Raw genomic sequence first — 61745 nt, 5'->3', positions numbered from 1 at the left:
CTTTATATATTCTTATCAACCAGTATGATTTTGTGAGTTCGATATTACAATAATCAACATTGGAAATCCATGGGACACCGGCCAAAACCAACTAAAATATGTTTTTTCAATGACTTTGTTATTCTATATATCAGCTTCTATTATATAGCATTTCATATTGTAGATATCGAAGCTTCAATTAATCGCTATTCCGTTCCGCTGTGTACATAAGTCAACATCCCTAAAACGCACACATATACAGCTTGCCCACCACCTAAGTGGCTACGGCTTGAGTATCAAATTTTGTACTGAGAACAGACAACGGGGGGGCCTTGGGTGAACTGGTAATCAGTGGGCCCCTTTACCTGGTAATCAGTGGGCCTTTTTATAGTATTGACCTTGAACCTGAACGATATCATGAGGCGTAGTCAACATGCAAACCGCTTACGCTCCGTAACTTTCGATTCGAAACGCAACTGTCACTGTCGCACTGATATGGAAGAGTGATAGAGAGACACAAAGCGTTTCTTTGTCGTAGCGATAGCGATTGTCACCTTGGCTAGGCCAGCAGGATCCGGACATATTAACGATGGCATGTTAGATCTTGCACAGGTTTATAAATAATGACGTAATGGTTAAGATTTGATTCGGATAGCGTCTGCGGCAGTTTTAAGGTGTCATTCAGATGGCGACTGCAAAAGTACTGCCACAACTTTGGGTAATGTCATCAAGGAAATTGAAAAATACAGCGCCCAAGTCACGGCCGCAGTAGTAATGTCAAAACAGTAATGCAGCTGCAATTGCCATTTCTTGCCTAATGCAAACCAAAGCTGCTGCAGGAACAGGAGCCATGCGAATGTAGCATTTACTGTGCTTGTGCTACAGCGATGCTGTGCAGAATTAAGTACCGTCGACTGCATAGCTACAGAAATAAATTGCAATGATTAATGCCGTCGACATTGTTTTTGACATTTCCTGCCGCATTTAGTCGATGCAATAGCAAAATTGATTGCGATTTCCCAAAAAATATAATTTTCTACAGCAGCAATGTAATCGGCAGCAATGCTGCGGCAGTAAAGCTGGTGCAGTCTCAATCGTAATATAACCTTGAGACCGGTTTAGCAACTAATACCTTATGGTAACAGCATTTTTGAAAACCAAATCAACACGTTAGTGGCAATTATACAACAAATAATATCCTGTTTTAGGGTTCCGTACCAAACAATATTAAAAAATAATCTAGACGCAATGTTTCATTTATTTTTTATTTACCTACCATGGAAAATGCCCTATGTAGCTAGTACAAAGGAAACTGGCCTATTTTGAGAAAAGTCGTCGACATCTCTTCTAAATACCTAAACTGGTATGTATGTGTTCCTCTTCCTTGTTTTCTCCATAATACGAATTGACCAGTTTTAGTTTAAGGAGAAGGGACGTTCACATCTTGAATTCTATAGGAGCGATTGGTTCGATACTATAATTGTTTTATAACCGTAGTCATAACTGTAATCGTTTACAAAATATTTGAAAACATATTGTTTTCTTACCGTGCATGACTATAACTCAATGAAATGATGATTATTATTATTATTATTTAAGCTTTGTTCTCACACATCTGTTATAAAATTGACTTTCATGTATATTAGAAAGAATATCCACGAATTCAAGATACGGTCTCAATGCAACCCTCGCCATACCAAACGATCCCTTGATATAATACCGAATGCGAATAGGGTAAAACTTGCAAAAGGCTCGCCAAATGGGCTGTGAACTTTACAATAAACTGCCTTACCATATGAAGAATATCGAAAGTGAGAATTCTTTCCGCAAACGCCTGAAAACGCTGCTATTATCTCGCACACTGTATAGCGTTAAAGAATACCTCACTAATGACTACTCTGAATTTAACGCTGATATAATAAAAGAAAAACAATATAAATCAAATGAAAGAATGTAAATTTTATTGTAATATTCAATGTAAATATGTTCATAATTATAATGTTTGACGATAATTATTTAAAATACGTATAAGTTTGAGGTGCAAATTTATATTGTGTTTTTATAATGAATAAACTATTCTATTCTATTCTATTCTATTATATTTCTATGATGTGTGATCCCTTGAGGGTAAAAGGTATTCCAACGGAATGTCGAATATGTAACGCTACTTTTTTATAGGTACATACCTAACTTTATCTTTTAAAAATGCTAAAAAGCCGATTTTAGGTTGTTGACTGAAGAATTGAGGATATTTCATCATGTGAACATAAAAAAGATAGGTACCTGTAAAACGTGTTATGTAAGCGACGATCTGGTGAATTACTCTTAAACTTACTTCTTTTGAAACCGTAATACCTGCAGTAGATCCGATATGTCTATCTCTTTTCCCATCTTCTTCCATTTTTCTTTGTCTTGAGCAGTATTTTCCCAATTCTTTCCTGCTATTGCTATTATGTCATCAACCCATCTATTTCTTTGTCTACCTGAGTTCCGCTTGCCCAGTGGACCTTTCCATTTGGTTGTTTGAATAGTCCACCTCTTGTCTTTGTATCTAGCCAAATGTCCATCCCATCTCCATTTTTGTCTTAAAATAAACTGTAGTGCGTCTGTCAATTTTGTTTTCTAGGATATATGTGTTTCTTACTTTATTTATTCTTCTTAATTTCAAACGGCTTCTTTCCATTGCATGTTGGCAAGATAAAAAAAATCTTTAACTTTCTCAGACCCATGTCTGGCATCCGTAATGATTACAACCCTATAAATTATAACTTTACTGCAATTAATATTTACTCACAAGCGGTATTGAACCTTTAAGTCTAAGGAGAGACATTGCCTCCTTGTGTGTGTTCTCAGTGTTCTACCGCTTGTACAATGGGCTGTGCTCTGAAGAATTGTTTGACATGATGCCAACGGCCACTTTCTATCACCACACCGCTCGCCGTCAGCAGGATGTTCATTCTCACTCCCTAGAACCTAAATGGTTGCGTACTGTGTGGTTTAATAAGAAATTCCTCCCACGGACACTCCGGCTATGGAATGAGCTTCCTTCCGAGGTTTTCCCGAGGGTATACAGTATGGGGTTCTTCAAAAAAGGAGTGTACAGGTTTTTAAATGGTCGGCAACCACAACCACAACCGGCAACTACAACCTCTGGAGTTGCGGGCATCCATAGGCTGCGGTGACTGTTGCCGACAAACGGCCTCTACCAAGAAGCTAAAGTATTGACAGTCGGCTAGCTTTACATACATAAAGTATGTCTCACTATTCATAAAGGCGCTACTAAATCCGAAAATTATTCGAAATTACTATCTAAACGCTTGTTTAAGTTGCCTGTTTCGAGGGTTAACACTGCTTTTGGGAGACGATTTGGCGACGACCTCTGCTTTTCGATTTACAACACGGCCGGGAAGTTCCAAATTAATTGCACTGTGCATGTTGCCAAAAGCTTACTTACTTTTTAACTTGTTGTTGTCACTTGATTATAACGAGACTGAGCTTAGGACTCTGGAAAATGTTTAACATTAACATAAAAATATTAGTATATATACTTTGGTCCTATTACGCGTGGGTTCTTATAGGAATTGCGCAAGTCACAGAACAGCCATTGCCCCAGCGTCTTTCGTTGCGACGGTCGGTGTTTTTATTTACTTAGATCCTGTCCATAATTTAACTGTAAACTAGTACAAGTGTATAGTATAAGTGTGCTTAAAAACTTGTCTGTTTTGTGAGCATGGACGAAGATCTAAGAAACCATCTAATAACGTGGAACCTGGAGGAATATACGGAAATTTTCGAAAGTAAGTAAAAAGCTGATGTTATGGTCGAAATTAATGTTTGTCATCACTCGCTTGTATTCATTATTAATAAATAATTATGAATGCTTTGTATTCAATTCCGCTGTAAAATAGTTTTAGCCATATACTCGAGGTGTGGTGTGTGGTTGTACTTACCTAGTTTGTGTTTGATACCTTTATAGTTATTTCGCGTGACGACATATTTATTGTAACAAAATGGCGTCATTTGATGGCTATGCATTTTATCCATGTCATTTATCGACGAGAGTGATATTATAACTCATGTATTCATAAAACAAGTAGCTTGAGCAGTTCTTTTGCCTTTTCTAACTAGGTTGTTGCACATTAGGATTGACGCATATATACGTATTTACTAAGTCAAATACAAAAACTATGTTTTAAATTAATTATTTATTTGTTCTCAGGTGCAGCCACTACATTAAAAGTATAACCAAATCCCTCGTGGGGGGCAGTCATGTTAACCTAGCCTGCTAGACCCTTTTATTCATACTGTTCTTGATATACTTTAAATAATTTGAAGATGCTTTATAATTATCATTATTTAGAAAACCAATAATAAAGCGTTTGATTTTATTTCTCGTATTATTTTACTTTTAAATTGTCTACGATTTGTGCGGTGTACTGGTTATATATTGTTCACGTAACCAGAACCCACTGTGCTGAAGGGACTTCTAAGCGGGCCATATTTTTACTGCAATATGTGGCCGGCAACTATTAGTGTCCCTTTCTAACATGTGAGAGAGGACACCAATAGTTGCTGGCCACATATTGCAGTGAACATATGGCCCGTTTAGAAGCCCCATTAGCACAGTGCGTTCTGGTAACGTGAACAATATAAAACCAGTACACCGCACAAATCGTTCAGTTACACATACCAAATACCTTGTTATAACAACAGGATAGGAACGTATATGTTACTGTATTATTTAGTAACCATTAACAGACCGGCTAATTGGGTTTACTAATAGTCTTATACCCACTACTAGGGTGCATGGGTATACATTACATTTCTGCACTTTATGAATTACTATACGCTTCATAGAGTTACACATTTAATTTAACCAGAATGGTCTGGTTATGTTTACAAAGTGTCCTGTCGTCACATATACAACAAGACAATATAGTACAGCTAACCAGATTCTGGTTACCAGTACCAGGTTTTTTTTTCAGCAACGCAAACACCGTACCACTCGACCTATTGCAGAGCTTATCAATATGCGTCTTCTAATTTCATCATATATCAAGTGTGAATCCTAAAAAACGACATTCATCGCACGTGCGTGGGCATAAGGAAGCTACTATTTGAAAGGATTAACTATACCTAAAATGAACAGAAAACGATTTTATTCTTTATCGTGGTTATCAAGTCACGATTTTATACATAAGACAGGTATGCTTCGAAGGTATACTTAGATGAGAAAATTTAAAGTTTGTGCGGGACCTCGATGCGTGATTTAATTGAAATCGCACAAGGGACCCTATTATTAAGACTCCGCTGTCAGTCCGTCTGTCACCAGGCTGTATCTCATGAACCGTGATAGTTAGACAGTTGAACTAGATGATTTATTTCTGTTGCCGCTATATCAACAAGAAACAGAATAAAATAAATATTTAAGTGGGCTCCCATACAACAGACATGATTTTTTTGCCCTTTTTATAGATAGAGTACGGAACCCTTCGTGCGCGAGTCCGACTCGCACTTGGCCGGTTTTTAGGGACAGGCAGAATAGTATATATACTTACTATTTTTTGTTTCAAGTTTTCATTGTTAGACAAGCAAACTGTTACGATTAGCTACTGAATACGTATTTACTAACATCGTAGATATCCAGTAGGTAAGTACTATTACTTCAACATACATCTTACTACACATAGCCTAGTCGGTAGTGACCATGCCTACGAAGATGGAGGTCCCGGGTTTGAACCACGGTAAGGGCGTTTGTGTATGTTTACGTTCCTGAGTTATGGATGATTTCTACGGACAGTATTTATTTATATACATTTATTTATCATCGTTTAGTACCCACAACACAACACAAGCCTATGGGCCAACACACATGCTGGCCTTTAGGCTTGTGTTGCTCACATGCTTGCACGACGCCGCAACGTGAGACGACGTCGTATCGTGGGTATGGGTGTTGGCCCTAACTGAACTTAGTGTGGGGCCGTAAGTCGATTTGTGTGAGATTTTCCCATAATATTTGTGTATAAAATTATGTGGGGTAAGAAAAACTTATTTTGTTTTGCACGGGACAAGAGAAACAGTATAGAGATTCCCTGCACTCAGAGATCACATATACATCTAACTTTACATAGTTAAAGGTGTAGACTACTTTTGCATGTCTTTGATTACAGAACTTATTAAATCAGCGCTTTTTATATCTTCCGACTTCCTTGAATTCTAAATTCGACATATTTTTATTTCTTCAGATTCTTATATCTACAAATTACAAGAATGGCGCCTAATTTGAACAACACGGATTTTCTACAAGCAGACAAGGAAATACAGGAACCGCTAAAGCCGAAGGCACCGAAGCGGGAATATATTATACTATACCATGTGATAGTAATCCTCACATACTTGCACATCGCGGCACTGTACGGGGTGTACTTGGGATTCACTTCCGCCAAATGCCGTATGTATGTATTTACAAGTCAGCGACTAAATAATTAATTTATTTCCAGGCATTTTTACCTTCATAGCCGGAAGTTACGGTATCTCAGCGGGCGTGCACCGGCTCTGGTCCCACCGCGCCTATAAGGCCAAGATGCCACTGCAGATTATACTGATGCTGATGCATACCATATCTGGCCAAACCACCGTTATCAACTGGGCTAGGGATCATAGGTAAGCACTCAATACTCAATACATTTATTGCACATAATGGTTAAATACAGGTGGTAATCTTAATTGTATGTTCTCACCATAGATTTATAACTAGCCTAGATGCCTAGTCTGTACATCCCTAGTGAAGCCATTTCGAGTACGACATTATGTCGCCCTCGTGTCATCGTATCCGAACGGCCCTCGCAGTACTCAAGGTCGAGTTGGTTTGTGTACACCTCCCGGTTGTAAATTAAAAAATACAAGAAAGATGGTTGTTTGTGCGGTGAATTGGTGTCACAACACATCAGTGAATAAAAACAAACCGCCCGATATAACATTTCACGCGTAAGTATCCAGTATAATGTGATATTTTTACGTAATTGTAAATACAAAAATCCAAATTTTCGTCGGCCGCCATTACTTATAAATGTTGCCAGGTGATATGAATCTTTTTTCCTCCAAATGAGGCATGACGATTACATTGATAAAATTAATATGCTTACTTTAAGTTCCTTGTATGACTATAGAAAATATTCTTTTTTAGTTTTTCATTCTTTTATTTCAAATTATGTTTTGTCTTTTATAAAATTACAGTTTAAATTCATATTTTTATTTTGTGTGATATTCGTTTTAGATTTCCGACTGATCCGCTTCTGTCTGCGAGATGGACGGAAAAAATTAGATTAAATAGGAACGATGCAATATGGAAACCGACTAAACATAGTCGAATATGCTCTCGCCATTTTGATGAGCAAGTAAAGTAAATTTTATTTGTGGAACACAAGTGTTACAGTTAAGGTCTGTAAAAACGAAACGCAACTGTCACTGTCGCACTTATATGGAAGACTGATAGAGAGACACAAAGCGTTTCGTTGTTCGAAGCAATAGCGATTGCCACCTTGGCTAGGCCTGCAGGTACAATTACTAGTACTGACGATAAATAGTTATTTGTTTTACAAGTGGAAAAGTTGTTGTTTAACCGCTCGTGCTAATATTGCTACTCGAGCTAAATAAAGATCCAAAATGTCGAAAAATGGAATCTTGAGCGTTGCGAGGGTTTCAAGTTACGAGAGTTAAACAAATTTTGCCCCAAGTGAAACACAAAACTTTTCACCACACCAACCCGAAGAAAATATTAGTCAAATAAAATCAAATCCAAATGATCGTCATTAAATATTTATCATTTAAAATCATTATTCCAAAGTCAATTCTACCAGCTATTATCTGTGCACATTTGTAAAATAAAAAAATAGGTTTTTTTATTTAAATATTATTTCACAAAGTACAGAAATGCAAAGTCCTTAAAAGAAACCTTGAAAGCTTTTGCTACAAATTTAATATCTACATACACACTCCCAAATGATTGATAGCCAAGTATAAGGATGTGGTTAAAATCCATCTACTTTAAGGGGAATAAATGAACTCTGGCAACCCATTTTTGTATATATGTGTGTGTCGCTGAGCGTAAGACACGAGCGTCGCACGCACACATCGATCGAGTTTCGGCTTCACTTTTGGCAGATTAGCCTTATGAGGACTAACTGTCTATGTGTGATAGGTCAGTGGTTCTCACATTATGTACCCTGGTTGGGCGCAGCAAATATGGAGAAAGGCACTATGTAATCTAATATTATTTTATATACATTAACTATATTTTTAAAACTTACCTACCTACCTATGCATGTATATGACTTACTAACACCAACAGTCATTAAAAAAAAATATTTCGGACAATAAGGAATCCATATGACATACCTACACATAACATAACTATACCTAACTTATAACTAAATTGCATTAATTAAAATTATAAAAGTAGAATTCAATCAAAATTACAACATAGTTTAAAATAAAATGAATTCAAATAATTAAATTAAATTACAACCATTAAAATTTTAAAATTAATAAATAGATCATATAAAATAAATTTTCAACACACTTGCTCAAAACGACGTTTTTATTCCACCGATTTTTGGCTCATAATCCTAGATATTAAACACGCGTGTTTTTTCAGTATATTATAACACTTGGGCTTTTTCATTATATTATCCGACTCAGTTAAGAAGGTAACTGATTGCAAATAATATGCATGGAAACTGAGCCTTCTTAATTTGGTCGAGTAATACATTTTTCTAAACCAAATGTTAGTTCAAAGAGGTTTTATCACACCAAACATAATAATTATTATTATTATAGGACATTATTACACAAATTGACTAAGTCCCACAGTAAGCTCAGTAAGGCTTGTGTTGAGGGTACTTAAACAACGATATACATAATATATAAATACTTAAATACATAGAAAACACCAATGACTCAGGAAAAAATATCCATGCTCATCACACGAATAAATGCCCTTACCAGGATTTGAACCCGGGACCATCGGCTTCATAGGCACTACCTACTAGACCTGACCGGTCGGTCGTTCGGTTTATAGATTAAATTATCTCGTAAATTACATTAATGAATAATCATAAAATTTTATCGATTTGATCTCCATCCGTCGAATCCAAATACAAAATTATTAGCCTTTTTACATTTTTTTAATTGGTGTTTGTCGATTTCGTTCGCGCCTTTGCCTTGCGCGAGCATTGGAATCGTGCGTAAAAAAAAATTACGCGCCAACCATTTTCCGTATTTGTCATAAAATTGAAATAGTTTGGCATGTTTTTAGTTTATATATTGACGAACATGAAGAATTGAATGATTGATGATTGATGAAGAGATTGAAAATGAAGAACACATAAAATGGACGCTGCCAGTAATACTAATAGAGGCAAGAGCCGAGAACGATAGCTTTTTACCATCAAAATCGGGCGAAAAATAATTGGCGGCATATGAAACTTTTATTCAATGGAAAATCAGCAAAAACGCCCAGTCTTTCTTGGAAAACGTGTTAGTAGCTTATTCCAATGAACTGGCGAATAAGTGCCTACAAGCCCAGCACGCTTTCGTGCAATTATTCGATGTTAAAACTGTAAGCCACCATTTTGAAAATTGCAGGTACCTTTACTGTTTTGACAAAAAAATCTGATTTATAAGTTTTGTTTTTTCCTCGCAAGTATGTTGAAAAACATCATATGAAACGCGTGTGCATTGGTCATTACCCACATCGGCTTTCTTATTGCGCGCTCGCTTACAGCTCTCGCGCACGATATCTACTACTATAAATATAATATTTTACATTAAATTATTATTAAGGCTAACATGCATGGATGACCAGTGCTTCAAAAGGCCACTGTCCCACCTGTTAGCCACGATAGCCAGGAGGCTGTTGCGGCTGTCACGCACCCTGCCAAGCATCGCGGCGCAACGCCGAAAACCGTTCACGTTCGCGTCCGCAAACATTGCGGACGCGCTGCAGTGTCACGGCAGCCGCAACAGCATCCCGAAGGCGTCGTATTGGACCCGCAGAGCGTTTAGCGATCGCTGGGTATATTTGGTCCATAGGCTGCAGGTACCTATAGGTAGGTAGGTAGGTGTGCGACGTACAGTACATCAATGAAACCTGCGGGCTATCATATTGGCTCTCATCGCCAATGCTCTGCGTTCCCTTTCGATGTCCGCGTCGTCGCGCAGATCTTCGGTCACCAAATGCCCTGGGTATTTAAAGGTCGTAACCCTCTTCAGTCTCTGACCATTTAGGAGAATGGGACGTACCTACATACGTTGGGAATTGTTTCCCGCTTTGAACACCATGTACTTACTTTTGAGTGCCTTATATTTTAAATTGTGGTGGCGAGCGTACGAGTCACAGATGCCCAAAAGTATTTTCAGACCACCTACCGATGGGCTCAGCAACACCATGTCATCAGCATAACTTACACTTAGGAGCAAAACTGTCCCAATAGTAGCATATTAGGAGAATGTGGAGAGGGTTGATGTCGATCAAGGGGAGGGGCACATGGTTAAAACATAACAGTACTCCTTGAGATTTTCTACAAATCGGCCTAACATATGATGTACTTGGCACTTACGGTTATTTTGTAATTTAGAATCGAAAAGCAGAAAAAAACTAATTTTTATTTTTTTTCAGTATTTCTAGTTCCTCCTATGAAAACTCCGAATAGGAAACCATACATAATTAAGAAATTTAGCCTCTCTAAAATGAGGTATGAATTGTTTAAATCGTGAACATAGTTTTCTAGTTATGGCAGAATAACAGTCGTCTTTAACATTGAACTAACAGACACTTTCTATGGCTGTTTTTAATGGGACACTTTTGCACCGAACTATAAGGCACCTAAAAGTAACTTCAAAAATATGCCCCATCAAAACAATTTCATTATGATTTTATAGTGGCAGAATTTCTTATTTATATATGGTTCCCTATTTGGAGTTTCCATAGGAGGAAATAAAAATATTGGAAAAAATAAAAATGTGTTTTTTTCTACTTTTCGATTCGAAATTACAAAATAACCGTAAATGCCAAGTACATCATTAACATATGATGTACGATTAACATATGAGGTCGATTTTTAGAAAATTTCAAGGAGTACTATTATGTATTAATCATGTGCCCCTCTCCTTGATCCACATCAATTTCTCCACATTCTACTAAGATGCTACTATTGGGACAGTTTTGCTCCTAAGTGTATATTAATAAAGCTTATATACCCTGTCAACATAGCATCCGACATGCGTGTTGCTGAACTCACATATTAAGTCATTTATATTTAATTTTAAATAAATATAAAGATTAAATAATTTATTCATTTATAAGAGAGGTAAGCCCCCCCTGCCTTACACCGCACTGCAGACCTAACCGCGTTTGGAGCTTTAAAATGTTAATTATGATTGATTGGAACAGATTACACCACAAGTACTGCGACACTGATGCCGACCCATATAGTTCAGCGAGAGGACTATTTTTCTCACACATTGGTTGGTTATTGGTGAAGAGACATCCAGAATGCCTTCAAAAGGGAAAAGAGATAGACATATCGGATCTACTGCAAAACCCGGTATTACGGTTTCAAAAGAAGTAAGTTTAAGAGTAATTCACCAGATCGTCGCTTACATAACATGTTTTACAGGTACCTATCTTTTTTATGTTCACATAATGAAATATCCTCAATTCTTCAGTCAACAACCTAAAATCGGCTTTTTAGCATTTTTAAAAGATAAAGTTAGGTATGTACCTATAAAAAAGTAGCGTTACATATTCGAAATTCTGTTAGAATACTTTTTAATAATAATGTATTTAAACTTAATGCCTGCATGGATGCCCAGTAGTCTGTCTGATGTGGTATTTTTATTTAATGTCCCTCTCTGTTTATTCCATTTCTACTCATTCCAATACAAATACCGGATGGGGCCTCAAACATGAGCAAATAATTAAAACATAGATTGTACTCCTCAATCGGTGACAGTATTGTCAAATAACTTTAAAAAATTATGAAGTCTGACTTGACATGGAGATATTAGAAGTCCGTGTGTACGCCATTATTATTGTAATTGACTTTGCTTGTCACGCCTTAAACATAACAAAATTCGCAATACATTGCGTCTTAGAATAAATTTTAAAGTACATAAAATCAAAACACAAGTTATTAAAAAAGACAAATGTTCAGTTTGAGGAGTACAGTACAGCCCACAGTTTAATTTTTTTGCTCTTGTTACAGGCCCCGCCCGGTATATAGATAATAGATCGATTAATTAAAATCAGTCAACGCTCGCCATTAATCAGATATTCATTTTGTTCCAGATACTACGCAATCCTCAGCCCTTTAATTGTATTCATACTCCCGACACTGATACCAATGTATTTCTGGAACGAATCTCTTAGCAACGCGTACCACGTCCATCTCGTTGTGATCATGGTCGGCGCCAATGCTACGTTTTGTCTCAATAGCATCGCGCACGCGTTTGGAAATAAACCCTATGACAAAAATATATCGGCTACAAAAATTGTACCCTTGTCGCTTATGTCATCCGGAGAGGGATATCACAATTTCCACCACGCCTTTCCATGTGACTACCGATCTTCTGAATTTGGAAATGATTATATGAATTTTTCGACTCATTTTATAGATTTCTTTGCGCGGATCGGTTGGGCTTATGATTTGAAATATATTACCCCTGATATGATTGCCAAAAGAGTGAGTAGAACCGGGGACGGAACTCATCGTCGTCGAGGCGAGTGAAGGAAGGTTTGAAAAAGTAACAGGCTTAGGTTGGTAGGTTGCTATTAGAATAGGCATTAATTCTAACAATTATACGAGGAAATTATTCATAAACCGTACAGAAATGACGACGCACCTCGCGCTGACCTCGGATTCCTCCATGACACTCACAGCATTTATTTCCGAAGAAGTCCGCAATATTATCTCTAAGCGCATAAAACCCAAAACCACAAATGATTTCTACGGTATGTCCACAGAGTTACTTAACTCGATAGCCGACATCATATCACCTGCACTCTCACATTTCTGTAACATCTGCCTGAAAGAAGACTGTTTTGTCCCAAGTCTTTGAAAATTAGTAAAATATCCCCTATATATATATATATTCAAGGGCAAGGGTAAGAGAGAAAACATTGATGGGTACACAGACCAGTGGGTATTATACCCACCATTGCTAAGGCGCTAAAAAATAGTCTATACTGCTGACTAACAGCGTTCCTTAGTGCAACGAATGTACTGTCGGAGCGTCAATACGCATACAGACCCGGACGTTGTACTACTGACTGAAGCGCATAGTTGTGCGATAGGTAATCAGTGCTTTGAAGAACAAACAGCAGGTTACTATGATCAGCCGCGACCTCTCCAAAGCATTCACAATATATGCGGACGACGTAGCCGGCATCCTCATCAGTCCTAACTCGGATGCCCTTCAATGTAACCTCAACGACGCAGCAAAACAAGTAAATGGTTTGGATTGAACGGATTGGCCTTGGCCCTCAATCTCACTAAAACCCAAGTGGGGGTGAAAGAAGTCTTCCACTGCCACGTGGGAGGCCGGACACCGAGGACATTAAGGGTCCAAGCTGGTGGTGTAGCCGTGGAGCAAGTGGGAATCATGACTTTCTTGGGATTCATATCAACATGTTGTGTAGGTGTGATAAATTGGGTGGAGCATGCTTCGCACGCACTGGGCCGGCTCGCGCGTGTTGTACCGCGGCATGTCGTGTCATGAGAGCCCGCTACCCAAGCAGACTGCTTCCGGTACAAAGAAGACTCGTACGGTCGAACAAGGTGACCCAGGTAATGGGTCCAACTATTTACAATGGGCTACCTGGGACAGTCACCTCAGCTCCTTCATTGATAAGTTTTATATCAAAAGTTGATTTCTTGAGCACACGTTCTATAGGTGTGACGAATTTATAAATGTTTAGTTAATTATTTTAGTTTATTAACCCATTTACAGTTAATAAATAAATTGTATCATAATTGACCTGTTATATTATAAATTTAATAATTAAATGAGTCGAAGGCGTTCGATGTTGCCGACCACAGCGTGCTCTCTATCAAACTGCGACACTATGGCATAAGAGGTAAAGCTCACGCACTCCTAACAGATATGCTTCATGGTAGGTCCCAGGCAGTGGTTGCTGACGGTACAGTGAGATCGGAGCCGATATCGACGTCAATGGGAGTTGCGCAACGGTCGTCGGTTTCGAATATACTTTTTTCGCTGCTTCTGACTGACCTCCCGAAAGCAATAACAGCAGGAGAAGCTTATATGTATGCCGATGACGTCGCTGTTGTAGTATCGGCACCTAATATAGATGAAGACGAGCAGCGCCTAAATGAAGTTGCTAGTCAGGTGTCGCAGTATTTCAGTGTGAACGGCTTAGTACTAAACCTAAAAAAGACCCATTTCCTGCATTTCCAGCTTGGAGGAAAAGATCCTAGGGAGTTATACTATCGTACTCGTGGACCGTGTCAAAGTAGGTCAGGTCCAAAACACCGCATTTCTGGGTATTGAACTTGATAGGGGCCTCCAGTGGGGAGCACACACTATTAAAGTTTGTAACAAACTGGCAAGTGCTTGCTTCGCACTGCGACGCCTGGCAAGGGTGGTGTCCAGGGATGTGGTAAGGTCTTGCTATTTTGCCACTGTGCACTCGATCCTCCAATACGGCGTGGAGGTGTCGGGCCGCGCTGCCGAATAGGAGCGTGTCTTCCGAGTGCAAAAAAGAGCCATCCGAGCGATTGTGCAGGTAGGACAAAGTACATCTGCAAAACCGCTCTTCAAGGACCTCCAGATACTCACGCTGCCCTCCATGGTGATATACCAAGTGGCCGTCTATGTGCGATGTCACCTTAATGAATACGCGAGAGGAGCTGACGTCCACGGTCGTAACTTGCGGAACGCCCACAAACTCTTGGGTGTTCAGCATAGGTTAGCTAAGTCAGCGAAACTAACGCACGTGATGGGGCCGACTGTGTACAACCGACTGCCGGCCGGGTCATGTCACGAATGCGCCGTCATTAATGAGTTTTAAAATGCAACTGAAAAAAAATGGCTTATCGAGCACATTTTTTATAGCTTTAATGAGTTTATAGAATACAAAACAAGTACCTAAAAACTTAGATTTAATATTAATTTAATTTTTTTATTATTATGTAAAATATTACAGATCATGTTTTGTAGATAATTAATTTTAAATAATATTGTGACATATAAAATGAATTATTATGAATAAATATATATGAATATGAATATGTATATGAATATGAATATGAATATGAATATGAATATGAATATGAATATGAATATGAATATGGATATGAATATGAATATGAATATGAATATGAATATGAATATGAATATGAATATGAATATGAATATGAATATGAATATGAATATGAATATGAATATGAATATGAATATGAATATGAATATGAATATGAATATGAATATGAATATGAATATGAATATGAATATGAATATGAATATGAATATGAATATGAATATGAATATGAATATGAATATGAATATGAATATGAATATGAATATGAATATGAATATGAATATGAATATGAATATGAATATGAATATGAATATGAATATGAATATGAATATGAATATGAATATGAATATGAATATGAATATGAATATGAATATGAATATGAATATGAATATGAATATGAATATGAATATGAATATGAATATGAATATGAATATGAATATGAATATGAATATGAATATGAATATGAATATGAATATGAATATGAATATGAATATGAATATGAATATGAATATGAATATGAATATGAATATGAATATGAATATGACTATGAATATGACTATGAATATGAATATGAATATGAATATGAATATGAATATGACTATGAATATGAATATGAATATGAATATGAATATGAATATGAATATGAATATGAATATGAATATGAATATGAATATGAATATGAATATGAATATGAATATGAATATGAATATGAATATGAATATGAATATGAATATGAATATGAATATGAATATGAATATGAATATGAATATGAATATGAATATGAATATTAATATGAATATGAATATGAATATGAATATGAATATGAATATGAATATGAATATGAATATGAATATGAATATGAATATGAATATGAATATGAATATGAATATGAATATGAATATGAATATGAATATGAATATGAATATGAATATGAATATGAATATGAATATGAATATGAATATGAATATTTATATTTAGATGAAATCGTAAAACAGATTTCGCGGCTATACATAGCTTTAACTAGAGTTGGGCAAAAATATTATATCTATTCCAATCGATTTGAATAAGAATAATTCTTGCACTTGTTATTGTAGAATAAAATGAAAGTGAATAAATCATGTGACTTTTATTTTAAAAATGAAGATTAAAAAATGAAATAATTATTCCAGATGTAGGATTATTCTAAATAACGTTTCATTCAATTAAAATGTTAGACTGAATTAAGTTAACTTTTATAGTACCATCGGCTATTGTTTGTAAAATGAATTTCACATTTAATTGTAAAATAATTTTCAATGGTCGGATTTGAAATTTGGTAAGCGTAAAATGATTTCATGTTAATTAGTTTTTTTTGGTGCATTCGAAACGGTGATGATGATATGATTAAGAGAAAGTAAACCGCGAAATTATTTGATGGTTTAATGTATTATCCTTTGCGAATTAAGTATTTTATTTATTATTTCTACCAACCTATAACCCTTGCTCTTAAGTATGTATCCCTTTCACACCGATGGAAAATGAATAAAGATAGTAAATGACTGCAGGTATTAATTAATAAAGAACATGCGCTTATCGCTGAATTTGCAGAAAGTCACAGCATGAATTGTATAGCATAATAAATTGTGTTGGCTACGCACCCAGGATGCCTAGCCAAGATGCCAATGGTTTGCGCATTTAGTGCAATAGAGAGACAGATAGCGTTTCGTCGGTTAAGCGTAAACGATTGGCATGTTGGCTACGCACCCAAGATGCCTAGCCAAGATGCCAAACGTTTGCGCATATTAGTGCAATAGAGAGACAGATTGCGTGTCGTTGTCGTAGCGTAAACGATTGGCACGTTGGCTAAACACCCAGGATGCCTAGCCAAGATGCGAATCATTTGCGCATATTTAGTGTGATAGACAGACAGATAGCGTTTCGTTGTCGTAGCGTAAACTATTGGCATGTAGGCTACGCACCCAGGGTGCCTAGCCAAGATGCAAATCGTTTGCGCTAAGACAACGAAACGCTATCTGTCTCTATATCGCACTAATATGTAAGAGTGATAGAAGCCGAAGGCGCTTCGTTATCGGAGCGCAAACGATTGGCATCTTGGCTAGGCCCCTAGAACAGCTAAATTGTACCTAATGCTTTGGTTATCAAATTAAAAACAATCGACCCATGGATTACCTAACGAGGAAACATCAACAGCCTGTACCGTGGAACATCCTATATGCGGATGATGTTGCCCTGATATCTGAATCAGTCGAAGACCTGCAAAACATTTTCAATCACTGGGCCGATGCTCTAGAAACAAATAGCCTTAAAATCAGCCGAAAAAAGACAACGCACATGTCCTCCATATTTGAAGCGGGAGACCACCTGCCACTTGGTTGACGACGGTGGAGAAAAGCCTGAGAGAGCAAGGGATTAATGACGCACACCAGAGGGCCTACCGCGAACCACGTTCGACGTGTTACCTCTCTGTCGCACTTGTAAATTTGTACGTAAGTGTGATAGGGAGGCAACACGTCGAACGGTCGAACGTAGTTCGCGGCAGGCCTCCTGGCACTAAACCGCGCAGAATGGAAGAAGAGGACAAGGAGGGCCGACCCCAAGTAAATGGGATAAGGTCTCGGAAGAAGATCAAATTAAAAACAATACTGTTACTAAAAGTATGCAACAGTCAATTTGTAAGATTTTATTACATAAATGAAGGTATAAATTAGACAAGAGACTATTATTTCCTATCTACCTATACGTAATACCTAACATTTTAATTCGTGAAATATTATTTTGAGTAAAAAAATCATGATTATATTTATTGGTAATTTATAATTATAATTAAAAACAAGTACAATAACAAAGCATAAAGTACGATTAAAATTAAGTATGAACTAAAAAAAAGACTCACCTATCGTAGGTCCCTAGATCTGACCCCTGCGGAAGGTTGCCCATAAGGCTGGCCCCATTCCCACGCTGAATTCTTTGGCCTAGGAATGAGCCAGCCCTAGGGTCACCCGTAGTCTCAATCAGCCTTTTTTTAAGGCTCTGGAAAAGCTTATGGGCGTCACGACTCCACGGCCCCAAGGTCTCTACCGCGAACGCCGCAAATATGTAGTTGTTTGTAAGACCAGCATATTTGCGGCGCTTTAATAGGGATTCGGCTGCTGCCGCTGCTCCGCCAGCTCTCACAGACGTGCTGACTAGATGGGACGGCGCTAAGTCTCTAAATCTACACATGTTGCATTCCAGATAAGAGGCCGTCCCATTTGTCAGGGGATTAGAGTCATTTTATCGGGCCTCTTACCGTCGTCGCACACCAGGCTGGTAAGGGTCCGACGGATGACGTCATTTAGGCTGGCATGAATGAATGCCCAACACTCGCTCTAACCCAAGTGGCTTGCGATTGAGATTAAAGTTGACGTTCACTCCTCCTCCTTTTGTGGTCTTCGCCAACCTGACTCATTTCTAAAATAAATAAATTAAAAAAGTAAGTAACTACTGGTAGTAAACAGAGGAAGTAATACGACGTTGATATTGGTACATTTACTAAGATTTATTAACCACGAGCGGCGCTGTCGCTAGATCATATGATCGCTAGTTCCTGATGATGATGATGATTTGGTTAATAAAATATTTGTTAATTTTGTTTTCTTTGCTATTTGTGTCTTGCTCGTGCACGACGGATCTGAAGCTGTATTTGTTGGCAACATCAGTTTAAGCTAAAATTACGCATTTTTACATATGTAGGGGAACATATCCATACCAACGTTACCCATTTTTTACAATTGTTTACCCCCTCCCTCTCGGTGTTCGCCCGTAGTATATGCCTAGACACAATACAATTAAATATAGCTCAAAATTAATTTTACTGTGACATATGTATACAGTTAATTTATGCTTTTGTTTTTTTTTATACTACGTCGGTGGCAAACAAGCATACGGCCCGCCTGATGGTAAGCAGTCTCCGTAGCCATGTACGCCTGCAACTCCAGAGGAGTTACATGCGCGTTGCCGACCCTAACCCCCTCCCGCCCTCATTGAGCTCTGGCAACCTTACTCACCGGCAGGAACACAACACTATGAGTATGTTTTACTTTAATCCACTCCATCCATATTTTAGGTCTCGACATGGGAATTTATAACCTACTATAGCTATCACGATAGTAGGTACAGTCGCGGAATTTAATTGTTAAGCCATTGAAGTGACCCTGTCTATGAAGCTGATGGACCTGGGTTCGAATCCCGGAATGGCATGTATTTAAGTATTTTTATTTATATCGTTGTCTGAATATCCACAACACTAGCCTTCTTGAGCTTACCGTGGGAGTTAGTCAATCTGTGTAAGAATGTACTATAATATATATATATATTAATACATATGTAGGGTTTACTTTACATAGGACATTTCATACCGTTAGTATTGACAGCCAAATTAGCTTGAACCCTAAATGAATCAAAAGTTAGTGAATAAAAACAGAGCTTAGGAATTTAAGCCAGCTTTTAACCGCCTTGAAGTGCAAAGCAAAGTGCGGGGTGTCATTATAAAGTCATATTTTTATAAAAAACACTGCCTTACTTTGTCATTGCACGCCACGCCACGCAGAGTTTGCTTGGTCTCTCTTTTTCTCTCTTTGTCTAATCTTATTGGGTATACATATAAATGCCTAAGAAAATCTACACTTAATAGAAAGGAATTGTTATATTACCACATCTAAAGTTAGTTAACTAACTTTAGAAGTATCGAAAAGAGTAACCTTTAAGAGGGAAGAATAGCTTTTTGAATGTAACGAAGTATGCAAAACTAATTTTTCTATGAAATTCCATTTCGGGAGAAAACGGTTTCCACTAAATAAATCTTAACAAATCACTTTGATTTTGATGTCGATCGCTTCAGCATAATATATTCTATAATAGGTTTGTAGATTTCGCTTTTTTGACATTTTATGTTTTTTTTTTTGTTAAATGAAAAAAAAAAGGAAAACCTATAAACCTAGTTTCGCATTGTGTCAATAACATACAAAAAAAAATCAAGGAGAATGGAAACTATTTAGAAGTGGAAAAACGTTTTCTCTTTTTGTATGGTCACGTAAAAAAAGTATTGCCCCCGAGTAAAAAAGGTACCTAAGTAAATTAATCCATTCTTAATATCAATGTTGATCAAATAGATTTCTTTTTAGATTCTGAATGTAACATGTACATATTGTGTAGTGTAGACGCTTTAAACGACCTATGGCGTTGCGTTGATTGATGTGCTTAGAATACTTTTCTTCCGCTTGTTTTGTTAGCGTGTGGCATAAAATATCTCCAGCAAAAGATCTTGACACGTAGCAAGATGGCTAAACCAAGTGAATTGCTGTAATAAAACTGCGGCGTTATTATAATGTAATGGTTTAATTCTGGTACAGTCGTCATCAGATATATCGTGTGGCCATATATATAATATAATAAAGTGGCAAAGGTGCTCAAAAATATCTGAACACACACTCAAACGCCTTGACAAGAGGCGTGTTCAGATATTTGTGAGCACCTTGGCCGCTCCGATATATCTGATGGCCACTGTACTCGCCTTTTTTCCCACTGGCAGGTAATGCGGAATACCATATTACTGTGCTCCTGCCGCACTAAAAATTGCGAGAATGAAGTAGGTATAGTCGTAATATTATTTGCACCGTTGAATATTGTCGCTAATGGCTCTTTGGATTCATGTTTATAGATTGTGTCGGCTGCTGCTCTCGCATTGGATTTAGTTAGACCAAGCGAAGTTGGCAGCAATTTGGATAGACTGTATAAGGGTTATTTTAAATGTCAAACTTCAAATATTGACGTTTAAATAACACTGAAAATTTATAATAGGCATAGGCTATGAAAATTGCTGCCAACTTAGCTTGGTCTAACTAACTCTAGTCATTTGCGTAAGTGATCACTATCTTATGGATGCTGCTTAATCCATCATATTATTGATTGATGCTAAAGGTCAATGATGACGAATAAAACGAGAAGCAGCCTGTTTTGCTTTAAAAAATAATTCTACTATTCCAATAAAATATTTATGTAAAGAATCATAAAGTCAACACGATATGTGTCGAAAAAAGTTCAATTTACTCAATAACGTGTTGATAATATCCCAATCATATTATCATAACTAGTTATTCCCATATACATAGAAAATGTCAAGGTCAGACAGCCAAAATGTATGATACAGCTAGTTTTTTTTTTTGCGATTTCGGGGTTAGTCCCATAGTAAAAGTTACTCAGTATGACCTATATATTCACCCCGTAAATTATTGCAGGTGACTAAATAAACAACTTGCATATTGATGAGACGATTGGGACGTGCGTGTGGCAAAGCACGTCACACCTCTTTTGTACTTTTGTATTCGTAATTTATAGAGTTTTAAGACCATAGATATTCTATCTGTAACTGTAACTGGAAACATTTTTCTTGTAAATGATCCGAACAAATAACACTTTTCTCGCTCATAAACCAGTTAGGGCCCTCTTCCTGTAGCATCTATCCATTTTTCGTTAATACTGGGATTTTTAGGGAAACTGAAAAAATTGCAATCGTGAACATATTTCTTTTTTGACTCACTGTAAACTGTACCTCTGTAAATTCCATTCACCACCGTTTCTTTTTCAATTGTTTACTCTAAATAATTGTATATTATTATTTTCAATTGTAGTATTGATATTTTTTTACTTGTAAACCTTATTATCCACCACAGGACAGGCTATGCCTAGTGTGGGGGCCAGCATAAATGTAATACTGTTATTATTTTATTTCTGAAATAAAACATTTGTACAATTGTACTTAATTAAATCAGTTTATTTTTTGGCTTACCTTTTCGATTTTTAATCCAAATTAAAAAGTATTAAATTAAACATTGGGTGCATATAAAATAATTATAAAATTTTACTTGAAAAATAATTACTTTCGTATGAAAGTAATTATTTTTAATGTGTGTATACACTATATCCAAACATTTTTATCGATAACGCTCAAAGATCAATTATATGCACGAGCACCACTCTACTTCGCGGCGTCAATGAAGGGAGCGGTTAGCGGTCGTACCAAGAAACAATAATGTCCCTGTGAATATCGTTAGCGGTTTAATGCATTGCGCCGTTGCTAATAATAATAAATAATAAAATGATTTTATTTCGGATAAAAAATCCATAGTTGTTAGTTACATTTTCATTTAACTTATAAAATAGTGTTAGGGGAATAACAAAATAATTTTAACCTAAATACATTGTTATTTTGCTACAGAGTGGAGTTTTGTCCACCGCTGCAGCAGAGGGGAGTCCCACCTGTCCAACAACGCTATCATGATACTGTTAGCGCTGCCCCGCCAGCGGCTAAGTAAAGAGGCGCACCGCTTCCGCATGATAGCCGCAAAGCCGTCGACTTGCGCCTCCGCAAACATCCCGGAGGCGCTACAGTGTCGAGGCAGCCCCATCAGCATCCTGAAAGCGTTGTTGTACTGCACTCGTAGGTCGCTGTACGCCCGCCGCGTATAGACACCCCACAGGCTGCAAGTGTAGAAAGACTGGCAGTAAGCTTTGAAAAGCGTTACTTTAACTGCGTGTGTACAACGTGCAAACCTGCGGGTAAGCATATTGCACCGCACGGCCAGCGACCTACGTTCCCTCTCAATATCACAGTTATCGCTAAGATCTTCGGTAACCCAATGGCCTAAGTACTTAAACTTGCTAACTCTAAGCAGAGGTGTGCCATATAGAGATACATCAGGCAAACTGGTGTAGGTCTTAGATCTGGGCTTGAAAACCATCAGCTCACTTTTTTTTACATTATATTTTAGACCATGTGTTTCCGCATACTCTTGACATATTGAAATCAGCGTTTGCAGTGCCCTGATTGAAGGGCTTAGCAGCACCATATCGTCAGCGTAGCTTAGGTTATTTACACACACTCCTCCTGCATGGCAACCGATTCCGGTGCTGCTAAGCTCCTCAATCAGCTGGTTCATGTAAAGGTTGAAAAGCCTGGGAGAGGTCAGACCTCCCTGCCTCACTCCACACCCCAACCTATACTCCCCAGAGACAACGCTTCCCCACTAAGCTAAGGACACTACAAATAGTTTTCCATGCCAAAGCGTCAATGTAGAATGCATAGACAAATTGCCACGCGTTTGTATGACAACATGGTCTGGCTCAGAAAAATCATATGTCACTGGATTTATTTGTTAAAATGTGTGGTTTTATTGACTAATACGTGAAAAAAAATGTACTATGTAACTCCATGATCCTTATAGTTTTTGGATGCACTCCTATTTCGACACAAAATAGCGCTATAATTCGGCATTTCAATAAAATTGACGCGCACATTGTTCAATGACAGCTAAGTTGCTACTGTCTTACGGCGGGCCGGTATGGCCACGATGTGGCCATGTCGCGGCCACACGCGCCACGCCTCCGTCAGCCATCTAGTACTTTCTATGATCTGAGTTTAAGACCAATATGTGTAAATTATATTTCATCGACTATACTCAGTACTCAGCCCTACCTTTTTTTAACCTCTAACAACCCACCACACAAAAAATTGGCCAAGAGCATGTCGGGCCATGCTCAGTGTAGGGTTCTGTAGTTAGCAGTCTGTCAAAATAGACTAAAGACCTATAAGCTATAAGTAAGTATCATGTACATTGCAAACATAACCACTCACGTGCTTGATATTTTTTAAGTGACGTCTATTATTATAATAAAATATGGGTGACAGCTGGTAACTACCAAATTGGTTACCAAAAGTACGTGAGTGGATATGGGAGTACCTTCGCAGAGCTTTTTACTAAGAAAAGAAGACTTTTAATAACACTTTGCAATTAGTAGCCGTAACCAGCAGTCAGTTACGGAATCCAGCCCATCCAGCACCAACCAGACCAGTCCAGGAGCATTCAGTGGGGATCAACGGCAACCAAAATCCAGATTCAGATCCAGAAGCAGTCTATACAGAAGGAGAACTTGGAGAATCACGAAAAAGTGAGATCGTTCCATTTCCTTTTATTCAATCCACATTTCCTTTGTTTTCTTTTGTAGCTGCATCATCCATACATTTCAACCATATCCATATTCAGTTCAACCATATCCATTATTCACTACTTTTCCATCTAGTGCAGAAAGTAGATTTATTGTCTTCATTGCATAGTAGTATTCAAGTAGATATTCAAAAGTATTCATTAGCGGTATTCATAAATGTAGGCAAATATAACCTCTTAGCACATTTCATAGCAATATATAAGATTTCATTTCACAATTTCACTTCAAATCAAACTTAATACCTAACTGTTTATTAATCACAATATTCATTAATTAATCAATTCACTAGTCTAATTTCAACTTAAAACAACTATAACTTCACGTGAACACGTTAATCAGTCAATTTTTATAGCGAACTGCGCTGTGGCGGGAAGGCGTAAACAAAGTAATTAAGTGATTACATAACTTCATTGCATCTCGGATCTGCATTGCATATAAGTTAAACACCTTGAAATTTTCGCATAGCAAATTCTATTAAAAGACATTTCATCTTATTCCAAATTTATTTTGAGTAGGCTCATTGATTAATTTACATTATTTCACAATATCTTTTGAACAAGATCTGAAAAAACTTAATTACAAGCGTGGGGCTATTAAAGGCAAACTTACGGCTTTTCAGAAGTTTGTTTCGAATGTAGCAGCCGAACCGCAATTAAGTGATTTGCAGCTTGCCGAATTAAAGTTAAGATTCGACAATATAGTGCCTTTATACGATGAATTTGATGCATTACAGACAGACATTGATATTTTGTCTGCGTCTACAAGCGGAGGGTATATTGGAAAGGAGCGGACTCTCTTCGAAGATACCTACTTTGCGAGCATGTCGTCTGCGCAAGTGCTGATGCAAAAGTATTCGAGGCGTCATTTTTCCATCAATGAGTCGGAGGTAAGCTCTGGTAATACCGTTGTCAAGGCACACAATGCAGACTGCATCAATTTACCAAAAATCAATACACATAAAATACCGTCATATTCAAATATAGACATCCCGAGTTCGTGGAAGTCAGATCCAATTCAGTCGGAACAAAACGCTTGTGAGGAGCAGTTTCCAAAAACTGATCCTGACGGGCGATTCAAAGTATCCATCCAGTTTAAGGAGTCGCCTGCGGTCCTGGGGCACTCATGTCAGCATGTATCAGCTGCGTCTCTTTCAATGGAACCTCGCTTACAAAGCAATACAGATAGGGAATCCGACGTTAATCTGCCGGAAATGGCAGACCAATCTCTCGTTGCGAATGATCAACCTGAAAACACATTCACATGGTCTCCTCCGTTTTACAGTGACATTTGTGTGGGGGGGGAAAAAAGCGCTGGTGGCCTAGCGGTAAGAGCGTGCGACTTGCAATCTGGAGGTCGCGGGTTCAAACCCCGGCTCGTACCAATGAGTTTTTCGGAACTTATGTACGAAATATCATTCGATTTTTACCAGTCGCTTTTCGGTGAAGGAAAACATCGTGAGGAAACCGGACTAATCCCAACAAGGCCTAGTTTACTCTCTGAGTTGTAAGGTCAGATGGCAGTCGCTTTCGTAAAAACTAGTGCCTACGCCAAATCTTGAGATTAGGTGTCAAGCGGACCCCAGGCTCCCATGAGCCGTGGCAAAATGCCGGTACAACGCGAAGAAGAAGATTTGTGTGGGGGGGAAGACTGAGCAACTCCAGCTACAATTATGATCCCAGTCATCCAGTGTTGCTCAGTTCAATATTCAAGTTTTATAAGAGCGAGCGCATTCTTACGTGCTGATCCGGTCAACATATCTAGCCAAAACGGTAATATTTGTGCGTTTGAGTGTCTAACAACGAAAACAGTGCACCACAAATCTCATTCACATTGTAATACACATGTTTGCATTGCAGCATTGCGCCGATTAATTGCACATTCATTCATTCAGACAATACTTTCTGATAATGCATGAATGCCACCAAAACTAACCGAAGGCATCCAGTTTTCTTTCACACCGTCTATGCACATGACCTATGAAAGAATATCTGCTCTACTGATACTGATTCAATTTAGAGCAATCTCAATCTCAAGGCCTCTGACTTCAATGTCAAACGTCTCAAATAGCTTCAGTCCCTTAATTCCTTCCCACTTCCTTATAGGGCGATCCACAATTTTCATGCCTCACGCACAGATTGCTGACTCCAGGACTTCATCAATTCAATCTTCGTGGCACTCGTCAACAGGAGGAATCTTGGAAGGCATTCTGGATGTCATGAAGGACAAAACTGCCTCCTCTTCTCTTCTAGCAACTCGGTCGAGTCGTCCGAGGCATTCTTGGGAGCGACTGTGTCGCACGTGGAGCACAAAATATACAGACGAAGATAGGCGGCCACCAGATCGGGTAGTCAGCAACATTTCCCCTCTCGCCGCAGACACACAATTGAAGTTCTCAGACTTCAAGGCCGGGAGCATGTTCAGAAACGTTCAAAAATGCATTAATTTTTTATCTTTTTTCTGTAGCTTAATTCTTATGTTTGTAATAAAAACGAAATTCATAAATTTCCATTGGTATAATAATTTTAATTTCATGTAACAAATAATTTTATAATAATTTTATTCAAATTGCATATTTTTAAGTTAAATTATTCAATAAAATGTATAAATTCAATCATAATTCATATCTCTTTGTTCAAATTTAAGTATGGCAATTTTGTATTTAAAGTTCTGACAGTTTATAGAGCTTTTAAAACTTACAGTTGTTAACCGATTCCCCAACGACGATTCACTTTGCCGCCTTTTGTATTTCTTGTAATTTGGAAGTAAACCAGCGTTTTATGTAGTCCACTCTTATTTATCACCTCGACAACACCTGAGACCAGTGAAGATTTTACAATACCCCACATGAATGATGTCATGAATGGCTTAAAAAGAAAAAATATATAAAATAAAATAAAAAACATTTTGTATGGAAGGTACCCAAAAAACTTTTTTCTTGTACTTTTTATTTTACCGCGGCCGGCGTCAACGTGCCAGCTGGTATAGGTATTGTAAGAGACGATGGTAAGAGACCGGACGGAATGTCACTAATTCTGTGGAATTAAATAATTATAATTAAATAATTGAATTAATTCATAATATTTTAAACAAAACATGAATTTAAAAAAATTACGTAAGCTCACGCTCTTATAAAACTCTAGTCTGAAACCGCGCTAATAGTGTACAATAGTGATAGTATACTATGTTTTATTCTCATTATTCTACTGTACAACGCAGTACGTTTTATGTGGGAGACATCGATCTTTAAGGAATAGCTTAGATTGTTAAGGGACGGGTTATGGACAGCATTATCTGACCGATGTTCTTTTACAGGTATAGCCTTATACAGGTTTATGTACCATACTGTTGTGCTGTGCTACTACTCAATGCCGGATTTAGAGGTCTGGAGGCCTCGGGCAATAAAGGAGTGGAGGCCCCCCGGCCCCAAATTTTTTCCAAATAAAATGGTAAATTTACCGAATTCTCTATTGTGGGGGGCCCCTCTTTTGTAGAGGCCCGGGGCAGTAGCCCCGGTTGCCCTCCCCTAAATCCGGCCCTGCTACTACTGTTTGTATTTTAGGTAGGTACAGTTCCAGTAAAAATATGTCCCCTACCATCTTATTCCAGTGTAATAAGAGCGTAGTACCATATTAATGAGACGATTTATTCGATACATATTTTTGCACTTGACTGTACCTAATTATATTGTGTGTGCCACGTGTGTGGGTTGTACTGAACTATGCCATTAATTAATAGTGTAGTTGTTTTTAAGTTGGTAGTATTTCTCGCGTCCTCTCCTCACGCTCCAAATCCTCGATGATCACGAAACTCACGGATTATAATAGCCAAGCGATTTTTCATTAGACTTAGGTGCTAAACATGTAATTGAACTGAGAACTAATAGCTCCAAAACTAGCATATCTCCGCGTTAAATAGCATGGATGTTGCATGAACGCGTATAACTTATCTACGGCATGGCAAATCGCTGATTGCGTGAAGTCTGAGATCCTTTTACGTAATCTGGATCAAACTGACCACTCGTGATCGCGACGCGGAAGAAAATTACCATCTCTTAGACAGCTCCAATACGGCCTTTAGTGGTGTATTGGTCATTAAACTGTTTATTATCCAGTCAAGTGGATAATGGTGTAAAACTGTAGTAGTTCTAATAAATTATAGGCATTAAGTACAACAGAACTTTTAAACCTGTTTTCACATATTACCCGTCAGTCAAATTTATCGTAGGTAAATATTATATTCCTTATACACACGAAATAATAGAACAAAGCTATACTTAAAAGTATTAAACGAGTAAGTAAGTAACTAAGTAAGTAAATATTCTTTATTGTGCACCATACAGTTAAAAATAGACAGGAAATGAAAAAACACTTAAAAGTTAGGTAACGGTCGTATCGCTTCCAGACAACCTTTACAAACAACAACAAACAAGAGTAGGTATCAATTGTTTTAAATCCGAAATTTCCATTAGTTTGAACTGAAAATTCTCCGCTGTGTGAACAATTTAAGCTGCAAGAATAACTTAAGCTTTTGTCGCAAATCTCACGTATAATTCGATCCATATCGTATCTTAAAGTTCAAATCGGGCCGTAAATTTTTCTATCAACATATGTATCAGATAGCCTTGACATAACTATACCGTGCGCGTTGGAGGGTCTGCCATCTTGTGGCCTGAATCGGAACCATAAACATGTACATTTACACGTCACGTGTTTTCTTGTACATAGTAGGTTCTGCAATAATAAACATCTACGCCTCGCGCCAAAAATCTGACGGCTCCTGTGCTGCCTCCTACAGTTCATGCACGCTCTCTATAGCTTTATTGTAGCATAAACGAGGGATTGACAAAATAAAACATCAACAAGTCTGTATCGATAACAATAGCAAGTCGAAGATGTAAGTATACCTATAAAAAGTTGTAGGTGGCCGAAAGGTTATAAGCACATTAATCAAATCCTATTCGACATTATAATAAAAATAAAAATTTTTGCAAATTTTTTGTTTGTTTTGTTGTTGACTAAAGTCATTAAATCAAAAAATCTAAAGTCAAAAAATGGTATATACTTCTGTATGTAGGTAATTTAAGTTTTACCACGAAATAAATGATTTATGATTTTGATTAATACATATATTAAAAAGATAGCTTACGTTTTTCTGTCTTTGCCGTAGCTATCGCCTTTAACAATATTATTATATTTTCCCGAAAAGCAGGTATTATAATTATCGACATCGTGAACTAAGTTCATAAGTAGCTCTCTTATGACATATAAATAACATGCCAGAAACGATGTAAGTAATATATAAAATAAAACTCAACAAAAAAGAACAAATTCAACAAATATTTATTTCAAAACATACGTAACAAAACAAAATGCTTGTTCACGTCATAATCCCCTGATGAAAAAGCATTATTTTACAAAGCGCTAGTCCTAATCGATCTTTTGTCACATTCAACTTATTTCTTAAAGCTTACCTAACTAATACCTACTTACTCTATTGTTTTAAATATTAATAAAGTAATTAAGTACCTACATATATTACAGGGAGCCTACATAGCCAAGGTGACAAACGTTGATAGAAAACGCCAATCGAAATAATGTATTCAGTCACGTGACTTCTCGAATCTGTGGTCTGGATACATTTTTTTCTATATTTTTGGCGTGTGTCGATGTACGACTGTCATCTTGGACCCCAGTTATATTGTAGGAAATACATTATTATCTACAAACAAATTCAGTTCAATGCTAACACAAATTGAATCATAATTCAAACATTAATTTGGTGATGATTTATCTAACTTCGGTGTCCTTTTCAAGTGTCCGTAAGTTATGCCTCCTGCAGCAGTATGGTACATCTGGTTGGGGAGGAAACCTCTTTCGTAATGTCTAGGCGCAGGATAGTGCGAGTAGTGCCGGTGACTGGACAGCGCTTCGTAAGCTGCAAGAGGATCCTTGGCGTAGCCTCTCTTCATGTATTCCAACTGAACCCCTGAGGGCACATACGAATCGAGCAGAGACATAGGTCTACGCTTATAGGGAATACCAAAACTTTCACTCGGCTTAGGTGAATATGCAGACGAGATGAAATTACCTCCAGCGGCATATATAGGCTTTGATAAGGGACGGAATATCGGCAATGCTTTAGGAAGGTGGGATAAATGCGACGGTGGGCCTTTTAGGAGTAATGGATTCGGCGGGGGCAGCTCAGAAATGACATTATGCCGCGGATCTTCCCTAAGAGGGGCGTGGGAGGAATAATATCGGGGATATTCAGGACTTGGCTTAGGATAAGGCTGGTCTGTCTGACTTGAATATTCTTTTGGATTTTCGATGTCATTTTCTTGAACTTCTTCAACATTATTTGTCTCGGTGAATTGGGGATTCTGATAATATCCTTTAGGCGCAACGGGAGGTGCGGCTATAGCGGTTGGGTACTGTACCACCGGCACTTGGTATACCACTGGTGCAACAGTGGCCTGCACGGGAGCCACAGTTGACGGAGCAGCATAGCTCACATAAGCATATGGTTGCTGGATATACGTTTTTCCCGTTGGGGTTACGTAGGTTGGAACCTCTATAAAGTTTTGTTGAGGCTGTATCGCTTCTGGCGCTGTAGGGTAAGCGTTGACTCGGCTGACTACTGGCGCAGCGTATTGAACTCCCGGCTGACTATTAGCTGCCTGCTCACCATTCTCATTGTAATACTGTGGGACTAGATATATTTGCATGGGGACATTGGATAGATAACCAACCATTGCTTGCTGAGTAGAAGGAGCTCCGTACTGAGATTTAGGAGATGCAATTTGCGTTGGAGGTTTTTCGGGCGGCTCAGTAACTGCGTATTGCTGAACATATCTGGGCTGCTGAGGAACCGGGTTCGGACTTTCAAAATATCTTAGAAGACCATTTTTGAAGAATTCCAGCGGTAATAATCCAGGCGCAGTACCTGGTATCACAGTTTGTGAGCGAGGTTCGGATTTCTGACCCAGCTCCTTTTCTTTTTCACTTTTTAAATTGTCATCTTCGATGTCTTGCAACTCAATTTTCTTCTCGGCTGCGACGGCAAGGGCCAGGACGCATACAAAGGCAACCTGAAAGTAAAAGCGTCAGTGTGAGTAAGGTTGATGTCCGTGGCGCGTGGCCAATGCACCACATGCCCAAACATAGCCCGAAGAGGCGTGCCGCGCGCGCTTGCTGCCTTATGTCCAACAGGTGAACGGCAAAAAATAGATTGCAGCCTATTACGAAACCAGTTAGCTTTGTGGAGTACTTAGAAACGGGAGCTAGCTTTTACTCGTAATTTATGTGGTTAAAAGATTCCAACGCTTTCATCCTATGTTATACACATGCGGTCACCATAATACGTCGCTATATCATTATTGTTACATTTCCGACGCAACGACGTAATCAGACGCATATCTAATAAACTAATGATATAAGTTTCGTAACTAATAGTAGGTTAGTCGCATTGTTGGTTTTTTGTCGGCAATCTTTGCAAATACGTCAGTCAAAGTATTCTGTATGAGTGATGTATGAAATGGATACAATTTCTAGAGATATTAAGTTGCCGTTTGAATCCTAATTGAAAGTCAGGTCTTGTGACACGAAATCGCCTTTTGTTTTGAGATTCGCATAGCATGCAACGTATGTATTGGTATGATGGTGAATAATTTATTTATGATGATTATTTGTGTGTTGTTAAAGCAAACTAGGCGGTAGTAACTAGACAGAATGGCCTCTCACATAAATTTAAGTTGTCGTACCATTTAAGAACGAATGGCAATAATAGTTTGTGCGTATGAAAATTAATATACACGTTTACAACTGCCAAGTTAGGCAGCTTAGCCAGTTAGCTAATGTTTTGCTTAAACGCTTCCAACGGGGTCTTTGTGCTGATTTGCCGTCCAACTTTAGTCGTCCAGTTGCGTCCATTAGACTGATTTGCTACAAACAATTGCGTAAAATTTGAATACAAACCTACCTTCCTGCACAAGTTTGGATTTATCACAATCGATAATGACTAAACAATAAATCTGCCTGCCTACATTAAAATAAGATTTCGCAAGTAGCAAATTAAAGAAGAAATGTGAGTTGCTGCTTCGCATCCGTGCCTTTCAAAAGTCATCGCGTGATGAATAAAAGTGCCGACGGGAAAAGTTCATGGTTTGATTTCTGTTTTAGGTATTCGGCCCGATTCAAAGAATGAAATACGATAACGATAAGTTCTGGTTTAGATAAGTTCTCATTTAGATATCGTTTGTATGTCGTATAATTGACAGAAGCAGCTCGATTCAGGCAACCAATGTCACTTTGACGTTAGAAATATCGTAGATAGATCTTGTTGGGATCACAGCGGAATCGAAATAAACGTAAATTTTGACATGTCGTTTAGTTATCAATCTTTTAAAAATCTTTCCAAGATCTTAAACGTGTCTTAATCATTCTTCGAAACGGGCCGATTGTGATTTTGGTACGTATCATTTACAAGCATAATAAAAACAAATTTTAAGTGTTCGATATACATACTTAGTTATTTAAAGAAATCTTACAGAAATTGAGTGGACTAATATAACAAAAACCAATACCAATTTCGACGGACGGATGGAAACCGAAATAGCTAGGTGAATTCATTATGGTAATTTTACTAAAATACCTATAAAATACTGAATATTTTCTCCCAATATGATATGCATTGCCTATTGAATTAGGCATTTAGTTTATATCAACACCTTTGTCAGTGGTTGCAGCAGTTACACAAAAAAGGTTTTTTCTACTCGTCGAGCTCGTCGTGTGTGATTCAACCATTATAGAATAGAAAAGAAAACTAAATATATGCTTGATTTACCTACTGCGCTACTTCACACAGTGGTCGAAAACTAGCTCATTCTGGGACAAAAACTAGAACACTACTTAAAAAATATATAAAAATAGCCGTGAAAATTATTAACTGTCGCGTAATATTAACCTTGAGTAACATAAGCAATAAAAACAAATATAAGTAATATAATAATACGTAAGGATTACAAAGCTATTAACTCCTATAATTTGACGAAAACTAGCGCAACGACTCCACTCTATTAAGGCCCAGTAGGTTCGTGTTCTTCTCTCACTCTCACTGAGCTTAAGTGTGAGCGAGATAGAAGGACGTGCTCTGGACTGCTGACATCATGTATTCGAATTTAAATTTTTACTGTGTTTTAATAATGAAAAAAGTAGTCCCTGAGGTCCCTCATTCTTAAATATAATTTTCATAAATGTTAGTTTTTGTGCAAAATTTATTATAATTTCTTAAAGTGCATTTTAGACCTATATTCGTGTTATTTTTCTATAGAGCGAAAGTCAAAAACTCAGGATTCTAATCGCTGAAGTACCTAGAGAAAGACCTCAAGATTGCTAATTAAATGTTTGGCATTCGTATTATGATCAAAAAAAGCACTACGACTTTTCGAAAACTCCGCTCTCTGAGCCTACTGCCTCGTTAATTAAAAAAAGTTTAAGCGTTAGTTAAAAAAATAGTTAAATAATGGGTATAGTAAGAAGTTAATGCTTGTATTTATTCATATGGTTCGACATTAATCATTGTATAATATTAGTCTTGTAGCTTTGATTTTGTTTATACAAAGGCATTATACAAATATACGCATGTGCAGCAAGGGAATAAAATGTGTGTGTTTCAGCTCCGATGCACGACTGGAGTTTACTCATTACGAAAGATTATAAAATACATTATAAAATTTAAGATTGGAACTCCGCAAACTGACATGTTTCCATGCAGCCGTTGCACGTCACGTCAGATTTGACTTTATTCCCCATAAATGATTGTACCTCGAGCTTATATATGAAAATTGATTTTTAAGGAGTAATTTCCAAAACAGTCCAAAAATAATAATTATTCTTATCTATGATTATACCTTAACTATATATGTGTAAAACAGGTGACCTGCTTGAGACTACGGGTGGCTCATTCCTGAGCCAAAGAATAGGCATTGCCATTCAACGAGGGAACGTAGCCAGCCATGGGCACCCTTCCTGTGGGGGCTTCGCGAGAATACTTATTAAGAAAAGAAATCAAAAACCAGCTCTCCTATATATCTCCATAGTGGCGAACGAAAATATTTCATTTCTTGCTCCGTCAAGTATTTCACTTTCCAAAAGGGTTCAGTCACCAAAAAAGGTTGAGAATGTGTCAAATTTTGACATTGAATATTACCTAATTTTGAAAATGTTCAGTAGTACAAATACAAATCAATTATTAACCGACACAATGAACATCAAGTACTTATGAAATAAATCTATGTGTTGCAAGTTTTAAAGACTTTCGACTTATTTTTATTTCAATGGCCGCTAATCGAATAAGCGCATTCACAGCACTTAACCGCAATCAAATAATATAATAAAAATACTATAATCACCTTCCAATCCCACGCTACAGTTTTATTAACGTAAGTTATAATCGAGATGTAAAGAGAACCAGTTTGTTACCTCAAAACAAATTTGCGCAACTAAAGGTCTTCTTGAAGTTTTTGTGTCAACGACTGTTACTCAAAATTCGTAGGATCTTTTGTACCTTTTATAAAGATACGTTTATATGTAATGTCAAGTAGTTTACCACTTTTATGGGCACTTTAATGTCGCATTGCTATTGTGTACGAACACGTCTTAGCTTTTAGATTGTCATAATCCACAATGATTTCATAAAACTGTCTACTATTGCGAGTATTATCGTAGATTTGAAAAAAAAAATGGAGTGTAAGGTACAGAAAAATGTTCCAGACAAAGGATAATTTGGTTTGGACACAGTAAGTTACAAGATTAATTTTATGGAAAAAGGATACTTCGATAAACTAGTGATAAAAACTTATGGCGTTATTCATAAACCCATCACAAGCCTGAATTAGCTATGAATTGATTGTCTTTGTCTGTCATTTTAACTTATGTATTTGCAAGAAAGGGATAAAACATGATTTAATAGAATAAGGGGGTTTTAAACAATAAATCTCAAAAATCCATGTTAATCAGGGCTTTACCATTTAAATGGCATCACACACGGCGAAGATACTATAATATTTTATCTTAAGATATAAATATCGCTCACTATGCAGTTTGGATGAACTAGCACAGATGGCTATGATAATATATATTTTCATATTACGGTATCTTAAGCTATCGAGGGATATCGCAATTTTATATTAAGATGCGAAATATATCTTAACATGTTATCTTAAGGTACAAAATATATCTCAAGATCCTTAAACGAATATAATACAAACGACAAGCATACAATAATAGGTATAACACGATCTTAAGATATCCAGCGGATATATGTATTACTGAACAGTGTATGATACCTTATTATACTTACTATAATATTTTATATCCAGGCATCTTAGTATAAAATATTATAGTATTTATATTCACTGTGTGTAACGACCTTAATTAATTCAATAGTTTTTCAAACATGTACGTCATATCACAACTGTCATTAGTTATGATTATGTTTATTACGCTCTGGTAGTTAAGTTTCATTTTTTTATCATTTCCTTACTCTCAAACCTACGTCTCGTTAAAATTTGCAGTAATACAGTAGAAAAGGCGACAAATTTAAAAAAATACGCGTGCGGCGTGACACGCACGATAATGAAATTGGGATTTAGGAATATTTGAGTCTCATAAAAAAACCCATACCGACCTTCTTGCACAATGCTTTATGTGTACACTGTACAGTATAATACTTATTTGCAAAATAACAACAACAACAACTGGGGAAGTACCTCCACCTCACAGAAAACCGCAAGCCAAATAACGCTAGACCCTACTCATTGCTGTGTTCCTGCCGGTGAGTAAGGTTGCCAGAGCTCAACGAGGGGAGGGAGGGGTGTTAGGGTCGGCAACGCGCATGTAACTCCTCTGGAGTTGCAGGCGTACATAGGCTACGGAAACTGCTTACCATCAGGTGGGCCGTATGCTTGTTTGCCACCGACGTAGTATATAAATTGTCATATGCCGTAACATGTATTAGAATAGGCAAGTGTGGCCCTTTTTAGGGTTCCGTAGTCAACTAGGAACCCTTATAGTTTCGCCATATCCGTCTGTCTGTCTGTCCGAGGCTTTGCTCCGTGGTCGTTAGTGCTAGAAGGCTTATATTTGGCATGGATATATAAATTAATAAAGCCGACAAAGTCGTACAATAAAATCTAAAAAATATTTTTTTTAGGGTATCTCCCCTACACGTAAAGTGGGGGTGAATTTTTTTTTTTCGCTTCAACCCTAGAGTGTGGGGTATCGTTGGAAAGGTCTTTTAAAACTAATAGGGGTTTTCACGAAACATTTTTTGATAAAGTAAATATATTCGGAGATAATCGCTCCGAAAGAAAAAAATAATGTGTCCCCCCCTCTCTAACTTTTGAACCATAGGTCCAAAAAATATGAAAAAAAACGTGGAAGTAGAGCTTAAGAAAGACATCAAATGAAAACTATTAGCGGACATGATCAGTTTAGCTGTTTTTGAGTTATCGCAAAAAGTTTTCCCTTCATAATAAAAAGACTTACTTTAATTAGGTACTGATTATGCAAATTTGCCTATTTGTTTAACTCGGGTGAAAGTTACCGTTCCATCTCTTGGTTAACAATTTACTATACTTTAAGCTCCAGTTTAGCTTATTGTGACGGAAGAGTAACTACGGAACCCTACACTGAGCGTGGCCCGACATGCTCTTAGCCGGTTTTTACATGCTTAATAAGCTTGTAAGCACTTTACCTTCATGATATAAGTACAAAATAGAAATAGATAGAGTGTATGTTTATGAGGGGATAGATATGACTGCATTATTTAGAATTGAGAATATAATGTGTCACAACTACCTACTTCATGTCCTTTCCCCTTTGTTAATTATTCTACTTTCTGGCTTTTAAGTGAGTTAGTCAGTTAAAAGTCAAATATGATACAATATCAGTTGAATCTCTTGACTTTTGTTAATTATGATAAATAACGTAAATAACTCAAAGCTGGACACTGTACCAATAGCTGCCGTGTTCAATATTAAATCTAAGCAATAGAGGTGATAAACAGTCTGTCAATTATTGGAATTATGTTGCCAAAATAACATTTACCTTATTTATTTAACACGTTCGCTGCGGCAACCCAAAACCATGCCCTGAATTTCAGTGCGTTACGAGGTCTAATATACCCCGTAGAGGGTTTCACTATGTTGCGTTACGGGTTTCAATATGCCCCGTACACCTACCTTCATTTAGGATGTTCTAAAGTCCCCAAAACATATTTATTGTAACATTTTTTTATGCCAATTGAAAGATTACGAATGCTGCTATGTTACTCTGCCCCCGTATCTGGATCTGATGAAAACTTATCAAGTTATTGAAAAAAGAAAAATACGGGGTTGCTTTAACCCCATGTCGCACTAGAGTTGAAGAAAACAGGGGGCTTATCGAACCCCGTAACGCACACGCCGTATTTGTGTCGATAAATTAATAGTGATGTGAAAGAAAACAAACGATATTAAAAAGAAACATATTTTTGAATTTTTGTTATGTAAATAAACACTAAAAATAAAATAAAACAAAAACCAAAACAACATTCTTAAGTAACTTTAGAAACGTTATAACACACTAAAATAAAAAATCAACAAAAAAAAACAATCTTAACAAGCTTTAGGAACGTTTTTATATGTAAATTTTATTTCTCTATACGTATATATAATAGTTAATGCTCTAAGTTATAACAATTTAAACGTTTTCGAATCGGTGTCTTCAATAAATTACTTATCTGTTCTTGTGTTAATGATTGATCAAGGAACAACATATTATCCAAGGATATTTCACTTAATGATCCATAATTACTTCCCTTCAGATCCAGTGACCTTAAAAAGGAATCGTCTGACTTTGGCGAGAAATTAGAAGTACGAACTGATGTCTTGGTTATTGAGTCTAATTTTTCACATTGGAATTCGTTTTTGGAATACGACAATTCTAACATGCGTCGTGATCGCTTCATTGCACTCGAACTTGTTGCACTGAATTAATAATTACCGATACCGATAACAGCGCACTAATTACTGCACTAGAGGCGCTAAGCGTAAACACTCCGTACGGGGTAATGAATCACGATACGGGTTTTTTGGACCCCGTACCGCACTAGAAGGTAATTTTTGCTTTGTGGTCGGTACGGGGCTCATAAGACCCCGTTCATTTTTTAAATGCCATCTGATTAGATTTTAAAACCGAATTATAAAGATATATTTGTGTCTATTGTAGGCGTAAAAATACCGAAGTTACAGGTTCCGCACCTGCGGGTAGACAGTAGTTTTCTGCCCCGCACTAAGTGACGACACCGTACGGGGCTTAAAAGCCCCCGTAACGCAGTGAACGTGTTAATATTCAAAGGCGTAAATTATTTAAGTACTTCAATAATATTTAAAAGCAATACTTTTCTGTACTCAAGAACTTTATATTGCTGTAAGAAGTAAAAATATATCACCAGTATATTTATATATTCATGTCCATGTAAACCAACTCGAGATTATAGATTATGGTATCAAACTCACTTTTTATGAATTAAAGTTACTTTTATTCATGCTTATATTTGTTTGACAATGTAATGAATAAGTCAAAACTATTTTGGTTACAATGTTTTAAAGTTTCCAAATAACCATAATCTATGGATTCTCAGTCAATGAAAACGATTGTTAATTGGGAATCAGTTTTAAATAATTTGATATGGAGGTATTTAATTATACTATACATAAAATGCAACAACGTGCTTACCTGCTTCAATAGCATCATTAATAAGTTCGAAGAGAAGCTAAATCACGAATTCCAAGAAACTCCCGAAAGGTCACAAAACATGAGCACTTTGTCTATGGCTAGCACTTCAATAACACCACACAGCTGGCCCCGAAGTCATTCCATCTTCATGACGACGTCAACTGCATACTGTCCTCATATCCGTCAGTGTCCATGCAAGCGGAGCCGTTGGAAACCCTATAATTTCAAAACCATTGGTTAAAAAGAAAATCGATGCCTCCTTCAATGACCACACTCGATAATTGGCGTATGCGTTTAGAAAAACTATTTTCAGTTGTCTATGGTTTGCATTTTGAAAAAAAAGCGCGGGAAAAGTGACAGTTTATTTTTAAATTTACGACAAGTTGGTAATTAGGTATGAACTGGAATTTAAAGAATATGATTTTTTAAAGATGTACGAACTTTTTTTCTAAATTGTGGTACCGCGCAAATGCGTTCTGCCGGCTGCCCGGTTTGTAAGTGGTGCGGAGTATTGGCGTTGTGTTGTTAAATACCGCACTACTCTACATATTGAAGTACAAGAAAGGCGATCGGTCGCTCCGCAACGAAGACACGGTGTTGATAATGATGATCTTACATGGATTCGGACAAATTCATCGAATCTCGCCCGGTGACTAACTTTTGTTTTTTTTTTATATGTTCAAGTTTATATATAATTTTTTAATTTTTATTGTTTTAGACAAGTTTAATTTAGTAAAAAAATGTAGTTAATGTTTGGAATAACAATATATATTTCTCATAAATATGTCTCACATTTACCTATACTGATTACGTGAATAAGATTTATGCTTTCGAGTTTTTATTTTGTTGAGACATAAAAAAAGTAAGGAAAGCCTTCATGTGATCATATCAGTTTTTAGGATCACTGAAATCAAACACCTGATCTACACAGAAATCGATTGTAAATAATAACAATTGTCAGTTCACATTTTACTTTTCAAGTTTATGTAGATTATCAATAAAGAGTTATAACCGAGCAAAGCTCGGTCGCCCAGGTACTTTGATATAAATCATGGGACGATCTTGATTCAAATTTGAAATTAGAATAAAGTATAACATAATATATCGTTAATCATTTGATTTGGATCACATATGTATAAGTTTATATTACTTATATAGATAGATGTAAAAAAAACTATTATAACACAATATGATATCACTGGACTCCGAAAATACGACCATATCTCCGCTTATCGCAAAAAACTTAACTGGCTCCCTATTCGTGAACGTCGATCCTTGCGTATTCTCTGCACTTTGTTTTCAATTTTATTTAATCCTTCAGCCCCTGATTACCTTCGTTCCAAATTCAAATTTGTTACTCCGCGCCCCGGCACCGATCTCCGAACCTCCCGTAGCCTTCAACTTATTGTCCCTCGACATCGTACAGGTTTCATGTCGAATTCCTTCAACATTCAGGCAATCCGGCTGTGGAATGATCTTCCTCTCTCTATGAGACAAGCCCAGAACAAATTCTCCTTCAAGCGCATGTTGCGCAAGCATCTGTTTGACAAGGTTCAAAGGTCGTCCTCATGATGTTTCACAATGGGTATATATTTGTATATGTATGTATTTATATTTATGTATCATATTATTTATGTACGTATAATTTTATACAATTTTGTGATATTTTTTTTTGTCATTTTACTCTGTATTCTGACCTTGCACCAATTAGGATCTTTCGGTTTGGCTCATGGTTGACTGGTAGAGAATGCCTTCTGGCATTAAGTCCGCCATTTGTACTCTTCATGTATTGTGCAATAAAGTTTAAATAAATAAATAAATAAATATCATTCTATAATTATATGCGTTTCTAATTCTTTCATGTGACTTATATAAAAGTAACCTATCTATTAAAGACAATGAACAATTTACGTTGCAGCAATTTAAATTTTCTATCGAACCAATGCGGATAAATACATCTTGTAGCTTTAAAACCAATAATTATGAAGAATGGCAGTTATTATTACAGCCAAGCGATTACAGGATATAAAATCGTAATATTTACATCGTATATTACGAAATTGGTAAGATCGATTGCGTCTTAATGGCCGGATTATTAAGATGAACTACTTTTAGGGCCCGATCAGACCTCTCATCGCGATCCGACATTGTTATGTCACAAAAGAAATATGAGACGTCGAAATAGCTGTAAGTGATACTTACAAAAAGATGTGAAGTGGCATTTATTGGTGGTACATCCCACGTTAGTGGTAACTACTCTTTCGATTACGTACTCACGGGTTTTGATCTGAATACCTGTCAGAAAGTAATCTTCAATTAATATTCAATCATGTTTTTAAAGAGAAGTATTATTTAAGTATTTTAAAGCTATTTCGTAGAGAATAACCAAATAGATTTCTGCTGCTGCGTTTTCAGAATACTTAAGATGGTCATTTTTAAACGAAACTAAAACGAGCTGTATTAAAAATATATGACCACCTAAACCGATTCCCCTTAGCGTGTTAGTTAAAAACACTATTTATTTATGAAGAAACGAGAGCTGACGTACCGTTTTTCACCAGTTGAAAAGTTATTTTGAGTGTTTAATGCTTTATACGGTTTATACAGAATCGAGCCGGTAATGGTATACATATAATAAAAATATTTATTTATAAATGGTCACAAGCGGTATTTCTACCCTACCTATTGTTACTGAGTATGCTAAAACCAAAACCAGTAGTGCTTATGGATTAGAAGTGTTTTGTTTTAGAGCAACGTGCTTCTTTTCTGTTCATGACGTGCAGCTGGTAGATGAAAGATGTAAAGGGCTAACACTTTCGGTTTCAACAACTTGTAAATAAACTATAAATCAGCTCACAACTTTTTTTATTAGAAAGCTCTTTATTTAGATCGATTGAGTAAGATTCCGGTACAAGTACCCCCGCGATAGTTTAATACGAGACCATTTTACGTAAACTTAATTTGTTGCTTCCCAGTGTTCGTAGATTTATTTGTAAGTACGTCATAAAGAGTAGAGTTAGCAGAAAAAGTAGCCAATCGATAAAAATGTGTTTTTTTTTTCTAACAATAAAGCTGTGTAGATTACGTGTCCCGGTTTTGACTAACTCTTAAAACAAATGACGTAATAAGGCCCCAAAGTTTAAAAAAATATAGTTTTAGAGTTCTACCAACTGACAATTAAGGACAATTTTCAAAAGGTACTAAAATAAATTATATGTCAACGATGTTAATAATTTATGGTGTAAATAAATAAAAAATGCTGTTATAAAAGAAAATTATATCTTTTCAATTTATATAATTCAATATAAACCACGTGACAGAGCTTAAGACAACTCAAAATAATAATTCATTACTTTTTGCTAGAATTGAGACTGCATGTTTAGACTATAGCCTGACTTTAGTCCACCGTAGGTTTTTAATTTAAATTTAATAAATTTGCCGTGAGTTATTCAAAGGCATTTTCCGAAAATAGGCACTTAGTCGAAATTAGTTAATAAAAAAATATATTTATGGCGAATTTATAATGAAAATAAAGCATATATGTAACAATATAGTCTTATTTAAAAAATGAAATGGTTTTTTAGTTACTTTTAACTTAAATATAATTTGGTAAAATAATATTACATTTGGTCCGAAAAACTGGTAGAGACCTTAAAATATATGTTAAATTTTTTTGGATTATGTTTTCTGTAATCTACAAAAAATTACGCAACTCTTGAAACCTATTGGGTTTCTGAATTCAAATTTCGTGTTCCACGGGATACCCTAGTTATAGTTAACTTTGAACTCTCCTCCCATTTAGGTTATTGTGATTAACTATTTAATATTTTGCGATCTAACTCGACAAATCTGTTTCTTTTGAAATTTCCTTATTGAAGCACTAAGTATAAAAATAAGCTAAAATCACATGTTTTCATTATTACTTACATCCTGGTATGTGGTAATAAATGGTAAGTTTTGCAAAAAAGTTATTAGCATCGTTCATTTAAGAATAAGCTTTGTTCACCGCTAATTACCTATTTTTTCAACATAACTGTTAAATGTTGTGTCGAAACAAAACCAAGAGTAATCTGAATGGAGCTCGCTAAAATAATTTGCACGCTATTATGACGTCATATTGGCACACCATACCAAAATTGGCAAAACAGAACACATATTTTTTCACGCTTCATTATTTTCGTATTAAAAGGAGGTACTAGTAAAAACATGAAACATATGTAATCTTCGATAAGAATCGTATTATAGTTTCGTGAGCACTCAAATGTCCAATCTCGGTCGAATCGAGCCCTTAACGTAAACATTAGTACAAAAAAACGAGGGATGTATTAAGATGTTTGATACTTATTTGTGAAAAAGTAGAGAAGAAATTATAACTTTAAGATCTTTATACAAACGTACCAACCATTAGGCATGAGCATGATACCTACATTATTTTTGCTTAACATTAATGAGAGCCAAATTAGTAGCTTTTAAGGTCATTTGATCCATACAGAACACGACATCGTGTATTATTTAATTTTAAATGATAGTTTAATTTCAATAATTAAATGCAATCATCGCATCGTAGTCTGCGCTATTTTTATGTTTTATAATTCCATTGTGCGTAGCATCTATAGAAAACGTCGAAAACGATGTCTGATTGCGCCAGACGTCCAAAACGTATAAATTTTCCTTTTAACAAAAGCTAAAGAAGCATGTCTTAATACTTTTAATGGCAGATTCTGCATAAGAGAATTATGTATGGTACTTTACTAAATGTATAGTCAGCATCAATATTAAGAGGGAAGAATAGCCAGCGAAATAACGGTATTTTTTTCCATAAAATTCCATTTCGGGGGAAAACGTTTTCCACTAACTAAATCTTACCAAATCACTTTGATGTTTTTGTCGATCGCTTCAGCATAATATATTCTAGGTTTATAGGTATCGCTTTTTAAAAAAATCGGTTTTTGTTTTGCAAATTTTGAAAAAAAAGAAACCATATAAACCTAAATAAATCATGGAGAATGGAAAATATATAGAATTGGGAAAACGTTTTCTCGTTTTGTAGTATTTATAGTAAGTATCATGTACATTACAAGCGACTATGGGAGTACCTTCGCAGCGCTTTGTACCTATTTTTTGCTAAGAAGAGAAGATTTTTTGCAATAACTCAAAAACGGCTAGACTGATCATGTTCGCTATAGTTTTAATTGAAAGTATTTATAAAGCTATTGTTTCACGACATTTTTCATATTTTTGGACCCATGTTTCAAAAGTTAGAGGAGGGGACATTTTTTTTTTTCTGATCGAATATTTCCGAACATATTAACATTATAAAAAAAAGTCGTTTTGAAAGATCTATCCAACGATACCCCGCACTGTTAAGTCAAGAAAAAAATAAAATAAAAAATCATATTGTATAGAAGGAAAAAAAAATATTTTTGTTGTTTTTGTTTTACTTGGCGCCATGCATGATTAATCTATTCATACCAAATTGTAGCTTTCTAGCACTAACGATCACGGAGTACCTAACGCCGCGGACGGATGGACAGACGGACATGGCGAAACTATGAGGGTTTCTAGGTGACTACGAAACCTTAAAAATGGGTATTTCCAGCGATCGATATATGAACAAAATGGGAGCATTTCCGAAACTCATACCACACATGTTGTATATCATTTACCAACTGCACTCTTGCTCCTAAGTTAGGTAAGTTGTAGTAATGGAGATTTGTCGGTAATTAAACCATATTAGCCAAAAACTTTGCTAGCAATTAGTTAACAGGAAATTGTGTATGAAACGAATAATATGTACAAGTAGGTAAGAGGTACTTTACAAACGCTGATGGCTTATTTGTGGTAATTCAATACTCAAATTAACCTTAATAAAACTGACAAAGCTATTACATAATTATTTATTAGGGCTGTCCGTGTGCTCTTTGCGTTCGGGAATGATGTCTAGAAGAAATTTCATCTGGGCGATACGACCATAGATACCATGTACTCGTATTACCGGACCAGAAACTATTATTAAACGTAACATTGTCTAAAGATAGAAAAATCTAAGTTTACAAAAAAGCTTTAGTTCCACTTGTTCACTTCGTCGCCTTTTATGAGAATGAGACAGCTTAATTTTAATAATTTTAAATTATTAAATTTGTTTGTTAGTAATTAATACTGCAACTATTGGGGCAGTATCTATCACTAGGACATACAATTAAATAGTTAGGTACATTTCTTTACATCATTTACATTTGATTTGCATCTTCTTTTCATAGATAACCATTCTTTTTAAATCCGATTATTATAAATAAATAAATATTATAGGACATTATTACACAAATTGACTATGTCCCACAGTAAGCTCAATAAGGCTTGTATTGAGGGTACTTAAGGAGGGTGAATAAATGCCCTTACCAGGATTTGAACCCGGGACCATCAGCTTCGTAGGCAGGGTCACTACCCACTAGACCAAACCGGTCGTCAAACCATACTTAATACGCAGTTATAAATTACAAACGACTATTTTAGCTGGACTGCTTCAGAAAATAATGATGAAAGTGCTGACGTTTAGTGACATATTGATTTAGTACAGCGTTGAGCAGTGCAATCTATTTTCATATACCCTAGTTTTTATATTTTTTACGTTACAATACTAATATTCGTTCAAACTTAAACGTTAAGTCTAATACAATAAGGATTGTAGGCATAACTATTAGTTTTACTTGTAAGTTTGTAAAGAGGCTAGTAATCTTTTAAGGCCTAAAGTTTTGTTAGTTTATTTGCTTACTACTGAGCTTTCACTGTTTCATTTTCTCACACACACATGCGACTACTTATACACTCTTTATATTTGAATTATAGGGGTGATTTAGGTATTTGTAGTAGCTCCGTATAGAACTTAAGTGTGAGACGAAACCAAATTAGATCTGCATTTGCAAACTAAATGTCTTTGGGTTAATAAACATCCATAAACGTGTGTCAAACCTAACAAGTTAATAATCGTTTATCCCTATCCGTTATTTTGATATTTCTGTTTGTTAGAAAGAGACACATTTTAACAGAGGTTTGTACTCAATTAACTTCTCTTCATGTTAAATATGGTTAACTGAGTGTACTTATATAAAGGGTGGCAGCCTTATAAGAACGTCTTTAATGAAAGGTCAAAAACCGACTCGCAACAGAACTCCACTCGTTACCCGATGCAGCGATTGCATTACACGCATCCTCGCTAGTTTCTCAATTCTCAATTTACCTGACCGTATCATTAATACGTGACGCAAACTGCGTATTACCGCCATTGTCACTTTTCCTCGCCCGTCGGTTTCACTGGGACTTTCTAAGCAAGTGGAGCAGGGACGACACCCTATCGAATGGTTCACCTTTTTTTGCTTAGAGACAAATAAACGCATGGTTCGCTTATGATCATTTTCACATTGTCTGATCCAACATCGGATTTGATGACCTTTGGAGAAAAACAGCTCCTACAAAATGCCCTACGGCATTAAGTCCTTTTGTTTTTGCGTTAACGCTTTCTTTTGAACAACAATAGGGACCGATCGCATTGGAGGGTCTGCCACCTTGTGGCCTGAATCGGAACCAAAAACATGTACATTTACACGTCACGTGTTTTCTTGTACATAGTAGGTTCTGCCATCTTGTGGGCTACATCGGAACAATAAACATCACTTTTACGCCTCGCGCCAAAAATCTCACGGCTCCTGTGCTGCCTCATACAGTTCATGCACGCTCCCTATAATACTTTGTGCAACGAGAGGGGTACGTGAAATACCGGCAAACACGAGGGTGATCATATCATTGAATTAATTCAATATACTCTATGCCCCGGAGATACGCACAATGTTTTTCATCACACTTGCGAAGAAAAAACTAAATTTTAAGCGAAATAATTCTTAAATACGATGAAATTTCAAACGTTCGTCCGCCATATTGTTATTGTTTGACAGGTTAGGCATTAAAGGTGTGTAATAGTACATTACGATACAAGTGCGAAAAATAGGAAATTCGAAACGAGTGGCGATAAATTAAAACACGACCGAAGGGAGTGTTTTAAATCGACACGAGTTGCGAATTACCTATTCGCACATGTATCGTACAACGTTTTACAGTACATATGGCCCTTTAAATGTTCGACACAGTAACATAATATGCTACTTCTCGCACTAGTGCTATAAAGTAGCCCCATATGTACTGTAAAAATATTTTAAACGGCTATTAAATGCAATCCTTTTAAACATAAACAAAAATATTAAATTAGAAACATCAGTATTATAAAAGCAAACCCATGTAGGATTGTTGGTTTGTTTTGTTATTGTATCCGACGTCTGATATTGGATCGGAAAATGTGAAAACGCTCTTAACTGAACCATGCACTGATTTGTCTCTGTCTAGGTAAGCAGTCACCAACTCCATTGGTCTTACAAACGCAGAGCCAACCACTTATGCCTCAACGCCAGCGCAGTATACATCCTCGGAAGCCGCTGCAACCTTTCTAAACACAAAGCCGTAAGCCTAGATAATGGTATTTTATATGGTAAATACGACATTGTGGCCAATTGGGCCGCCCCAACATGTCGCCTCTCCCAAAACACTTTCGCGTTAAGAGGGAAGTATACCACGTACTCGTTCATACCAAAAAGAGACAATCTTTTTCCACTTCTAAAAATTTTCCATTTTCAATGATTTTTTAGCATTTTATTGACACAATGAAAAACTAGGTTTATAAATTTCCCTTTTTTTCAAAGTTTGCAATACATTTTTTTAAAGTGAATCCCATAAGCCTAAAACATTTTATACTTAAGTAATCGACACAATCAAAGTGATTTGTTAAGATTTAGTTAGTGGAAACCGTCTTCTCCCGAAATGGAATTTCATAGAAAATCTACCGTTATTTCGTTGGAATCACAAAGCTATTCTTCCCTCTTAAAAGAGTAGTCAATCTAATTATCTACTTCCTTGTATAGAGTACTAAAATATTCGTTTAATTCTACCACCCAAAGGAATACTATAATCATGTTTTTGGCAGATGATCAACTGACAAGCTATGATTAAAGCTCTTAATAATATTATAACGTTAAAGAATCCTTGGCAATATAATTTATGTCATTCCGTCTAGACTCTAGAGGTACGATTTATGCCAAGCATGCTTTGTAAGTAATTAAATGGGATAGCAAATCTAATCCTAGTTATAATCAACAACTAGATTAATTATTAAATCCTGCGACATTACAAACTAATTAAAAATGAATTATGTACATCAGCGTTTAGTTTGTGGGCGGCAAACGTGGAACAGGACTCTTCGTGTTCATCTTACCAAACTCTTATCTCAAATCATCGGATCTTAACGGGTTTCAATGTCGGTTGGATACGCTGTGACTCAATGATATTCATCTAGATGCTATGGCGTGATAACGGCGGTTACACTATGTGGTTAAATAATTTTACATAGAGCTACGAGCAGTATCTTAACTATTACGAAATATTACTTTACAAAAATTTACCCTGAGTTCTGTCCACCAAATTTCTGAGGAGCCCTATTATTACTTTTTGCTTCTAATGTTTCATAAGTCCATATTTATAAAATGTGTTTACTGCATATTGTAAAGGCATTATTGATTTAGCAATGAAGCCCACAGCCTTACACCCAGACATCGGGGTTGAATCACCCGCTCCGCTTTTTTTTCTACAACACGTATCTACAAATAATATAATAAATTGTATTGATGTTATGTTGTTTGTGCTACTACGTTTCTTAATCGTTATAGCTATTATCTATGATCTATCTATAGATAGGTACGAACTTACATATTTGTTTACCTAGTGTTACCTTTGCAAGTAGGTAAACGCACAGTTTAGACACTTGCTGAAGCTCAAATGAAATACTTATTATAACCTTACTAAATATTAATAATCTATTATGTACTATCTGCATTACTAAATAGATGCTAACTTAAGCGCTTTATAATTTTATGTAACTAACTCTGACAGTGCGTACGTTACTTTGATGATTTAATGAACCAAAATAGAAAGTTCACACTGAGATTAATCTTGTCCATTGCGGTTTTCGTAATCGCTAATTTACGTTAAAGCTTAAGCTTTGTAAGTCGCGCAGAACTTGGGTTTTATTCCAATCCCTTGCCGAGTGTAAGTAAATTAAACGCCCAAGTGATGTGATCAACGAGTGATCAAAAATAATCTGCCGCGAAAGTTGGCCGAAACATACTACTATAATATGACGAAAATAAATATGTAGTCGTAAAATTAATGAAAACGTCTAACATATCAGCAATCCAAGTAAATGGTATAGGTTAGCAGGTATTAGATAAGTACCATTCGATTTGAAATGTCTAATCATAATTAAAATATACACCATTTCATCATTTTTTAAGTAAAACAGCCAAGCTCTCGAAAGTGATCTCTCCACAGATCTTGAGGGCGACACTCGTTCAAACCTTCATTACGAGTAAGCTTGCACTTGGTAAGCAAGAGGAACACTTCGCTTTAACTATAGATTAACAAATTAGGCCGCAACTTTTAGATACATGTAATATTCAGTTGCTAATTAATTTTCAAATTAAAGTAAGACGTGTTTAGGAGATTATTTTCCCATTACTGGGAATTTATTTAATATAAATTCAATTATGAATATGAACCTCGGTATTTTTTGCAATTATGATCGTATATCGATCGGTCGCAGTAAGTATGTTTAATTGTAACGATTATTTTTGTAATAACATTCAAAAGCTTGAAGACCGTCCTATTTTTTTAAATATATTTATTTTAATATTCCATATTTTAGCGATGATTGTAAACAGACAGTTGATGAATTGTGAAAAACGTTTACTCAAAAACAGTATAACAAATGAATTAAAAAAGTATTTTAGATTTTAGTAGTATTTTAGAATTTTATGATTAAAATACCGGCCGAGTGCGCGTCAAGACCACGATATTGACAGACATTGGCTAACAAATTTTCCCTTTAACTTAAATGAGATTGTCAATTACGTTCAGCGAAAACAAATACGTTGAAAACATTAGTCACAATAACTTATTTTATTTTAATACAAAAGTTCTCACACTTGTTGAGCAACTGTCAACAAGTATTATAGTATTAAAAATTAATCCAGCAGACAACACCGCAGCCGGGTAAAATGTCCCTTTGGAATTTGGGACGTTTTTGATATCATAATAATTGTGTCAAATAATTTGTTCAGATAGTCATCTTTGACAGCACACAACTTAACTATTACCTATAATCTACGCGAATAGTATTCACCACAACCAATCGGAAGTTCTCAAACTAAATCTAGTTCCATTCGTTCAATCGTGTATTCAAAGCAAAGAATTACACACTTACAAATTCATGAATAAACATCGTGAGAAAAAAGAGCTCTAATTAAGTAATCACGCAGTAGCGGTAATCGTTTTAGAAGTAGTCAAAGCATAAGCTATTAACAGCAAATTGAGTGCGGGTCATACTAATGGTTAACTTTCGAATGCTCTGAACTTACTCAATTTAACCAATTGAAATGCGGTTTTTCTTTCTTGTGCTTAGAGTCCATTTTTGATAAAATTTACTTTAAAACTCGAGATTTTTGGCAGGAAATATGAGATATTAAATTTTAATAGCTATATCAGGAATTAACAACTCGTCCTAAATTAGTCTGTTTGTTTGAAAAGCAAAACAGTTATGTGAGGGAAAGTGCAGAGGTCAATTTTTTTTATACTACCTCGGTGGCAAACAACCATACGGCCCGCCTGATAGTAAGCAGTCTCCGTAGCCTATTTACGCCTGCTGCAACTCCAGAGCAGAGGAGGAATTTATTTATTACATCATATATTTTGTTTATTTGTTATTGACTTGTAACTATTTAGGAGTAGTTCACAGACCATTGAGGTATAGTACTAGAGTCGGCTCCTCTAACAAAATGTTTCCGCACCTCTATGAACCGGCCGAGCTACGAGCCGGCACTTCGGCGAGATGCCACGCAATTAAAAAAAAAAAGAAAATTAGAAACATTAGAAATGCCTTTCTGTTTTATGAAAGTGTATTCCAATAATATCAATAAACACAATAAAAGCAATATAATAACAATCCACTGCGAAAAACTCTTATTTTAAGCTCGTTTAGATTATTTTGGAACGTCACTTTAAACACTTGCGGTGGTACCCATTTTCTTTGGCGCAATGATTACATTTTGCAGATGTACCACGTAGGTACTAATGATTACCTTCCTTATTGTTTGCAGAATATATACACTATAATGATATATTACTCTTTATCTCGTAACTTTTTATAGTGTATTAACTATAAGAGCGATTTGATCAAAATTGCTACGAGTATGAGAATCAAATAGAAAGAGTTTTATGACTATTTTTATAAATTTTAAAATCGTCAGTGTCACATGTATAAAACAATTTCAATACACTTCTAAGGAAATAAATACATTTAATCTAGATTCTTTACAGTACGTATGTAGGCAGAAAATGAACAGTTGTCATAACAGTTGTGCCTCTGGCTAGCTACGCTTATTCTTTAGCTTAGTGATAGACGTCTAACGCCAAAAATGGCGGACAGAATTTGCTCTCGATAGCCAGTCTAGTACATTTATGTCAGTGTCACAGACCACCTGGACCAGAAGACGGAGCAACAAAAAAAAACTCAGTCACCACGGTGCTCCCGTTCAATTTTTTTTTATGATATTGGAGGCAAACAAGCATACGAATCGCCTCATGGTAAGCGATTACCATCACCCATGGACACCCGCAACACCATAGGCGTTGTACTTACAACACTACCACCACCATCATAACACCATAGGCCAACAACACCATAGGCATTGCACTTGCGTAGCCAGAATTTAAGATGGGATTACGTTCTTTTCTTAATTGTTTGAAGGTCATATCGGTCCGAAAATACTGCAGGCGACAGTTTATTTGAATATGGGAGCTTCATAATGGGGTGTTTGTGTGGTCTATGGAGTAGTCTATGGAGTAGTAATGTATGTACTTACTACTTACCTACAGTCCTACCTACATAAACAACACAAGCCTTATCCCGAATTTATAATTTATCGAAGATCAGGCTCATTTTTCCATATATTTTATTTAACCTATTTAATTAGAATAGATCACATATTTAACCGTGAGAAAATACTACCTTACCTAATAACAATATGCTGCATTTGTATTGCTTAACGAATTAGAAACAAGTAAACACTCGGATGTGTTTGTCCGAGATTGTTATCCACAGTGTCAGCGCGGGCGTGAAGCTTGTGTTATCATCACAGATCACTTAGCTACTAGATGAGCTACACATAATACTCATCGTGGTCACCCGTAGGACATTTTGACACTGATGTTTCGATACTGTAGCCTACCCACTATTTAACTGAGACATGTCACAAGGTATGCAAAGGGAAATGGAACGCATGACAATTACGACACGTGAATTAAATCCTGCACACGATACTGGTTCGATCGATGTATCTGACAATATCCACATATATTACGTAAACTGTTTAAATATAAGTTAAGGTCACATGACTTTTTTTAAGATCAAATTTTCGTATTTTAACCTTATCGACACATTAAAATCTTCTACATTTTTTAATTTATCAAAATGTAAATATATCTAAACTGTTAACTTTGGTAATGTCCATAGAAGACGCCGGTTTTCCTAAACGTTCTTGACCCGCACGTGACATGAAAAATTCCTATTAGCACATCATTTAATTCATGATAGTACCTACCTACAACACAAGCCTTATTGAGTTTACTGTGGGACTTAGTCAATTTGTGTAATAACATCCTAAAATATTTATTTATTTATTTTAATAAGTACCTATAACATGTGCAAATGCGATTTTTGCACTAACGAACTGGCACCACTTTGTAGTGCCCGTAAGGTACGAAGTAATGGTAATGTGACGTTTTAAAAATGTCACATTCACATATAAGTCAATATCTATATAGCGGAGTTTATAAGAAGTAGTCTATGGTTGTAACAGCACTTGGCACTCGGCCCGGGCGCATTGTGCAATGAGGGAGCCGTTTTTGACACTGACAGGAACGCTAACGACTCGCGAGGGGTCAAGTGTGTGTAAGCGTTTAGAAATTTATATGTTAAAAAAGCATTCTCTAAATATTTTTTGCTCCATATATCGTTTATTACATCCCATTAAAGCTGGACCTTGAAAAAGAATTTAATCAACAAGCTAAGGGCTTTTGAAATGTGGATTTATCGAAGGATGCTCAAAATAAAATGGACTGATAGGATAACTAATATCAGAGTTTTGGAAATCATGAAAAAAGATCTAGAGGTTGTATCAACAATTAAGAAAAGAAAAGCAGCGTATTTTGGACATATATATAGAAACAATAAATACAACCTACTGAAATTAATAATTGAAGGAAAAATTTAAGGCAAGCGTGGTCGTGGTAGAAGGCGCACATCATGGACTAAAAATATAAGAGACTGGTTAAAAGTGAAGAGCATAGATGGACTAATTCGCATGACTGAACATAGAGAGACATATAGACATATGGTCGCCAACCTCCTGGACGGAGATGGCACGTGAAGAAGAAGAAAAATGTTTCTGCCGTAAAAATTTACGAAGTAACTAATTTCTAAAAAATATCACAATTCGTTTCATTGCAACACCTAAATATAATAGAGGTTAATAATGGTACACTTTAGGTACTTAATAGAACTAAGATCAATATAATAGAATATCGAATCTAATGGATAATTAAATTTTGTTTCATCTGAAATATAAAGATATCTAGTAGAAGGGGTTACTGTTAAAAAAAGTATTTTTTATATCGATTCGTTTGTCGTTTTTATAATCGTTCGTTGGTAAACTCTGTCTCCCACCAGCTTTAATACGTAAACAGGTAAAATTCGCATAAAAAACAACAGCAATATTCATTATCAGACATCTTCAATTTTATTCAGTGTAAATGATACCAATCTTAAATTGCCCTCTAGATTGTTTTGGCCATTTCCTTTCACATAACTAAACTGCAATGAGAGTGTTATAAATTACGAGTATGTGATGTTATTGTACAAAAAGCTTTTCTAATGTCAGTTCAGTGACTGACTAGGTCAAGTTATCAGTACAAATTGCGTAGGTGCATAGTTTATACAATATATAATTTTACTAAACACAAAAAGAAAACAACCTACACGTGGCGTATCTACACAAAGAAAAAAACTGTTTAGTAATATACTTAATGTTAACTTAACAATCGAAAGTGGTGTACCTATGAACTCCTCTGTCAATCAGTATTTTCGTGTGCTTCAAGTTATGATTTGGTATGAAATCAATCAAAACGAAGTCAAATTTTTGTTGGCAGATACAGAAAGTTAGTTTCAATACATGGGATGGGTCAAAATTATTTTCGTAGTATTGTTTCTGACCACTCTGTCACGCATGTATTGGTGGCTACTACAAATAAATAAATAAAAGTCGAGTGTTATTGCATGTCTTTATAGCTGTAGATTATATTTTATATATACAAGAAAAACCGGCCAAGTGCGAATCGGACTCGCACAGGAAGGGTTCCGTACCATTATCTATAAAAATGGTCACCCATCCAAGTACTGACCCCGCCCGATGTTGCTTAACTTCGTTGATTAGAATCTCGAGATTGGAAAGAAATATTTATTTTATTCTGTCTTTTGTATTTGTTATTATAGCGGCAACAGAAATACATACTCTGTAGAAATTTCAACAGCCTGGTGACAGACGGACGGACGGACAGCGGAGTCTCAGTAATAGGGTCCTGTTTGACCCTTTGGGTACGGAACCCTAAAAAGGGACAAAAAACAAGACAGCGAAAATAATTTTCACCCAAATATTCGAATGGCGATTGCAATAACATGGCTGTCGTTATATTGTTGCATTGCTGTCGCGATCAATTTATCCCATCGCCGCACCGTTGTACAGTCAAGGTATAAAATATCGATACGGACAAAGTGACAATAATATTTACACAATATCTTAATATATGGACAATAAGGTCGTGTATACATATCTTTGGCAATTTGTCCGTATCGATATTTAATACCTTGACTGTACTAGCAATGCTGCCGCAGTAAAGCTGGTTGCAGAGTTGCCAACTTGCCATCAGAATGTCACCAGTGCGTTGTCAACATATTTATCTAAATATTCTGTATGTACACGAAATAATTGCCAGTTTTAAGAAATACTGTGACATACATAAGATTAATACTAGAAATAAGCATAAACCCGTAGTGCCCTTTACTCGGCTTCATAAATTAAAATAAAATCATTCATGGGTAATTGTTTAAGATTTTATAATAAACTTCCAAATATCATCAGATCATCACTGAATTGTCTGTTGATGAATTTGAAAATCATGTGAAACGTAGACTTATATCTAAAGCCTATTATAGCACACAAGACTGCATGAATGATGAAATACATGAATTATTTCTTATTATGTTAATAATGATGACATTGATAACTCGTATGTATATGCATACATATTTGGTATCCCGTATTTTTCGACATTTAGATTTTATTCTAGAAAGTTTCTGGACTATTATTTTAATACAATTCCAGTGTTCAACGATTTTTTTGTTAAATACTTATTATTAACTTTGACATCTCTTAATAATTCCATGTTTTTAGGTACGATAATAATTGCATCAATAAATTGCTCTGATATTTAGATTAGGATGATATTTTTAAATCTCGATTATTTAAAAGTGCTTGTTGCTGGGCTTGTTCAAAGAAAGAATATACCTAATGACTTTGACTCACCTTAGACTATTTCATTTTTCCGTACTGTGTACTTACGACCACTCTTCATCGACAGGGCAAAAAGTAAACAAAAGGAGCAATATAGATCGGCCCACTTCGAGCCCCATATTACATAACTTACACGTTATTCAACGGTTCCGGTCAGCGCTCGTCTTTCGGAACTGTGGATGCATCGGTGTGTGTAACGCCTTGTAAATTGGTTACCAAGAATTGATTTCGGTAGGTACCTACAAAACGATGGTAATTGTTATTATGTAAAAGAACATAATGGACTACGCTACGGTCGTTTGCCAGTTGGCATCAAGAATAATGAAAATTATACTTGATTGCTTACTTGAAATAAAATTTATTTTTATCGGTTGTATCATGAAATCATGATACAACAGACAACTTTGCCCTCTTGTAAGTACAAGAGGGCAAAGTTGTCGTTTAACCGCTGTTGCTAATATTGATACCCGAGCAAGCGAAAGATTCCAAATTTTGGAGAAGTGGAATCTTGGATTTCAAGGCACGAGGATTAAACAAACTTTGCCTCCGAGTGAAACACAAAAAAAATCCCCACACCAATATTATTACACATATATTAGTATCTCTTCTGTGGTATCATTCCATCCTTCCGGGATATGTTCCAGGGTGAATAACATAAATATCCTTCTTCCATTAAATTAACATCTATCCGCTACCTACGTAACTTTTCTCTGCAAATTCCTAACTCTACTTCCGATATTAAATACGTTAACGCAGGTTGTGTAACTAACATACTGGGAAACGCTATAGTGACTTCCCTTTTGGTCATAAATGTCAGTATCCAGAATAACACACTTGATTTGCCAGTACTGGACCGGTGCGACTAGATGCAAGTGCTGAGCTCGACTCGCCCATTGCTGTATTAAGCATAACTAAGCATCATAAACTACTTAGTAGCCGGTGAAAATAAAAGTGGCTGTGGGAAAAAGCATTACCAATGACACGTTTTCTTGGGCGTACCAAATCAAGAGTGCCTTGTTTAGTTTAATGAAGTTTAGTAGTTCTAAATTGGTCCTTGGAAAATAGGTATGTCTGCGCTAGGTAGTTCCCAAAATGTACGATTTGATTTAATTAAAAAAGCTTTCACAAACTCGGAAATGTTGATCGACACGTTTGCATTGAATTTTTTTAGATTTTTAGCTAAGATATCTAATAATAAGATAGGAATGATCATAAGATATCTGTATCGCCGTGTAACGTAACTTATCTTAAATTGCAATCTTGTTTTGATTTTAATATTATAACACAACTATGTTAACGTTCAGTAAGAACTAAGGAAAAGACGGGAAAAGGAAGGCCCAACCTAAGTATTGCAGCACATCCACCAGTTCGTCAAATGTGGGACTCTCGTGAAGTAATATTTTTAATTAATTGTCTTTACTATTACATCTTGCGATACTTCAAATTATTCGTAACGTTCTAATTTAAGTCTTACACCTTCGGGATAAATGTCAAATTAACTTCATATCGTCGGCAAGATTTGGGATTGAGATTGTATAAAAAGTAGATGAACAGACCGGTCCATGGAAACTTGTAGTACATCAAACAAGTTTGATATTTATTTTGCGGACATCTACAGTATGATTTGAACTGTTATTTTCTAATTAAAAGTACTATTCTTGATGCAATTTGCCCGTTGCCTTTATAAGTGATACTTTATAAATATAAAGGCAAGGAAATTAGCCTTTCTAATAATTTAAATAAGTTTAAAATTATAGTTCGTTCACTATAAAGTCCCTAATAACTTGCCACCAATAACGGATGTAATATATTTTTTCTCACTTAGCTAATATAATGTATTCATTCAGTGAAATTTAACTTCACCTATCTTAAATAAAACATTGTAAGGGTTTATACCTGAATTAATTATCGTTTCCTATACCATATTGAGAAACATATAGTGAATGGGCAAATAATATTTACAAAGTATGCACATTATTATATCAATTTCAAATTAAGTACAAATTATGCCAATGTCAGAGACTGGAATGCTTTTAGCGTTTGCGGCTGATGCCGTGAGTTAAACACCAGTACTTCCTAATACATCTATCCGTAAATATTATACTAGAGATTGAGGTTTGCACTCTTCAGATACTCAATGGCCCTTTCACTGAGGATCGCGAGGTGTTCAGTTCGTCCCTTGAATGTCCTATCCTTTAAATCCAGTAACTGTAATTCTATACGGCAAATAAATCTATTCAAACATGTACCTAACACAGCTTTTCTTGGCGTTCTGGGGGCTACCGCGAACCATGCTCGACGTGTTGCCTCCCTATCACACTTACGAACGAATTTACAAGTGCGACAGAGAGGCAATACGTCGAACGTGGTTCGCGGTAGGTCCTCTGGGCTTCATCTCACGTACGACGTGTACTTGATAAGGTCCGACCGAGATCTCGGTCTCGGTCTCGGTCTCGGCATTCTCGGCCAAAAATCGGGCCGAGATCTCGGTCTCGGCTCTCGGCCAAAATGGGCCGAGATTCTTGCCGAGACCGAGAATGAGCAATGAGTTATCATTGGTGAATTTGACTTTTCCGCGCACGATCCCCGGGGTCTAAGCCACTCGTTGGTTGCATCGCCCGGTTGGTGTGACGTTTTTTGTGATTTAAATTGGTTTCTTAGCCACATTTTAAGCCAATTACTTATCAAATACTAAGTGTTGGGATCGGATAGGCGCGGTTGCAAGTAATGACTTGTTAATTTGGTTTTTTTCGTTTTGTGGTAGTTGTTATTGATGAATAAATGGGTGTATATTGTTATCGGGATGTAACTTAGATTAACTTGTTGTGAGTGGAAGATGACACTGGATATTTTGATACTAAATATATTTGTGTCAAAGGGAAAAAGCAAAGCAGTAGGTAAGTACAAAACGACACCTGTGGCGGATATTTTGGGTTACAATATAGAACTCTTTATTTTGATTATTGTTATTTTACCTCTTTTTGTGCATATCCGTACTGAAAAACCGGCCAAGTGCGTGTCGGACCACGCATAAGGGAAGGTTCCGTACCTTCATATAATACAAAAAAGCCGTACAAGCAAAATAGCGTATGTTAGTGGCACTTTTGTCGTTTTAATAAGAAGATCAGTTTTTTTATAACTCTTCCATATTCAAAATAATTTTCCTGAAAAATTATTTGCTTATTTAGAATTTTTTTAATGGTTTTGCTCTCCCGGTTCAAAAGTTAGAGGGGATCACACAATTTTTTTTTAAATCGATTATTGTCAAAAGTATTTATTTAATAAAAAAAAACGTTTTAGCAACCTTTCTGTATTTTTAAAGACCTATCTAATGATGAGCCACATGATTTTTTTTTACTTTTTGTTACATTTATACGGAGTATATATTTGAAAATATATTTTACATTATTTTTTTCGAAACTAAGAAGTGACTTACATAATACATCTACACCTACGTTCCAACTTTGGTTATAAAATATACCGTATAGTTTTTGAGTAAAATGGCTGTGACATACGCATAGACCGACAGACATAGGACATGCATGACGTAACTACAAGGGTTTGATTTTTGCCATTATGGCTACAGAACCCTAAAAATACTGTTTAATAGCGCTAGGAATTGATTATGATAACTTTTTTCTGATAAATCGTCGAATTTCGATTATAAAAACAATTTTAGTGCAAAATTCGTATTTTTTCTCTATTTTATAAATTCTCGGTCTCGGTCTCGGTCTCGGCCGAGAATCCCATTGAATCTCGGTCTCGGTCTCGGTCTCGGCCGAGACAAAAAAAGCGTTCTCGGTCGGACCTTAGTACTTGATTTGCAGGCTCAACAGCATCATTGTTCAGCAGCGGCTCAGGGGGCCCAGCCAAGATGACAATCGAACATCGGCAAACGCCAAACGATAACAAAAAATGTATCGGGATGAGATGACAGATGCTACGAAGTCATGTACCTATTTCTGTATATTATTTAAGGGGATATGGGAGCTGTGCTCTTCTAATAATAATAAAAAATTAGCCTATATACGTCCCACTGCTGGGCAGAGGCCTCTCATGTTCTAGAAGGCTTGGGCTATAGTCCCCATGGGAGCTATAGCCCAATGCGAGTTGGGAACTTCACATACACTTTTGAATTTCTTCGCGGATGTATGCAGGTTTCCTCACGATCTTTTCCTTCACCAAACAGCTAGTGGTGAATATCAAATGATATTCCGTACAGAAGTTCCAAAATACTCATTTCTACGAGCCAGCATTTGAACCCGCGACCTGCGAATTGAAAGTCGGACGTCATAGGTACCGACTGGGCCACCACCGCTACATCAGATTTAAAAAATTTAGGTGAATATATCCATCGTGCTAACGGGGGCGGCTCCTAAAATTAGTGCGATAAGGACAACTGCAGCTTAGGTGAAAAATCCTGCGTAAAAATTGTAATCTCAAAAATTAAGGTATCGTACTCGACTGTTTCCCCCTCAAAAATGTTACCAACTGTAACGACATTTTGAAATCTAAATGGTAATGAAGTTATTTGTGTCGAGCTGTTTTGCTTCTTGGACTAATTGATATCAGTTTTACTTTTTCTTTGCGGCCTAGTTAATTAGGCCGTTTTCACATATGTTTGAAGTGCTCTAGCGCTTAAAAATATAAAAAGCAAAACAGCCCAACACAGATATGGATTAATATTAATTTGTGTTGAAAGATCATTACCTCTAGGGTAAAAAACCGCGGAGGAAAGGGTCGAGTACGTTTGTATGGAGAACACTCCTATATCCTCTTAAGCACTGCTGGTTTAAACTTACGTCCAAATGTACTCACCGCGAGACGGTGTGAGTGTGAATAATCTGATAAATGACTTATTATGTGTTATTAACTTATTACCTACTTTATTACTCCTATGAATTGTTACTATGTCTGTTACTGTTACTTATATGTGAGTATAATGATTCTTTAGAATAAGATACATATTAAAAAAAAAAATTACAAGTGTAATTGTTTTTAACTGTTCTAGTAAATAAAAGTAAGTATTCACAACCTACAAGTCAACAGTACGATACAAGGCATGCATGTACTCATACCCAAAAGCCGAACCGTATATAATCAGAAATGAGCAACACCCTATAGTTGCCTATAGCAGGTGGTTCGATTGCTCATCTCACTTGCAATCGGAATGATACGAATAACGCGGCAATTAGTTGGGCGAACTCCTTTCACTGTTTTTTACACACTACACGCACCTTAAACAGTATCCTATTATTTTTAAACTAACAAAATTTATTATTATACACCGAATGATTTAGATTATATTTCGTTACAATTTAGATAGAGGCTTACAAAGACGAAAAAATAGCCGGGGTTATTCTTTCCACTCGACTTTTCTTGGACACCTGTTTAGATTTGCATTATACTACAAGCAATATTTATAAATAAATAAATTATTTTTGCTACTAAGTAGTAAATAAAACTATATCGGTATTTATATCGTAGAAACTAGCATTAACATGCGTTAACAATCCTTACGGCGCCGGGTAATTGAAATAAATATTTTACACCGATTGCTTTCCATTGTCATTATGCTACTCCCAGGCTCCCATCATCTGACCTCAGAGCGTCTAGTATCTGATATGACAATATCATATTAGCAAAGCCAATGCAAAGTTTTTTATTAGCGTGGCTCCTCACTTCTTGTCTCTTTTATAACTCATCTCATAAAACATGTGTTATTTAAACAGTTCTTTCTGTACTATTATCTAGTGAAACGGGATTTAATCGCGTAAAAATTAAGTTTTAAATTTAATGCCAAAAGTCCTTCAACGTTCAAGCCGA

General features: G+C 36.2%; 2 protein-coding genes and 2 long non-coding RNA genes across 5 annotated transcripts; 3 read left to right on the top strand and 1 right to left on the bottom strand.

The window, feature by feature from the left end:
* The first annotated feature begins 3601 nt into the window (after positions 1 to 3601).
* LOC133525676 (uncharacterized) lies at positions 3602 to 4367 on the top strand. Its single transcript, XR_009800610.1, has 2 exons — positions 3602 to 3776; positions 4199 to 4367. It is a non-coding gene; the product is annotated as an uncharacterized LOC133525676 (long non-coding RNA).
* Positions 4368 to 5084: 717 nt separating this feature from the next.
* LOC133525899 (acyl-CoA Delta(11) desaturase-like) lies at positions 5085 to 12892 on the top strand. The gene is made up of 4 exons (XM_061862313.1): positions 5085 to 5629; positions 6225 to 6642; positions 11432 to 11605; positions 12329 to 12892. Exons 2-4 carry the CDS (start codon positions 6563 to 6565, stop codon positions 12765 to 12767), a joined length of 693 nt encoding a protein of 230 aa, XP_061718297.1. The 5' UTR covers positions 5085 to 5629; positions 6225 to 6562; the 3' UTR covers positions 12768 to 12892.
* A 16786-nt stretch (positions 12893 to 29678) lies between these two features.
* On the bottom strand, positions 29679 to 46462 carry LOC133525898 (uncharacterized). 2 transcript variants are annotated; one of them, XM_061862310.1, is made up of 3 exons: positions 46376 to 46462; positions 39139 to 39354; positions 29679 to 31448 (listed from the first exon to the last, which is right to left on the bottom strand). In XM_061862310.1, the coding sequence occupies exons 2-3, from the start codon at positions 39154 to 39156 to the stop codon at positions 30132 to 30134; spliced, it is 1335 nt and encodes a 444-aa protein (XP_061718294.1). In that variant the 5' UTR covers positions 39157 to 39354; positions 46376 to 46462; the 3' UTR covers positions 29679 to 30131. The 2 variants fall into 2 exon arrangements, with proteins under 2 accessions (XP_061718294.1, XP_061718295.1); XM_061862311.1 differs by lacking the exon at positions 46376 to 46462 and adding an exon at positions 39580 to 39951.
* Positions 46463 to 55976: 9514 nt separating this feature from the next.
* LOC133525897 (uncharacterized) lies at positions 55977 to 61474 on the top strand. The gene is made up of 2 exons (XR_009800647.1): positions 55977 to 56150; positions 59747 to 61474. It is a non-coding gene; the product is annotated as an uncharacterized LOC133525897 (long non-coding RNA).
* The last annotated feature ends 271 nt before the right edge of the window (positions 61475 to 61745 follow it).

The sequence above is a fragment of the Cydia pomonella genome, chromosome 15, assembly GCF_033807575.1.
Source record: "Cydia pomonella isolate Wapato2018A chromosome 15, ilCydPomo1, whole genome shotgun sequence".
Taxonomy (NCBI): Eukaryota; Metazoa; Arthropoda; class Insecta; order Lepidoptera; family Tortricidae; genus Cydia; species Cydia pomonella.
Note: the sequence above shows the minus strand (reverse complement) of the source record. Positions and strands in the feature narration are given on the sequence as shown.

Excerpts from the sequence above, each read along its gene's own strand:
- LOC133525899 (XM_061862313.1), top strand. The coding sequence starts at position 6,563 with ATGCCACTGCAGATTATACTGATGCTGATGCATACCATATCTGGCCAA. Across the intron at positions 6,643-11,431 it reads AACTGGGCTAGGGATCATAG|ATTACACCACAAGTACTGCG; the intron begins GTAAGCACTCAA and ends TGATTGGAACAG. Across the intron at positions 11,606-12,328 it reads GTATTACGGTTTCAAAAGAA|ATACTACGCAATCCTCAGCC; the intron begins GTAAGTTTAAGA and ends ATTTTGTTCCAG.